The sequence below is a fragment of the Lactuca saligna genome, chromosome 2 (genome assembly GCF_052625555.1).
Source record: "Lactuca saligna cultivar CGN05327 chromosome 2, ASM5262555v1, whole genome shotgun sequence".
NCBI lineage: Eukaryota > Viridiplantae > Streptophyta > Magnoliopsida > Asterales > Asteraceae > Lactuca > Lactuca saligna.
This window is the reverse complement of record NC_136418.1, coordinates 103,963,631-104,035,719: the sequence shown is the minus strand read 5'-3', so window position 1 is coordinate 104,035,719 and position 72,089 is coordinate 103,963,631. Positions and strand designations below refer to the sequence as shown.

General features: G+C 36.5%; 1 protein-coding gene and 2 long non-coding RNA genes across 3 annotated transcripts; all 3 read left to right on the top strand.

The window, feature by feature from the left end:
• Nucleotides 1-54,286: 54,286 nt before the first annotated feature.
• Nucleotides 54,287-55,244, top strand: LOC145028982 (uncharacterized). Its single transcript, XR_013676300.1, has 4 exons — nt 54,287-54,459; nt 54,537-54,634; nt 54,902-54,977; nt 55,076-55,244. It is a non-coding gene; the product is annotated as an uncharacterized LOC145028982 (long non-coding RNA).
• Nucleotides 55,245-56,359: 1,115 nt separating this feature from the next.
• LOC145028981 (uncharacterized) lies at nt 56,360-57,468 on the top strand. The gene is made up of 3 exons (XR_013676299.1): nt 56,360-56,416; nt 56,792-56,975; nt 57,053-57,468. It is a non-coding gene; the product is annotated as an uncharacterized LOC145028981 (long non-coding RNA).
• Nucleotides 57,469-66,298: 8,830 nt separating this feature from the next.
• SHM4 (serine hydroxymethyltransferase 4) lies at nt 66,299-68,821 on the top strand. Its single transcript, XM_078979795.1, has 4 exons — nt 66,299-67,062; nt 67,349-67,739; nt 67,824-67,925; nt 68,404-68,821. Exons 1-4 carry the CDS (start codon nt 66,385-66,387, stop codon nt 68,646-68,648), a joined length of 1,416 nt encoding a protein of 471 aa, XP_078835921.1. The 5' UTR covers nt 66,299-66,384; the 3' UTR covers nt 68,649-68,821.
• Nucleotides 68,822-72,089: the final 3,268 nt, after the last annotated feature.

Genomic DNA, 72,089 nt, shown 5'->3' with positions numbered 1-72,089 from the left:
GAGGAGTCCTTCTTCAATCCGATGTCTGATGAAATTGTATTTTCTATCGATGTGTCTGGATCTCCCGTGATCCCTTGGTTCCTTGGCTAAGGCAACAGCACTTTCACTATCACAGAAAATTTCCATTGGCTCTTTAATAGCTGGTACAACTCCAAGGTCTCCAATGAAGTTCCTCAGCCATAAAGCCTCCTTTGCTGCCTCGCTAGCTGCAATATACTCTGATTCACAAGTAGAATCTGCCACTGTCTCTTGCTTGGAACTCTTCTAAGAAATTGCTCCTCCATTTAGGGTAAAGACCCAGCCCGACTGAGAGCGGAAGTTATCCCTATCAGTCTGGAAGCTAACATCACTATACCCTACAACTCTCAAGTCATCACTCCCACCGAGGGTAAGGACCCAGTCCTTAGTCCTTCGTAGGTACTTGAGAATATTCTTTACCGCAGTCCAGTGTGCCTTGCCAGGATTCCCCTGAAACTTGCTAACCATGCTCAAGGCAAAGGCTACATCAGGTCGAGTACACGTCATAGCATGCATGATCGAACCTACAGCCGAAGCATAAGGTACTCGACTCATTTCTGCTATCTCAGCCTCAGTGCTAGGGCTTTGTGTCTTACTCAACTTGGCGCTACTCTGGATGGGCAACTCTCCTTTCTTGGAGTCTTGCATTCTGAATCTCTTCAGAACCTTCTCCAAGTAGGTACTTTGACTAAGACCATTTAGTCTTTTACTCCGATCTCTCAAGATCCTTATCCCCAAAATATAGGCAGCTTCACCAAGGTCCTTCATAGCGAAACACTTCCCAAGCAAGGACTTTACTTCCTGCAAGGTTGGAATGTCGTTTCCTATGAGTAGTATGTCATCCACATACAATACCAAAAAGCTAACTATACTCCCACTAGCCTTGACATATACACAAGATTCATCTTCACTCCTAGAAAAGCCAAATTCCTTGACCTTTTCATCAAAGCAAAGATTCCATCTGCGAGGTGCTTGCTTTAATCCATAAATGGATTTCTCAAGCTTACACACTCTATTAGGGTACTTGTTTCTGACAAAACCCTCTGGCTGACTCATGTAAACATCTTCAGCCAACTTTCCATTAAGGAAAGCGGTTTTGACATCCATTTGCCAAATTTCATAGTCATGAAATGCGGCTATGGCTAACAGAACCCGAATAGACTTAATCTTGGCTAACGGAGAAAAGGTCTCATCATAATCCACTCCAGGAATTTGAGAGAAGCCCTTTGCAACCAGTCTAGCCTTATAAGTGTGTACTTTACCATCCATGTCGGTCTTCTTCTTGAAGACCCATTTGCACCCTACAGTCTTTCGACCTGGTACATTCTCAACCAAGTTCCAAACTTGATTGTCATACATGGATTGTATCTCGCTATCCATAGCCTCTTTCCATTTAGCAGACTCGGGGCCTGCCATGGCTTCCTCGTAGCAGTTAGGGTCATCTTGACTTACTAGTGTCTCATCACTAATAAGTGTCTCACCTTCTGCAGTAATATGGAATCCATAGTAATGCTCAGGTGCACTCCTAACTCTCGTGGAACGCCTCAGAGGTACAGATTCGTCAATTGGCTCAACAGGAGTTTCCTCCTCAAGTTGAGGGCTAGAGTTTGAAGTTCCTTCACCACTTGACTCTTGAATTTCTTCAAGATCAACTTGCCTCCCACTGTCTCCTTGGCTTATAAACTCTCTTTCTCGAAAGACTCCTCTTCTTGCTACAAAGACCACATTATCACTAGGTCTGTAGAAGAGGTAACCAAAGGATTGTTGTGGGTAGCCGATGAAAATACACCTCTCGCTTCGGGGTTCGAGCTTATCATGAGTCTCGCGTTTCATGAAAGCCTCTCAGCCCCAAATCTTGATGTGGTCTAGTTTAGGTACTTTACCAGTCCACATCTCGTGAGGAGTTTTGGCAACTTTCTTTGTAGGGACTAGATTAAGGATATGGGCGGCAGTCTCTAAGGCATACCCCCAGAATGAGATTGGTAGCGAAGCTCGACTCATCATGGAACGAACCATGTGCAACAAGGTTCGATTACGCCTCTCAGCCACACCATTCAACTGCGGTGTCCTGGGAGGTGTCAATTGTGAGACAATCCCACATTCCTTTAGATAGTCGAGGAACTCTGAACTAAGATACTCACCACCTCGATCGGATCGAAGTATCTTAATGTTCCTGCCCAATTGATTCTCGACTTCCTGTTTAAATTCCTTAAACTTCTCGAAAGTCTCTAACTTATGCTTGATTAAGTAGACATATCCATATCTACTGTAATCATCAATAAAAGTCAAATAATAACGATTAGCATCCCTTGTGGCATGTTTGAATGGTCCACACACATCCGTGTGTATAAGGTCCAACAAACCTTCACCCCTTTCACACGAGCCTGTGAAGGGTGACTTTGTCATTTTTCCAAGTAAGCATGATTCGCAACTATCATTTGACTTTAGGTCAAACGACTCCAAGACTCCATCCTTTTGGAGTTGGCCTATGCGTTTCTTGCTTATACGTCCAAGACGACAATGCCATAATGATGCTTTATCCAAGTTATTATTGATGGGTTTTGAGCATTCTAACACTTCCTAAGTGTACATGCAACCCTAATAACCTTGGATCTATGTTTGTCTAATTTGTCATGCAAAGTTGAATTCCAAGGTTATATTCCTATCTAACATACATGGGGAACAATTTAAACATAAAGTATAGATAGAATAACTTACCTTGTTGTTGCTTGTGTTCCTTGAAACCTTGTGAGCCTAGCACCTCAAGTGGTGATGCCTCAAATGCTTCACACAACACCAAATGCTCTTGGAAGAACTTATGAGAGTATACTCACTTCTTCAAATCGGCCAAGCCCTCTTTTTCTTTTTTTGCAACCGATTTGGGAGGAGATCATATTCCTTATATAGTGTTGACGCATCTAGGGTTAAACCCTAATGTGTCATGACTCTTCATTTCCATGACCCATGGGTCTGTAACTCCCATGGAGCATCCATGGAGCATCCTATGGGTGGAACCCAACTTGATGATCCATGGAGCCTTTTAGCCCACTATACAAGATATGGATGATTTACTTAATCAACCCATATATTTAATTAGTTATCTTTTGATCACTTAATTAATTCTAAATTAATTCTTGATCAAACTAATCAAATAATATTATTAATATATTAGAACTTATAATATATTAATAATCTCCAAGCGTTATTTCTCTCATTTAGTTTATCCAATTGCATGGTGCCATGCAACCCAAATGGACCATGCCGGGTCGGGTCAAGTACATACCAGAAATAGTTATGGACTTAGACACCTTATCCAACAGTCTCCCACTTGGATAAGTCTAGTAACTATTACTGCAAGTATGACTTTAGGAACCGATCGGCAATCGTAGCTCTTTACAAGGTTTCTCGAAACTTGAGAAGACGATGGTACGCCATTTAAGATAAGTGATCATATAATCCTCTGTTCTAGATATCAGTCGGACAAATACATGGAACAATGTCTTACTTATTGTCCAACATTTGTTTCCCGATTTCCGATTTGTTTGACAAAGAACTTTATTGAACACATCAATCTAGTTCTGACCGGGCCCGGTACATAGGTCAAAACAAAATCATCGAGGGGCCCAGATATCAGCTTCTAATCCAAGAAGGAACAGATAAACTTCGACTCATATGTTTGTTCTACTACTCATTGAATTACACATAAGAGCACGATTTTATAACATCGAGTTACCAATGCGTTTTTCGTACAATTAATGCACAACCAACTCGTAAGTAACAAATCATATCTCTAGGTTTAAAGACTTATATGATATTACCGTCTCACGATCACTCGAGATAGAATTCCATGAAGTGATTCCAGTGAGCGTGGGTTGAGTCCAATGCTCAGAACTTATGAGCACTCATGATTGTTGTAGCCTTGTCCCAGACCTCTACAATCAAACATGATAGTCTTGATTCATACCTACTTCCGACATATGACCGACTGTGGAGGTTTGAATAATATGTTAAACCAAACAAAATTATTCTGGAAGTCAAAACATGCAAAAGAAATATAGTAAACGATCGACAAGAGATAGCAACACTTTACTCATAAATAAAACACTTTTATTCATCATCAAATGTCAATTACACTTTACAAATTTCAAGATTATCTAACTACTAAATCTAATATCATCCTTCAGCCCTATGCTCCGAGCATGCTGGAGATGCTTAACCCGAGTCAGTCGCTTCGTGAGGGGATCTGCCGGATTCTCATCTGATGATACCCTCTTTGCCACGAGGAGTCCTTCTTCGATCCGATGTATGATGAAATGGTATTTTCTGTCGATGTGTCTGGATCTCCCGTGATCCCTTGGTTCCTTGGCTAAGGCAACAGCACTTTCACTATCACAGAAGATTTCCATCGGCTCTTTAATAGCTGGTACAACTCCAAGGTCTCCAATGAAGTTCCTCAGCCATAACGCCTCCTTTGCCGCTTCGCTAGCTGCAATATACTCTGATTCACAAGTAGAATCTGCCACTGTCTCTTGCTTGGAACTCTTCCAAGAAATTGCTCCTCCATTTAGGGTAAAGACCCAGCCCGACTGAGAGCGGAAGTTATCCCTATCAGTCTGGAAGCTAGCATCACTATACCCTACAACTCTCAAGTCATCACTCCCACCGAGGGTAAGGACCCAGTCCTTAGTCCTTCGTAGGTACTTGAGAATATTCTTTACCGCAATCCAGTGTGCCTTGCCAGGGTTCCCCTGAAACCTTCTAACCATGCTCAAGGCAAAGGCTACATCAGGTCGAGTACACGTCATAGCATACATGATCGAACCTACAGCCGAAGCATAAGGTAATCGACTCATTTCTGCTATCTCAGCCTCAGTGCTAGGGCTTTGTGTCTTACTCAGCTTGGCGCTACTCTGGATGGGCAACTCTCCTTTCTTGGAGTTTTGCATTCTGAATCTCTTCAGAATCTTCTCCAAGTAGGTACTTTGACTAAGTCCAATTAGTCTTTTACTCCGATCTCTCAAAATCCTTATCCCCAGAATATAGGCAGCTTCACCAAGGTCCTTCATAGCGAAACACTTTCCAAGCCAGGACTTTACTTCCTGCAAGGTTGGAATGTCGTTTCCTATGAGTAGTATGTCATCCACATACAATACCAAAAAGCTAACTATACTCCCACTAGCCTTGACATATACACAAGATTCATCTTCACTCCTAGAAAAGCCAAATTCCTTGACCTTTTCATCAAAGCAAAGATTCCATCTGCGAGGTGCTTGCTTTAATCCATAAATGGATTTCTCAAGCTTACACACTCTATTAGGGTACTCGTTACTGACAAAACCCTCTGGCTGACTCATGTAAACATCTTCAGCCAACTTTCCATTAAGGAAAGCGGTTTTGACATCCATTTGTCAAATTTCATAGTCATGAAATGCGGCTATGGCTAACAGAACCCGAATAGACTTAATCTTGGCTACCGGAGAAAAGGTCTCATCATAGTCCACTCCAGGAATTTGAGAGAAGCCCTTTGCAACCAGTCTAGCCTTATAAGTGTGTACTTTACCATCCATGTCGGTCTTCTTCTTGAAGACCCATTTGCACCCTACAGTCTTTCGACCTGGTACATTCTCAACCAAGTTCCAAACTTGATTGTCATACATGGATTGTATCTCGCTATCCATAGCCTCTTTCCATTTAGCAGACTCGGGGCCTGCCATGGCTTCCTCGTAGCAGTTAGGGTCATCTTGACTTACTAGTGTCTCATCACTAATAAGTGTCTCACCTTCTGCAGTAATATGGAATCCATAGTAATGCTCAGGTGCACTCCTAACTCTCGTGGAACGCCTCAGAGGTACAGATTCGTCAATTGGCTCAACAGGAGTTTCCTCCTCAAGTTGAGGGCTAGAGTTTGAAGTTCCTTCACCACTTGACTCTTGAATTTCTTCAAGATCAACTTGCCTCCCACTGTCTCCTTGGCTTATAAACTCTCTTTCTCGAAAGACTCCTCTTCTTGCTACAAAGACCACATTGTCACTAGGTCTGTAGAAGAGGTAACCAAAGGATTGCTGTGGGTAGCCGATGAAAATACACCTCTCGCTTCGGGGTTCGAGCTTATCATGAGTCTCGCGTCTCACGAAAGCCTCACAGCCCCTAATCTTGATGTGGTCTAGTTTAGGTACTTTACCAGTCCACATCTCGTGAGGAGTTTTGGCAACTTTCTTTGTAGGGACTAGATTGAGGATATGGGCGGCAGTCTCTAAGGCATACCCCCAGAATGAGATTGGTAGGGAAGCTCGACTCATCATGGAACGAACCATGTCCAACAAGGTTCGATTACGCCTCTCAGCCACACCATTCAACTGCGGTGTCCTGGGAGGTGTCAATTGTGAGACAATCCCACATTCCTTTAGATAGTCGAGGAATTCTGAACTAAGATACTCACCACCTCGATCGGATCGAAGCATCTTAATGTTCCTGCCCAATTGATTCTCAACTTCCTGTTTAAATTCCTTAAACTTCTCGAAAGTCTCTGACTTATGCTTGATTAAGTAGACATATCCATATCTACTGTAATCATCAGTAAAAGTCAAATAATAACGATTAGCATCTCTCGTGGCATGTTTGAATGGTCCACACACATCCGTGTGAATAAGGTCCAACAAACCTTCACCCCTTTCACATGAGCCTGTGAAGGGTGACATTGTCATTTTTCCAAGTAAGCATGATTCGCAACTATCATTTGACTTTAGGTCAAACGACTCCAAGACTCCATCCTTTTGGAGTTGGCCTATGCGTTTCTTGCTTATATGTCCAAGACGACAATGCCATAATGATGCTTTATCCAAGTTATTATTATTAGAATCAATACACAAAACATTATTTCCTAAGTTATCTACAATAGATACAGCTTCATACACACCATCACAAGGTAATGCTTTAAAATAAAGAACATTATTAAAGAAAGCATTAATCGAACCAACTTCATTATCAAATGAAAAGGTGAAACCTTGTTTGTACAATGCATGGAAGGAAATAATATTTCTTGCCATTTCTGGCGAATAACAACATTTATTCAAATCTAAATTTAACCCACTACTTAGCGATAAAGTATAAACTCCAATCTTGGTGACAGGTGTAACTTTCCTATTCCCCATGATTAAGTTTATTCTTCCTTGCTCCACATTCTCACTTCTTCCTAGTCCCTGCAAGTCACAACAAATATGAATTCCGCAACCTGTATCAAGGACCCAAGATTTCGAATGGGGTGAGTTATTAGAAATGATAGTGTAAATACCTGCATGGTTGGGTTTGACTTTCCCATCCTTTACATCTTGCTGGTACTTTGGGCAGTTCCGCTTCCAATGAGCTTTTTCGTGGCAATAGAAGCATTCCGCCTCTTTTGGGTCAGAAGAAGGAGTAATGAAACCTTTCTTGGTTCCACTTGAAGAAGAGCCATCAAGGGTCCGAGCCTTGGTACCCTTTGAAGATCTCTTTCTCTTCCTCCCTCGACTTTGCCCGATTGCCAAGACCGGAGTTGTTTCTGGAGTAGGAGTGATAGCAACCGACTTCCCCTTAAGACCTGTTTCTGCGGTCTTGAGAAGTCCCTGAAGTTTGCTGAGGGTGACCTCTTCCTTGTTCATGTGATATGTCATGCGGAATTGATCATAGCACGATGGTAAGGAGTGCAAAATGATATCTATTGCAAGCTCCTCAGGGAAGTTCACATTGAGCTTCAGCAACCGATCCACATACCTTTGCATTTTCTGCATGTGGCTCGTGACGGACTCTCCGTCCTTCATCATGGTTGTTATCATGGAGCAGATGACTTCGTACCTCTCTTGTCGTGCACTTTGATGGTATCTTTCCATCAAATCTTGGTGCATTTCATAAGGGTAGAAGTCTTCATAAGACTTTTGGAGTTCGGCTGTCATGGTGGCTAACATGATGCAAGCCACCTTGGTTGCATCTCTTTCATGAATATGAAAGTCAGCGATCTCCTGGGGAGTTGCAGTGGACTCGTCAATTTCCTTAAGCTCCTTGTCAAGGACATATTCTTTGTCCTCGTAGCGAGTAATCATCCTGATGTTTCTGATCCACTTATTGAAGTTGGATCCATCAAAGGTGACTTTCCCACATAGACTCATAAGAGTAAAGGAGCCATTAGGATTCGAGCCAGAAGCATTAGTTGAAGACATCTGAAAAGAAGAACGAGTTTAGTTTAGATTTAGGAGAGTCCTTAATAAAACACCCAAATGTAATATTAAGGCTAGGATCCAATCACAATATAGTATAACTTAGAAGAGGTATGCCGTAATCTAAGCTATACCATATTTGAAAGGTAGGTGAATGACGATTCACCAATTTCCACCACGAAAACCGAAATATTAAATATTTAGTTTTTATAGGTTTTAGAAATTCCTAGATTCTTTGAGATCCAATGAACTTTTCAAAGGCATGTTTCAATCTCGGGAGTGCCCTCCAGGTTTTGTGACTGGGATGCCGAGGATCACAAAACGAGGTGTGAAGTAACCATGCAAATCACTTGGTACCCTTAAAGTTTATCACTCAATCGATGTGCCGGTAAACCACACACGCTCCACCGATACTATAATAAACCTTAAGTCACCCTTTACCTACCTTGTTAAGTCCAAGTTAGTGTGCCGGTTAACCACACACGCTCCACCAACGACTCAGACAAAGTGTAAAGTGTAATTTCATGGATTAGCACCTTATTCACATTTTTCCTAAAGTAACTAAGATTGGGAATTTAATAAACGTTTAGTTACTTTATATATTCATCATACTTTGAATGAGAATTTATAAGTCCTTGTCTTACCCGTTCGGCTAACGACCCTCCACCAGTCAAGCAAGCGGTGGGTGAGAATATACACCCATTAAGTCACCATTTTATAGGCAACAACCTTATACCCACCTTATAGACCGGCTTCGTGAATGAGGCGTACTAGCGGTAAGACGACTTGTTCTTATACATATATATATATATATATATAATTATTAAATTATCATAATATAAGTATAAGGGTTGAATTTTAACTTTTAAAATTCTAGGGGTTGGAACTAAAGTTTTATCTTAACTTTACTTGTTCCAAAACTTGAGGGCAAGTTTTGTAACTTTCAAAACTTTTCATTTCTTGTAACTTATGAGTTTAATAGAGTCATAAAATGAAGACTCTTCATTTTTATAACTCTTGTGTTTTCTTAATGGTTTTTTTAACTCAAGTGACTCTTGGTTTTCCATAACTTAAGGATAAGTTATGGACTCCATTAAAACACATTATGATCAAGAATTAAACTACCAAATAGGTTACAAATAATTCCTATGATCATCTAAAACTTCATAAGAACAAGAACATGAATATGAACATAATCAAAAATTACATAAAACTTTGTAATTTTGATAACTAGTTGTTGTAAATGAATTAGCAAAACATTACACCATCAAAAACAAGTTTATATTTACTAAAACAGTTTAGGGTAATGTTTCTAATTCATTTTCCAGCAACTGAATCGAAATTCTGCACTCATTCGACCCTACTCGCCGAGTGCATGAACATGACTCGCCGAGTTGGTTGAAGATACACATGGACTCGGCGAGTCCCCCCTATGGACTCGGCGAGTCCGATCGCAGACAGCAAATTTTCGATTCTGTTTTCAACTTTTAAGAACAAATAAGAACAAACAAGCCTAGGCTCTGATACCACTGATGGGTTTTGAGCATTCTAACACTTCCTAAGTGTACATGCAACCCTAATAACCTTGGATCTATGTTTGTCTAATTTGTCATGCAAAGTTGAATTCCAAGGTTATATTCCTATCTAACATACATGGGGAACAATTTAAACATAAAGTATAGATAGAATAACTTACCTTGTTGTTGCTTGTGTTCCTTGAAACCTTGTGAGCCTAGCACCTCAAGTGGTGATGCCTCAAATGCTTCACACAACACCAAATGCTCTTGGAAGAACTTATGAGAGTATACTCACTTCTTCAAATCGGCCAAGCCCTCTTTTTCTTTTTTTGCAACCGATTTGGGAGGAGATCATATTCCTTATATAGTGTTGACACATCTAGGGTTAAACCCTAATGTGTCATGACTCTTCATTTCCATGACCCATGGGTCTGTAACTCCCATGGAGCATCCATGGAGCATCCTATGGGTGGAACCCAACTTGATGATCCATGGAGCCTTTTAGCCCACTATACAAGATATGGATGATTTACTTAATCAACCCATATATTTAATTAGTTATCTTTTGATCACTTAATTAATTCTAAATTAATTCTTGATCAAACTAATCAAATAATATTATTAATATATTAGAACTTATAATATATTAATAATCTCCAAGCGTTATTTCTCTCATTTAGTTTATCCAAGTGCATGGTGCCATGCAACCCAAATGGACCATGCCGGGTCGGGTCAAGTACATACCAGAAATAGTTATGGACTTAGACACCTTATCCAACAATTATTAGTAGTAGAATCAATACACAAAACATTATTTCCTAAGTTATCTACAATAGATACAGCTTCATACACACCATCACAAGGTAATGCTTTAAAATAAAGTACATTATTAAAGAAAGCATTAATCGAACCAACTTCATTATCAAACGCAAAGGTGAAACCTTGTTTGTACAATGCATGAAAGGAAATAATATTTCTTGCCATTTCTGGCGAATAACAACATTTATTCAAATCTAAATTTAACCCACTACTTAGCGATAAAGTATAAACTCCAATCTTGGTGACAGGTGTAACTTTCCTATTCCCCATGATTAAGTTTATTCTTCCTTGCTCCACATTCTCACTTCTTCCTAGTCCCTGCAAGTCACAACAAATATGAATACTGCAACCGGTATCAAGGACCCAAGATTTCGAATGGGGTGAGTTATTAGAAATGATAGTGTAAATACCTGCATGGTTGGGTTTGACTTTCCCATCCTTCACATCCTGCTGGTACTTTGGGCAGTTCCCCTTCCAATGAGCTTTTTCATGGCAATAGAAGCATTCAGCCTCTTTTGGGTCAGAAGAAGGAGTAATGAAACCTTTCTTGGTTCCACTTGAAGAAGAGCCATCAAGGGTCTGAGCCTTGGTACCCTTCGATGATCTCTTTCTCTTCCTCCCTCGACTTTGCCCAATTGCCAAGACCGGAGTTGAGTCTGGAGTAGGAGTGATAGCAACCGACTTCCCCTTAAGACCTGTTTCTGCGGTCTTGAGAAGTCCCTGAAGTTTGCTGAGGGTGACCTCTTCCTTGTTCATGTGATATGTCATGCGGAATTGATCATAGCACGATGGTAAGGAGTGCAAAATGATATCTATTGCAAGCTCCTCAGGGAAGTTCACATTGAGCTTCAGCAAACGATCCACATACCTTTGCATTTTTTGCATGTGGCTCGTGACGGACTCTCCGTCCTTCATCATGGTTGTTATCATGGAGCAGATGACTTCGTACCTCTCTTGTCGTGCACTTTGATGGTATCTTTCCATCAAATCTTGGTGCATTTCATAAGGGTAGAAATCTTCATAAGACTTTTGGAGTCCAGCTGTCATGGTGGCCAACATGATGCAAGCCACCTTGGTTGCATCTCTTTCATGAGTATGGAAGTCAGCGATCTCCTGTGGAGTTGCAGTGGACTCATCAATTTCCTTAAGCTCCTTGTCAAGGACATATTCTTTGTCCTCGTAGCGGGTAATCATCCTGATGTTTCTGATCCATTTATTGAAGTTGGATCCATCAAAGGTGACTTTCCCACACAAACTCATAAGAGTAAAGGAGCCATTAGGATTCGAGCCAGAAGCATTATTTGAAGATATCTGAAAGAGAAGAACAAGTTTAGTTTAGATTTAAGAAAATCCTTAATAAAACACCCAAATGTAATATTAAGGCTAGGATCCAATCACAATATAATATAACTTAGAAGAGGTATGCCGTAATCTAAGCTATACCATATTTGAAAGGTAAGTGAATGACGATTCACCAATTTCCACCACGAAAACCGAAATATTAGATATTTAGTTTTTATTGGTTTTAGAAATTCCTAGATTCTTTGAGATCCAATGAACTTTTCAAAGGCATGTTTCAATCTCGGGAGTGCCCTCCAGGTTTTGTGACTGGGATGCCGAGGATCACAAAACGAGGTGTGAAGTAACCATGCAAATCACTTGGTACCCTTAAAGTTTATCACTCAATCGATGTGCCGGTAAACCACACACGCTCCACCGATACTATAATAAACCTTAAGTCACCCTTTACCTACCTTGTTAAGTCCAAGTTAGTGTGCCGGTTAACCACACACGCTCCACCAACGACTTAGACAAAGTGTAAAGTGTAATTTCATGGATTAGCACCTTATTCACATTTTTCCTAAAGTAACTAAGATTGGGAATTTAATAAACATTTAGTTACTTTATTATATTCATCATACTTTGAATGAGAATTTATAAGTCCTTGTCTTACCCGTTCGGCTAACGACCCTCCACCAGTCAAGCAAGCGGTGGGTGAGAATATACACCCATTAAGTCACCATTTTATAGGCAACAACCTTATACCCACCTTATAGACCGGCTTCGTGAATGAGGCGTACTAGCGGTAAGACGACTTTATTCTTATACATATATATAATTATTAAATCATCATAATATAAGTATAAGGGTTGAATTTTAACTTTTAAAATTCTAGGGGTTGGAACTTAAAGTTTTAACTTAACTTTACTTGTTCCAAAACTTGAGGGCAAGTTTTGTAACTTTCAAAACTTTTCATTTCTTGTAACTTATGAGTTTAATAGAGTAATAAAATGAAGACTCTTCATTTTTCTAACTCTTGTGTTTTTCTTAATGGTTTTAACTCAAGTGTGACTCTTGGTTTTCCATAACTTAAGGATAAGTTATGGACTCCATTAAAACACATTATGATCAAGAATTAATCTACCACATAGGTTACAATAATTCCTATGATCATCTAAAACATCATAAGAACAAGAACATGGATATGAACACAATCAAAAATTACATAAAACTTTGTAATTTTGATAACTAGTTGTTGTAAATGAATTAGCAAAGACATTACACCACCAAAAACAAGTTTTCAATCACCAAAACAGTTTAGGGTAATGTTTCTAATTCATTTCCAGCAACTGAATCGAAAATCTGCACTCAGTCGACCCTACTCGCCGAGTGCATAAACTGACTCGCCGAGTTGGTTGAAGATACTCATGGACTCGACGAGTCCCCCCTATAGACTCGACGAGTCCATTCGCAGACAGCAAGATTTCCGATTCTGTTTTCAACTTTTAAGCACAAATAAGAACAAACAAGCCTAGGCTTTGATACCACTGATGGGTTTTGAGCATTCTAACACTTCCTAAGTGTACATGCAACCCTAATAACCTTGGATCTATGTTTGTCTAATTGTCATGCAAAGTTGAATTCCAAGGTTATATTCCTATCTAGCATACGTGGGGAACAATTTTAACATAAAGTATAGATAGAATAACTTACCTTGTTGTTGTTTGTGTTCCTTGAAACCTTGTGAGCCTAGCACCCCAAGTGTGATGCCTCAAATGCTTCACACAACACCAAATGCTCTTGGAAGAACTTATGAGAGAATACTCACTTCTTCAAAATCGGCCAAGCCCTCTTTATTCTTAGTGTAGCCAATTTTGAGAGGAGGACATGTTACTTATATAGTGTTGACACACCTAGGGTTAAACCCTAATGTGTCATGAATCTTCATTTCCATGACCCATGGGTTTGTAACTCCCATGGAGCATCCATGGAGCATCCTATGGGTGGAACCCAACTTGATAGTCCATGGAGCCTTTTAGCCCACTATACAAGATATGGATGATTTACATAATCAACCCATATATTTAATTAGTTATCTTTTGATCACTTAATTAATTCTAAATTAATTCTTGATCAAACTAATCAAATAATATTATTAATATATTAGAACTTATAATATATTAATAATCTCCAAGTGTTATTTCTCTCATTTAGTCTATCCAATTGCATGGTGCCATGCAACCCAAATGGACCATGCCGGGTCGGGTCAAGTACATACCAGAAATAGTTATGGACTTAGACACCTTATCCAACATAGATTACCATGGATTTTATCACCAAATTGCCAAGGACTGCTAGGGGTGTCGATGCAATTTGGGTGATTGTGGACAGGTTGACGAAGAGCGCTCATTTCCTTGCCATCAGTGATAACTCTTCTACGGAAAGGCTGGCAGAGTTGTACGTTAGGGAGGTGGTACCGTGGCACGGAGTACTGATCTCGATTGTCTCAAATCGAGATGTACCCTTCACATCCAGATTCTGGAAGAAATTCCATGAGGAGTTGGGCATGAAGTTTCATTTTAGTACCGCCTACCACCCACAGACTGACAGACAGAGCGAGCGGATGATTCAGACGCTCGAGGACATGCTTCGGGCATGTGTATTGGACTTCGGAGTGAGTTGGGACACGTACTTACCCTTGGCAGAGTTTTCCTATAACAACAACCATCATTCGAGCATTGGTATGCCACCCTTTGAGATGTTGTATGGGAGGAGGTGTCGGACTCCCATTTGTTGGGGAGAGGTAGGGCAATGTGTGATGGGTAACATAGAGATTGTACTTCAGACAACCGAGCAAATTCAGCAGGTCAGGAAGAGGTTACTGACGGCCTAGAGCCGACAGAAGAGTTATGCGGATAGACGTCAGTCAGAGCTCGAGTTCCAGGTCGGTGACTTCGTACTCCTAAAGGTATCTCCTTGGAAAGGAGTGATCCGATTCAGGAGGAGGGGCAAGTTAGGGCCTCAATATATTGGTCCATTCAAGGTGATCACAAGAGTGGGCAGAGTAGCTTACAGGTTGGAGCTACCTGCGGAGTTAGGTCAGATTCATGACACCTTCCACGTATCGCAGTTGAGGAAGTGTGTGGCCGATGAGTCGGCGGTGGTACTGTTAGAGGATATCCAGGTGGATGCGAGCCTAAACTACATTGAGAGACCGGTTGCGATTATAGATCAGAAGATCAAGGTTTTGAGGAACAAGGAAGTGCCCTTGGTGCAGGTCCAGTGGCAACATCGAAGAGGGTCCGAGCTGACTTGGGAGCCGGAGCGAGAGATGCATGAGCAGCATCCAGAGTTGTTTGCGGAATGAGACTTCGAGGATGAATTTTGATTCTAGTGGGGGAGAATTGTAACATCTGGATTCCCAGGTATCTTATTTTATGCATTTATTTTGAGTTTTGGAGAGAGACTCAACGAGTATGCGCTCAGACTCGCCTAGTAGGATCACGGATGGTCAGACAGATTTAATAACGGACTCGGCGAGTCCACGCTATAAATCCAAATTCCCAGGGTTTGGGACCTATTTAAAGGGGATTATAGCCACCATTTGCGGCTACCAGACCCCTGAGAGGAACCCTAAGAGATCTAGAGTGTTTGTGAGGAAGAAGAGGTCATTTTTGATCCTTGTGCGGGTGTTTTTGCAAGAAGAAGGTGGCCAAGGCAAGAGGGAACTAAAGAGGGTGCTATTTTGTGGATTTCAGAGTCTAGGGACTTCATACTGAGGTATATATTTCGATCCTTCTTCATTTTGGTATTAATCTTTGAGAGTTAGGGTTTCTAGCCCCTTTAGAGTATGGATTGTGGTGCAATTGGTCCCTTCTTGTGTTGAGACTTTGGATCTGACCCAAAGAGGTCCAGAGACCTTAACTCCTCGATCTTTATGGGTGTCATTGGGAGATATGAGCTTAGGATGGCATATTGAGGCCATTTCTTCAAATAGAGCCATTAGGTCTTTGCATGGTCATCAAGATCCAAACTTTACGTATTTATCTTGCTTAAAGAGGCCAGATCTATGGGTTAGAGGAACGGATCTGACCTTAGGAGGTCAATTGAGTTTGAGCATGGCATGAACTCGCTGAGTCCAAGAACAGACTCGGCGAGTAGGATAGTTTTTCCCCATGAATCACACAGATGGTAACTCGCTGAGTTTGGGAAGTGGCTTGGTGAGTCATTGGAGATTTTGAGGATGTGAGTTCATGACTGAACTCGCCGAGTCACAATTGTGCACTCGGTAAGTCTGGTCAAAGAGTTAACCGTTGAATTTTGTTGACTTTTAGGATATGGTCAACAATTGGACTTGTGAACTGGTTGAAGGGTAAAATGGTCTTTTAGCCTTCTTAGAAGACGTGTGAGGATTTACTCTAGCCTGGAGAGCCGTTATTAATTGGGATGATCGTTTATGTATTTTGGTAGAGGCTAGATCAGTGTTACGCGAACGAGATATTACCGAGACATCCGAGGTGAGTCTTCTCACTATACTTTATCATGAGTGGTAATTAGAGTTATGCGACAGAATTATTGCATGCTATTTATATGATGTGCTGCACTGCATTATTTCTATGTGATTTATGCCGTGTGTATATCAGAGTATACCAGAGTTAGAACCGGAGGGTTCACAGAGCTAGGACCAGAGGGTCCATAGAGTTAGGGCCCAAGGTCCCATAGAGTTATAGCCTCGAGTGGCTAGTATGTGTTATGTGCGGTATATTGGGAAACTCACTAAGCTTCGTGCTTACAGTGTTTTGTGTTATGTGTTTCAGGTTCTAGTGAGGATCGGAGGAAGGCGCCGACATGATTAGTACACACACGCGCGTGGAGTTTTATTGATATGTTATGATTTTGGGGATTTGTAATGAGATAATGTTGATACATTGTTTTCTTGATAATGATTATGAATGAATTTATATGGTTTTAAAAAGGGAAAAATTGTTTGAATTTTTACGGCGTTACACATGCACATTATTCCAAATTTTTCCATGCAGAAATATTCAAAGCCATGTGTCATGAGTTTATTTAAAAAGGAAACATACTTTCATAAGTGACCAAAATATCATTTCTTGTCAACAGTTTACTTAAAAGGCAACATACATTCATCAGTGACCAACCATTTTATGTTATGATTTTACTTAAAAGGCAACATAATTTCTTAAGTGACCAAAATACCCTTTTATGTCGTGAGTTTACTTAAAAATGCAACATGCATTCATAAGTGACCAAATACCATTTTATGTCATGAATTTACTTAAAAAACAACATGCAATCATAAATGACCAAAATACCCTTTTATGGCATGAGTCAACTTAAAAAGGAAACATGCATTCATAAATGACCAAAATACCCTATTATGTCATGAGTTAACATAAAAAAGCAATATGCATTCATAAATGACCAAAATACCCTTTTATGTTAGGAGTTAACTTAAAAAGCCAACATGCATTCATAAATGGCCAAAATACCCTTTTATGTCATGAGTTAACTTAAAAAAAACAACACACATTCATAAATGACCAAAATACCCTGATCACATCACATGTATTTAACAAACACAATTACTTTAGATTCAATCAACAATCCAGATACACACACATTAAATCCAACTAACCATTATCCTAATACACATACTTTAAATCCAAATTACCATAATCCTAATACACATACTTTAAATCCAAATAGCACAAAGACAAATTCAACACTAATCAATTAAAAGAGCTTTTCCCTTAGAATTTCCTGGATCATCAACACCACCAATTCTCTTGCCTAATTCCAACTTCAGGATTCTCTCTAACTTTCTGCTCCTTATCTTCTTCAAAATCTCTGAAATTGGTCTAACCCTAACCTGCTGAACCTGGATAATAGGAACAACCTATTGAATTTAAACATTATAAACAACTTGGACATTAGGAATAACTTTATCATCTTGAACATTACCACCCTCCTCAACTTCCTCACCTACAACACCCTCATCACCTTCATAACTTCTAGGTGGAGTAACTTTTATAGACTGACTAAAATCCCTTGCACTATTGGATTCAACATCATTAGGAGTAACTTGCATATCGTTTTGAGTAGTGTCCATCTCAATTAGAGTCATTTCAACCTCTTCATGTTGTTGAGGTTCACTTCTACTACCCTATATGACATGATATAATAATGTTAGTGGCAAATCATATGTAAACAAATTTAAATTTTAAATGGATTTACCTATCCTGCATTTTGCTTGACACAAACTTTTTGTTTCTTCTGTCTCTTCACGTTTAACTTTTGGGGCCTTCTCTGTGGACAAGTAGCCTTGGTATGACCTATCTCCTTGCATATACTACATCTGGTTTTCTTTCCAACCTTAGAAACCATGTATTTTGTTGTATTCTTGGTAATGGATTTCTTCCTCTTAGTAGCTAGCCTACCAGGCATCCTTCTACTAATAGGAGGCAATTTAAGTATAATTTGTCTCTAGCCAAATGTCACTGCCATTCATAAGGGCAATTATGTAACTGTATGCCTTCATAATGTGGTGGTGTTATACATGTTTTCTACATAGACTTATATATCCCTATTAAGATATGATATGCTAGCTACATAATGAGAACATCAATATCCATTCAATTACCACAACCTACATGAACATGTTTTCCTTTCTAAACCCACTCCCCTAACCTCAAACTGGTTTAATCCACTAGGTAGTACCTGATAATGCCTCTGAATTTTTTAAACAAATTCAAATTATCCCTTATCTCTAGACAAATATGATTTCACAATTGTTGTCCTTTTAATTTCATGTTGTACAATCTGTCCATCATGTATAATGTTAACTCCTCTAACATGGTTTTATGGGCTTCTTCCTAGCATCTACTATTACAACATTAAAACTTTCACAGAAGCCATTTTCAACTACATCACAACACCTTCTAGCTTGAAAGAAAGCTCTTGATCATGTTTTAGGATCTTTCTCCATGAGATATTGATGAGCATCTAGGTTCAATGTCTCAATGTCCTTCATCACCACTTTAAAAGTATGCTCAGTTGTGGCTTTAGATTCTCTCCAAAACAAGGTATGATATATGGCACTAGTGAATCTCTTCTGCAAATTTTGGCAAATATGTCTAACACACTGCCTATGCTCTACATATGGAAGAAACTCTTTAACAACCTCAATCAAACCCTATATTAATAAAAACTTTTAAATCAAATAGTATAAAATAAATATACATAAATTACTATGTAAAATACTAACCTTATGTTGTCCTAACATTAAATTGAAGCCATTGCCTAAATTCAACTTTTTTTATCATCAGTGAGAAGCTCTAAAAACCACTTCCAATTATGCTTGTTCTCCACACTAACCACTGCCCAAGCAATAGGGTATATCTTTTCAATTGAATCCCTCCCAATAGCATAAAGCAATTCCCCCTTACAAAACACCTTTAAGAAAACATCCATCAAGACCTATTATCCTTCTACACCCTTTAATTCATCCTTTTTTAACTCCTTGAAAACAAACATAGAACTTTCTAAAATATTTCTTTCCATCTGGACCATCCTCCACATCTAGTTTCACAGTTGACCCAGGATTTGTCCTTAAAATCTCATGACCATATGATGATAGCTTACGATAATGCTCAACAAGGCTACCTTCAACAAGATTTATTGCATACTTCTTTGCTCTCCTACATTAGCCCATACTAACTTGGATACCAAACTTGGTCATTGCCTTTACTCTAAGCTTCCTTACATTCATTTTCTGACTATGTACAATCTCTTTGGTATAGTGACTCCCAATCCATGTATATGTCACAAATGATCTAAACTTGAATTTCTTAGCACAATTATGATAAGCTTTTAGTGACATGATTTGGAAACTATCTTCATCACTCATCCAAGAAGCCCATAATCTAAATATACAAGCACCCCTGCTATACCTCACCAAAAGTCTTTTCCTATCTTTTTTTTTTAAAATACAATTGATATCCATTAGCCACATCATAGTTTCACAACATTGATTTTACTTGCCCTAGACCCTTAAATCTCATTCCTAGAATTGATTTTTGTTCTTTTCAGTGCAATAGCTCATTAAATATGGAATAAGTTTGGATTTTAGGTTCAAATTCTCTCCCATTATCATTATCTACAATGTTTTTATCCTCCTTCTCAACAACACATAACTTACTCAAGAAATGATCATTTTATGTACTATTCATATGCACTACATCCTCATTAAATTCAAAGGCAACATTCCTAAGTTCATCTATGTTATCTTTATTTTCACCATCAATACAAGACTCACGTTCATCATCATTATTATCTTCATCATCAAACCACCCATCAACACCAACCCCAATATGATCTACATAAACCGAAATTAAACCATTTATTCCATAAGCATCAAAAATAAAAGCAGCGTATTCTACATCATCTAAAATGGGATTAAGACCTTCCATCAGGGAATTGCCCGGTTCACAGTAGTATAACTTTTTACACTTTTCATGCTTGAAATGTTCGCAGAAGGTTACAAAATCAGAATAAGTCATAGAAGAAAAGTGGACATCAGTGAACATGGTTTTCACATCACCAGTGTAAGAGAAAGGATTTCGATTAAATACCCCTTGGTAGTTGAGTTCCACCATTGAAAAGACTCCATTAGGTTCTAATTGTGCCATTGTTGCGACTTCTTTGGTTCTTCAGCTCGGTCAAAAAAATGCCTTACAAACCCTAAATAAGTTTTGTTTACAGCTGAATAATGAAGACAAGTGAAGTTCAATAGCTGAAGATGATAGGTTTTAAGCATCGTATATCATTTATTGACATGGCATATCTCGCGTGGCATCAGATTAGCCAAAAAATAAATATTAATTGACACATATAAAATGTCAACCGAGAAACCATTTAAAAGTATGGAAAATGACTAAATTGACAGGTCATAAACGAGTTTAGTGGTCTTATGTACCAAAAAAACACTTTAATGACCAAATTAGCCAAATATCAAAGCTTTTATATGCTACAGTGTCATTATCCATATTTTGAAACAAAAAAATATTAAGGACTAAATGCGTACAATAATATTAAGGACTAAATCTGTACAAAATGATAAATGTATTACCCTATTAAGTTATTTTCCCGGCTAACCTAGAGTAACTGGTAATAAGGACTGAATGTGTACAGTTTAAAAAGTTGAAGGGTTAAATGTGGACGAAAAAAACTCAATGACCAAATGTGTATAAATCGAAAAATATATTACCCTTTTAAGTGATTATCCCTTGTTTAAACAGCTAAATGATTTTGATATGTCTTTTATCAGGTTCCCTAAGATATAATGGTAGTTCGAAATAATGTGAAACTCAATTCGAATCAAATATTTTGTTTATCAAAATCTTACCCATTATTATGTTGGATTAGTGTCTAAGTCCATAACTATTTTGGTATGTACTTGACCCGATGGTGCATGGTCCTTTTGGGTTGCCTTCACCAAAGCAACTTGATAGGATGAATTATGGAGAGAAAGGATTAAATATAATTTATTAATGTATTATGAGAATAATATATTAAATGAGAAATCATATTGTTTAATTAATATTAGTCAATAATTAATTAGTAATTAGTTTTGTGACTAAAATAGATTAATTAAACTTAAGGGACTGGAATTGTAATTATAAGATAATTGCAATTTGGGCTATGGGTTGTCTTAAATTAAGGAGTGGACGAATTCTATGGGGAAGCCCATAAGGAAATCGTCCAAGGCCTTAATTAAAGGAGTCTCTGGGTTGCTTAGGGCTTAAGCATCCAAATTAGGGTTTCCTTGTTAGATAACCCTAATAGCCTCACTATATATAGAACCCTTAAGGCTCAAAAACGTAGAGAAGACTTCTTGTAGGGTTAGAACACGTTTTGGGCAGCCTCCATCCTCTCCCCTCTTCATCCTCTTGCTTACGGTGTTTGTGAACCATTAGAGGAGTGACATTTGTGGCTCTAAGCTTTCTAAAGTCAATAGAAGGAGGAATTGAGATTGTTATTGCTACATAACAATCAAGGTATGATCTTAAACCTAATTGCATGTTAATATGATTACTTGAATGCTAGAATTAGGGTTTATAGTCTTGGATAACTTGCATGTACAATAGAGAAACCTAGATCCAAGCATTAGGGTTTGTATGAGCACATAGGATGTTCTTGTGACCAAAACCCATCAGCGGTATCAGAGCCTAGATTGGTTTCTATTGTATTGATGCCTTGTATGTTGAAAAAATTTGATTTTTGTGGTTCTGCGTCATAGACTCAGCGAGTCCCACTGTGGACTCGGCGAGTCCATGGGGTTACTCGGCGAGTTTGAGCGTCAGATGGAGCTATTTTCAGGATTTCTTGCCGTTTATCTTTGAGATACTTGCCTTTATCATATTAGATCAATATAAATCCGATTTTATGATATATATATATATATATATATATATATATATATATATATATATATATATGAGTATATTCTTGATCTAATTGAAGATATTTATCAATTAATAAAATATTTGTTTCGTTATGTGATAATTGATTAATTATTTTGATTAAATTGGTAAATTGTTTTGAAAGAAATCATTAAATAAATCAAATATGGATAATTATGTGATTAAATGTTAATTTAGATTATTTGTTATTGGATCCTTGTTGTTATGAAAAGTTTCATATTTTCCCCTTTAGGTTTTAAAGTTTAAATTTGAACTCAAAAGTTTTGTTGTTTTGAAATTTAAATAGTTGAAACCCTAATGATTTGAAAAGGTTTCAAAACTTGCCCTCAAGTTTTGGAATTTAAATTTTGATTAAAAGTTTAATTTTGATGTATATTTAAATTATAACCTTAATGTTTTGAAATGTTTCAAAACTTGCCCTCAAGTTTTGGAATTTAAAAGGTTTAATATAGGAATGTTAAATTCTAAAACCCTAGTATTGTTTTGAAAAGTTCAAATCACACCCTTATGGTTTTATTAATTAATTAAGATGTATAATTAAAAGAAGTTTAATAAATCCATAAAAGTTTAGGTTTACAATTTAATTGAATTAAAGGTATAATTATTAAATTTGACCACATAGTATTTTAAAAAGTGTAAAATACACACTGTACTATATATAACATTAAAAGTCTAACATTATATATATGTATGAGTAATAGTCAGTCTTACCGTTAGTAGGTCTCATTCACGAAGCTGGTCTGTGAGGGGTGTTTAAGGAAATTGCCTATAAAATGGCGATTGAATGGGTATCCACTCTTACCCACCGCACTCTTGACTAGTGGATGGTCGTTAGCCGAACGGGTAGGATAGGACGAAACCTTCCATTATAAGTATAATGAAATATAAAAGTAACTAAATGTTTTACAAATTCCCAATCTTAGTTACTTAGGCAAAGTGAATTGATGCAATTCCATGAAATTACACTTTGTGCCCTTACGAACACGTTAGTGGAGCGTGTGTGGTTTACCGGCACACTAAATGGTTCTAAGCAAAGGTAGCAAAGGGTGACTCAATGTTTGTCATAGTTCGGTGGAGCATGTGTGGTTTACCGGCACATCGAATAGGTGACTGTAACATGTGAGGGAACCATGTAAGTTTGCATGGTTATTCACACCCGTTTTGTGATCCTCGGCATCCCAGTCACAAACAAGAGGGGCATATCAAGATTTAAACATGCCATTGAAATGTTCAATGAATCTCAAAGGTTCTAGGAGTTTTCATAGATTTAAAACTTAAATTTCTTTTTCGTTTTTCATGGTGGAAATTGGTGAATCGTCATTCACTTAACTTCAAATATTCTGCAACTAGATTACGGCATCCCTTTTCTAGGTTGTAGCATATTGTGTTGGGTCCTAGCCTTAGTATCTCATTTGGGTGATTTACTAAGGACTCAATCAATCAACTAACTTGAAGTCGTTTTCTCCCATTTTGTAGATGTCAAAGTTCGACAACTACGGTCTTCCTAAATCATGTGGAACAAGCATTCCACATGAAGATGGTAGTCCACGATTCAATCGAGGAACAAGAAATCATGCTTCACTTCCTCCACCTCCTCCAATTATTCTCCATAACCCACAAGATCGAAGAATTGAAAGGTTCAATATCACTAAATCCCTATTGCAAAATGAAACATGAAGATGGTAAACCCGTGTGTGCCCACGTTCTAGGAATGAAATCACACATTGATAGGTTGATAATGTTGGATGTGTCATTCCCAGATGAGTTAGTTGTGAATTGGGTTTTGCAGTCACTTCCTGAATCATATAATGAGTTCAAAAGAAAGTATTATATGATGGATCATGACGACAACCTCATTGACCTAACTTACATGCTCATTGGTGCTGAATCAGAAATGATTTGGTGAAGCAATGGAGCGTATTTGTTGGGAAAGTCAACCAACCATACTTCCGAGGACGTTCTAGGAGAACCGACCTGCGTTTGCTGCCAAAAGAAAGGGCATTGGATACAAGTCTGCCCTAAGAGCCTGAAGATTCCAGAAGATGGGAGAGTCAAAGAGTGTGGTTGTGCTTCAGGTGAAATCCACTATCTAACTCCGTTAAGTTCCTATTCAGTGATTCTTAATACATGATGTGATAAGGTTGCATTTGAATGTTTTTCAGGATCGGTGAAAAGAAAGGAAGCTTGGTGAAAGAGCAAGATGAATCTAATTACAAGAAATGGATCTTGATCGCATGGACTTGAAGTTTAGATTTTGAGCTTAGGTAGTTATGATAGAGTTGTTAGGAAAATTTTAAATATATAGTTTTCAATGGATTTTGCATTGTAAGGACAAATGTTTTCCGCTACTTTTATAAATAAAATAAAGTTTCGTTTGATTTATTTATTTGTTTATTTCCTTGCAATGAAATCGTTATGAAAATTGGTGTTTGCATATTTCTACAACAAATGGATATGATTCTTGTTTATATTATTTATGGAAATGTCAAGAATTTACCAAATAGGGAGAGTTTCTCATCGCCCAAATTTCAATTGGACATAAATTTGGAATCATGCAACTTGGTTGCATGATGAATGAGAAATTTCATATTTGGAAATTAGACTAATTCATTGACAAAGTGTCAGGTGAAAGGACTATGAGATCGAGCACACAAAGTTGTGTGTTGATCAAAGTCCACCTCAAGAATAACAAAGATATTCGTCATGATTTACTAAAGGTTTAGTAAATATGATTATACTTATAAGATTAAGTGTAATTATGAATTAATTGAAAAAAGTTTAAATCAATAGCATCACGAATAAGAAGAATCAAGTAGGCAGAAAGGTAAAAGTTTCTCCATTCTAAGAAGAAGGGAGAGTACGTTTTATGCTTTATGATAGGTCTTAATGATTAAGAACTATATCTTAATTGATCCTCTAAGTGAGTCTTAGCACAATTGTATGTCTAAGAAGAGGAATCAAGAATTGAAGAAATGGTTAAATCAAAAGGTCAATCGTACTTCATTCCAATAACAAGTCTTAAAGTTAAGATTGTGACGTCAAGTGAAAAAGTATTAATAAGGTTTATAACATTCATCAAATGTGGAAAGTTGTGAAATCTTGGATAAGACAAAGACCAACTAGGACCAATTTATGAAGTGTTTTGATAAAAAGCTACACTAACTCTTGAATAATTGTTTGTCAAGAAATGGTTATTCACAAGAGAATCTTATATGTCAAGGAGTCAAGTGGGAGTCTTAATGGTCTTGAAAGGTTTAAAGAACAAATCAAATAAACCTTATTGATCATCACTAGCACACGAGTTGAGGTTTACAACCTATCTTGTTGACACTATTTTGTTTTCCATGTCATTCCAATTAAGTTAATTGTGCATATGAGTCCTATGAGTTCTCGTTTGAATGCACAAAAGGCAAGGACCTTGATCAATGGAAAGTACTTTGATAGGCAAAGGTGAACTGCTTAACTACTTGGAAGACATGGTGGGCAGCTGTGCTACCATAAGGCAAGAAATCAAGATTAAGAAAGTTCGATCCATATGAGTTTGAATTTGTCGTAAACTTTGGTTTTAACAAATTCGCATGGATAGGAACACATACACCGTTTAAATCTAAGTGTCATAAGATTTCCTCCTTTATGAAAATGATTGTGAGGAAATGATTTCACTAAGAAAGATTTTAAAAGGATAGTGATTGTAAAATTGCATTCTCAAATTCGATTATGGTTACGGTATCCCTTTCCATGATTTGAGTGTGAGGTTTGACAATTAGTCTTAATTGTTTAGACACACATATGAACTATCTAAGGCAAAGGTGTATAAGTTCAAGAAGCTTTGATAAAAGATTATCAAAGCACTAAGTATTAGAAACATGGACTTAAGAAATTCAATAGGTATTGTTTTTCTGAAAGTTAAGATGTTTATGAATACATGTCGAAGCTAGTGGGAGCATAAGTGTTATGTTGTATAATAATCATCATGATAGTGGGAGCATAAATGTTATGATTGTATGATTATTAAGGCACGTATTGCAAGTTGGCAATATTTATTATAGAATACAAGAGTTATACCTTGCAAAGTGGTAAGGGTTGTAAAGTTGTTTAGCTATAATTAAGGGAGAGAATATTATGCTTCGTTTCAAATCTAAAGGCTTAGGTTGAGAAATGTTAATAAATTTAGTCAAAGGTACATAGTGTGTTCTTAAAATTTCGATTATGATTACGGCATTCCTCTTCACAATTTGAATTTTGAGAACATAGCAAATAAAACATTATGCATCGTGTCCCATACGCTTCGGGTATATGATCGATTGCAAATGCTTTAATATTTGACCATTATAAAATTTTCCAAATGTCTAGCGCATTTAGAGGGAAAAAGGACTAGAATTGGTTTTGACTAAAATAATTAAACAACTATCAAAGGACAATCCAAAGTTCGACAAGGATTGGTTTCCTGTGAGTAGTTAGAAGCATGGTATTGGATGGACCATATCGACATTATGATGAATAGATAAGATTCTATTAAGAATAAGTTGTCATATGGAAAATATGGAAACGTGTCCATATTGGGAATTGAATATTGAAAATCTATATCTAGATTAGAAACTTTTATGCAAAAGGATGTTCAAAGGAATGTACTTTGAGTGAGAGACATCATATCTAAGGAATTGTCTTGTAACAATCTCCGATAGAGGAACTTGTAATATCATTGGCAATACTCTTTGTGACCTTGGTGCAGTGACATTACGAAAGGATCATAGCATAAAATCTTAGAATCTAGCATATTCTATAAGTAGTAAGAATTTGATATTCTTTCACTTATGAAAAAGGATTTGGAGTTGTGAAATGAGAATGATTGGAAATGTGTTCAATTTGATCTATTTAACAAAGTAAGAACCATAGGTAAACATTGTGTGCATGCTAGGAGAATGGGACAAGTGTAATAATTCAAGTAAGAAGTTGATTACCCGAAACGACAAATAATGAGTAATCGATATGGTGATAAATAAAAGGAGTTTTATTTATACTCAAAGGTTTGAGGCCATATGGAATTAGTATTATTCTTGTGTTTCACTTTGCATGTTTTGACTTCCTGAATAATTTAATTGATTTAGAACAGCCAAATTATTCGAACGGGCCACATTCGTTCATATGTTGGAAGTAGATATGAATGAAGACTGTCGTGAATTGGTTTGTGGATTGTCTAAAAGAGTATTAGACATAAGTAAATGTTTGCTGCAACGTTCATGAGTGCTTATGAATAAGATTTGAGCATTGGATTAAACCCACGCTCAATTGGATCACTCCATGAATTGTATCACGAGTTATTGGTGAGACGATAACATCTTATATTCTTGAAACCGAGATGTGTGAGTTGTATCTTGCTAATCGGTTGCACATTGATAATATGTAAACGCACTAGTAACTTGGTGTTATAAAACATATTGTTGTGTGTGATTCGGTGAGTGAGTGCAAGAAAACATTGGATCAAAGTTTATCCGTTCCTTTTATCCAAAGAAGGATAAAAGCGATATCTTTGGCCCCCTCGATGATTTAGTGATGACAAATGTAAATGCTCGACCGGGCTAGGGCTAATTTGATTTATTCAATTAGTCAGTTGTCATAAATCGGAAATCGAGATATAGTACAAAGAGAATGATTAGAAATCATATCTCATACGATATCTAGAATGGAGGAATATATGATCCCTTATCTAAAGGACACGCGTATCTGATAGGATCAGAGTTGACAGCGGCTTTGGAAAGCTACGATTGCAGATCAGGATCTGAAGTCATACGCAGAATAGTTATTAGACTTATCCAAGTGGGAGACTGTTGGATTAGTGTCTAAGTCCATAACTATTTTGGTATGTACTTCACCCGATGGTGCATGGTCCTTTTGGGTTGCCTTCACCAAAGCAACTTGATAGGATGAACTATGGAGAGAAAGGATTAAATATGATTTATTAATGTATTATGATAATAATATATTAAAGTTGAAATCATATTGTTTAATTAATATTAGTCAAGAATTACTTAGTAATTAGTTTTGTGACTAAAAGAGATTAATTAAACTAAAGGGACTGGAATTGTAATTATAAGATAATTGCAATTTGGGCTATGGGTTGTCTTAAATTAAGGAGTGGACGAATTCTATGGGGAAGCCCATAAGGAAATCGTCCAAGGCCTTAATTAAAGGAGTCTATGGGTTGCTTAGGGCTTAAGCATCCAAATTAGGGTTTCCTTGTTAGATAACCCTAATAGCCTCACTATATATAGAACCCTTAAGGCTCAAAAACGTAGAGAATACTTCTTCTAGGGTTAGAACACGTTTTGGGTAGCCTCCATCCTCTCTCCTCTTCATCCTCTTGCTTATGGTGTTTGTGAACCATTAGAGGAGTGACATTTGTGACTCTAAGCTTTCTAAAGTCAATACAAGGAGGAATTGAGATTGTTATTGCTACATAACAATCAAGGTATGATCTTAAACCTAATTGCATGTTAATATGATTACTTGAATGCTAGAATTAGGGTTTATAGTCTTGGATAACTTGCATGTACAATAGAGAAACCTAGATCCAAGCATTAGGGTTTGTATGAGCACATAGGATGTTCTTGTGACCAAAACCCATCATATTATTATTTGATTTTTATTTTTATCAGAGTCCATAATTTTTTAGCCATTTTGTGTCCTTATTTATTTAGTTATTTATTTATTTATTAATTATTAATCTATCAAAAAAATTTGCGAAATTGTTGGGTGTAAGCCAGATAAATTCTCATTTATTTATCTTGGACTTCCACATGGTCAAAATATGACAAGGGTTTTACGATGAAAGAATATTATGGAAAGATTTCATCATATACTTTCAAACCAGAAAGATACTACTTTATCTATCGGTGAAAGATTTATGTTGTTGATATCGGTTTTAGGCTCACTAGGGATATATTATGTCTTTTTTCTTATGCTGGAAACCGTGGCTAAGTTGTTGGAAGTTCAAAGGTCCAAATTTTCCTTGAGGTTAGGGGGGGGGGGGGGGAGGGGGAATGAAAACTAATAGATGGCTTCGATAAAATGGGAGGTGATTTTGAGCTTCAAAATCTAATGGAGGTCTTGACATTGAATGTTTTTTGGCTTTCAGTTTCGCTCTTCTTTAAAAATGGAGATGATGTTTTTTAAACGGTGAGAATATGCTTTGGGTGAAACTGGTGAAGATCTTACATGTTTATAATGGTAGTTTTGATTGCAATTCAAATAGAAACATCGGAGCATGCTTGTGGGCTAGAATTTTGGCCTCCAACTCTCGTCTCTTGAATCATGGAATATATATGGATTCAGTCTTAAAAAAGAAAGTTGGTAATGGTAGAAACACAAATTTTTGGAAGGATATTTGGTGTGAAAATCAGTGTTTAGCCGTTAAAACCCCTAGAATTTTTGAGTAAGACATAAATAAAGATTGTTATATTGGTGAAAGATTGATAAATGGAGTTTGGGTTTGGGATTGGTGACATCAACCTTGTACCGGTGAAGAGTTGAATCAGTTTATGGAATTACAATCTTGTATCCAGAATGTTGTCTTGACAGATTGTAATGATAGACGGTGGTGGGATTTAGCTGAAGATGACAACTTCACTGTAGGTAATGCTAGGAGATGCATCGATAATTATATACTCTATTCGATAGATAACATCACGAGATGGAATCCTTCTTTTCCTAAGAAGGTAAACATTATGGTTTGGAGAGTTCTTTAGGATAGATTACCAACTATAGTAAATTTGTTAAAAAAGGGATAGATATTCCATCTACTTTATGTCTTACTTGTAACTTAGAATGTGAAGAAGTGGACTATCTTTTTTTCAAATGTGAAGTTGCAGCTAGAACTTGGGATGCTATTTTCAGGTGGTTAGAGATATCCCAACTTCTTTTTTTATTATGTGCATGGCCTTTTTTGGTTATGATAATTTGATTATAAACTATAAAAAGAGAAGTATGGTGGACTTGATCTTGTGCACTACATTTTGGACTATATGGAAGTTATGAAAGGATGTACTTAATGAAGTTGGAAAGTTGAAGAAACATGGTATGTTGGAATGCATTAGAGAATTTTCTTTCCTTTGGTTTTCTAATAGAAATAAAAAAAACTCTCTCTTTTGGACTGATTGTTTGAAAAAACCCGATGAATTATTTGTTTTGTTTCTAGCTCCTTGTTAGGTATATTTTAATATATGGAAGGTTATTTCAAAAAAAAATGTTTGATATATGGCCCTTCACTATTGCTATTGACCAATATCACCACCATTGTCGTCAACTACCATCACCACCACTATTGGGTTCAGTTTTTTAGGTTTTCTAGAAGAAGATGACCTCAAGAAAAACAAGAACCAACTCTAATACTAAATGACTCTTTTGAGCCACATCTATCTTTGACCCCCTTATCTCTCTCAGGACTCCAACTTTTCTGGCGAATATAGACTAAAAATGAAGAACAGATCGACGAACCCTGGTCGTAAATGGGATAAGGATTTGTCACCATTAATCACATGTATCGTGGTCGAATGTTCGGAGAAGAATAAGAGATGGGTAGACCCAAACCCTAAATCGTTGTCTCCATCTGAAGTGTTAAAACCCAAAATCTAGATTGTCATTGTATTCCTTCATCTTTTCTGATGTGCATCTCGAAGATTCACAATCACCACCATCATGGATATACATAACCACCACCTCAAATCTAACTTTTCGAACAGTGATGGCGATAGTTAGGGTTTCAGCATGGATCTACAGTGTCGATGGTGGCTCACAACACAAGTGGTTTACATGCACATGTAACGATAATGGCTTTGTGAGAACACCTTCTCCAACAAATCGGCGACTTCAGACTTCGCTAGAACTGGTTTTAGACATCGATGGTTGGGATATGAGTGTGGGTGAGGGAGTTGGATGGAGACATTAATAAATGTACTGAGAAGGTTCGTTGGAGGGTGGAGATGGTGATGGTGGCTGGTGACTAGCCGACAAATTAGGTCTCTTCTTTCCTTCTCATCGAGTATGTGTATGTTTCTGATTAGTAACAAAGTGAAGGTTGGGGAAAGTGAATGGGGAGGGGTGGTATAGTGGGCCTCTATTTTTTTAAATGAAATTAATAATAAAAACAAAAAATTAATTGAAAAAAAACAATAAGGCATTATGGTCATTTCAGTTCTGGAACAAACTAAGTTCACAACAAAATCGTCTTTCAGAGATGAAGCGTGCAAGATTAAGCCAAATGAGAGACGATCCGAATTAATTTTTAAAATAAGAATTAAAAAACATTTGGACATCTGCAAGAAGAATGATTTATATATTCATGCGGTTCTAAAAAAAAAGAATGATATATATATATATATATATATATATATATATATATATATATATATATATATATATATATATATATATATATATATATATATATATATGAAGCTTTGGTATAGTAAACTGGGCATTTTTTGGTAGAAATGGTCCCTGCACTTTGCTCCTCATTCTTTACCTATTTTGATATTTTTTTGTCATTGCAATCAATATTTTTACACTTTTTAGGAACCTTTTAATATTGAAAGTTTAGCTACAAAACTTTAATGGTTTGACAACTTTGATCGCTTTTCTAAAAATTTGTTAATTCTTACCCTTTTAATTCTTTAACTGTTTTGAAACTTCTGATCCTTGCAGTCAAAACTTTTACATTTTTTCATAAAAACATGAAAAAAAAACAGTCCGGGGCAAACTTCGAGCTTTTCATCCTTTCACTTTCTACGTCTGTCATATTTATCAATTCGGAAATGACATTTTTTTGGCAGAAATGGTCCCTGCACTTTGCTCCTCATTTTTTACCTATTTTGATATTTTTGGTCATTGCAATCAATAATTTTACACTTTTTAGGAACCTTTTAATATTTAAAGTTTGGCAACAAAACTTTAACGGTTTGACAACATTGATTCCTTTTCTAAAAATTTGTTAATTCCTACCCCTTTAACTCTTTAACCGTTTTGAAACTTCTGATCCTTGTAGTCAAAACTTTTACATTTTTTCATAAAAACATGAAAAAAAAACGATCTGGGGCAAACTGTGGGCTTTTCATCCTTGCACTTTCTAAGTCTGTTATATTTATCGTTTCGGAAACAATATTGAAAGCTTCTGGTTCCCGCGTAGCGGGGGTAACATTTCTAGTTTACTCCATTATAAAATTACAAATCAACTGTTGAATGTTTCAGTCTAATACTATTTTTATTATATGAACTTAGTTTTTGTTTAAATAAACTCTTAAAATAATAGTCTTAAATACGTAAGTTTAAACTTTATGGACTAATATGTACTATCCAAAATTTAACATTAAATATAGTGTTCATTTATACTATAACATTATATTTAGTTTATTTAGTGTCGTTCACCACTATTATATATAGTGTTAAGTTTAGTAGAATTAAAGCATTATAGTGTGAGTTATAGTGTAAAAGATAATTTGATATTGGTTTTACTGTAGGGTTGGAGATGCATTAAGACCATATCAAATGTAATTTATTTTCTAATATTGATGTATTTCACTTAAATTTCACTTTCAAGAAATGATTTTTTGCCCGTGCCTGTTGATGATAATCACATGGTGGTAGTGGTACCTTTAACAAATATCTTGATACACAAGCTCTATCGAATATCGACTATCAATTAAAAAACACAAAAACAAATCATTATTATTCATTATTTTTGCTTCATATGTTTCTTTTAGTAAGAGTTGGTGGGAAGTATTGTGTTTTGCCATTTCTTATTTTTGAAGATGGCAATAAAAGAGTAGTTGGCACATGTGATAGCACAGCGCGTAGATCTAACATTCGCTTTCATGTCGGCAACGTGGGTGCATCGTTGCCACTCCACGATCACCTTCTACATACGCATAGTTTTGGTCCCGTTAGATAATACGTCAACAAAAACACATCTAACTGTCTAATGTTACATGTAGTTTCTAAAAAAAGAAGGTTAATTAATCAATTATGTAAAATAAATCACTTACTTAAAATAATTAACCAATTACGTAACATTTTTTTAAAGTCTCTTGTTGTTTTTGTGATTTTTTTCTAGGTTTTACCCTCTTTAACTTGTATTATATTTTTTACTATTTTTTCATTGGGGAATATGATTTATCAGGGTAATTACCTTTTCGTATTATTCGAGTAACCTCTTTTATTTGTACACATCGTAATGAATTTATTAGAAGTGTTTGACCATTATGACCGGCTTTAATGGTCATATGAACAATTTCAATAAATTTGTTACTTAAATGTATACAAAAAAAACATTATATAAATGTGAACAAAACAAAAAAATAATTATCAATGATAACTCAATTTTAATATTTTTTATTTTACATTCTAATTTTGATTTGGTATAAAATTTAACATAAATTATAAATATTTTTAAAACCACATCATTTTGATAAATATCATTTTAAAATACACTACTTTGGTCAAAAAAATAATAATAAATAAACTATATTTTATAGGAGAAAAACACATCGTCATTTTATAGAATTTTATTGTTTAAGATATTGAATATACAAATTAACATTTACTAGAGACTAAAAGTATTAGATATAGAGACTAATAACATGAAGAAGAACATCATATTCAATTAAATTTGCTCGATATATTAAAATCTACATCGATAGCATTGTTATTGTCTTTTATATATATATATATATATATATATATATATATATATATATATATATATATATATATATATATATATATATATATATATATATATATATATATATATAGAACTATTTGATAATTATGCTAAAATGACTCCCAACATTTCGTGGCCAATTTAAAAGGCTTATATATGGTCATAAATATTGTTTTAAACAAACTTAATTAAATATATTAATATTCCAAATATCATGATCGACCGTTTTAATAAAGAAGAAAATTTATTTATAAGGGTAACAACCTTTTCTTTTTGTTCACATAGAGACACATAATACAAAGAGGGTGTTTAGTTAAGCTTAAAAAAAGAAGTATTTTAATTTATTAACGGTTTTGCACTCGTATAAATTAAAATTAATGTTTGGATAGATAATTTTTTTAAAAACAACTTATAACGGTCTGAAAATAAAGATAAACCATTTTGATAAGTTACTAAACGTAATTTATGAAAACTGATTATAATTTATATATATCTCACATCTCTAGAAAGTTTGTTTTTAGTCATTTTGCCAAACAATACAAAATATTTATGAGCTTATAGTGTTTTGACTTTTGATACCTTATAAGCTAATTTAAACACTTTTTTAAAAGCTTCATTTTGATACCGCTACAAGTTAACAAACTAATATGTTAAAAAAACATTTATCATTTCAAATAAGAACTCCTAAACATCCCCGTAGACTACAAGTACAGTAAGGTGATATGGAAATGTGACAATTACCTAGTTATGTGGTGGGGGAAGTGGTAACGATTTTATGATGAGATGAAAGCAGTTTTGAAGTGGTTAAATGGTAACCACTCCTGATAACATAATGTAGACATCACAAAGAATATATATTTAAAGTTTGCAATTTTTTCCGATTTTACCTAAATTATGTCTATTTGATTTTAGTTCTACTCTATAACTTTCACATATATTGTTAATTTTATATATTTCACCAGTGAGGAAACAACATTTTTAATGCTACTTTGATTACAAAATATGTATATTTAACACTTATTTAATTATCCTTATCCTATATAACTTATGTAGACTCTTGTTTAGTTGTTGAAAGCCCCACAGTTCAATGCCAGTTGGTATGTATAACGTAGTGTTATTTACGAAAACCAACTTCTAATAAATGGTCGTTTCCTGACGTGTTAGTCAATTTGGAGAGACTCTTTGTTGGGATCCAGTCATGGGTTCTTGTGGGTGTCGTTTTGAGCATTTCATATGTCTTTCAATTTATTGTGTCTTGAAAGTATATTGTAACTGGTTGGGCTGGTCAATTGCTCAAGAGTTGATGATAATGTTTGTTGTTTTTATAAATGACACATGGGGTGTGCCAATTGCAGGTACAATTGTTTTTAGATATAGCTATTAGAACTGTTGTAGTGTTTGAGATCAGTTCACAGTATTAGTCGATTAGTGACTTGAATATTGATGCCAACAATTTGGTGGTATTAGGGTTAAGCCTAATACGTTGGGCGTACTAGGTAGAGAGATCATGGATGCCCTCTTGAGTACGCTAGGCGTACCAGGAGTATGTAAGGCGTACTTAAGTCAAGTGTAAACCCTAATTTAGGGTCTTGGACCCTGATTAATGGCCTTAACTCAACTCCAAACTTTCCTACCTTCAACCTCCATCCCATTAAACCCTAGATACGAAACCCTAGCCCCATATTTGAGTGGTTCTTGAGTTCTTGGGGTGATTTCATGTGTTTTGGTGCTTATTCAAGAATAAGGATCTTCTTCAAGGAGTGTTGGATTGCTTGGAGCTTGTGGATTCCAACTTTATGCATATTGATATCTCTTCTGGAGGTATAAAGCTTCAAACTTCGTGGTTCCTTAGTGTAGATCTAGTTATGGGAGTTGTTATATGCAAGTTTGGTCCCAAGATTGTAGTTCTTGTTAGTAGAAGGTACTCTAGAACCTTTGAGCCTCATATTTGTTCCTTATTGAGGTTATTAAGTCAAAAAGTTTTGGATCTTGTGGAGTTTAATCCTCTCATGCAAGTATTGGTGACCTTATTATGAAGTTAGGAAACTTAGATTATGGTTTGGAGCTCATTAAGCCATGCAAAATCATAAAGTCATGAACTTTATAACCTAAGACATCTCTTTAGGGTCAGATTTGAGTTTGGTTGTCTTGGTCTTAACCATTAAGATCTTAATGGTGAGTTTTGGCCTCAAACGAGTACGTTTGGAATATGTAGGAGTACGCTCAGCGTAATGCTTGGACCGTGCATCGAGAACTTATACATTGTCCTTTGGAGGTAAGTATGTGGTGCGTACTCATCTGGTATGCGGGGCGTAATCCCCAAGGTGTCCATTTTGGGCCTTTTAGGGGTTGGGTAATGAGACGTTGGACCAGTTTTGGGAAGGGTAAAGTGGTCTTTTACCCTTTAGAAGGATGAAGTGTTGATTGGGCCTTGGTTTGTAGGATATTGGTTTAATTATTAATTAAGGTTATTGTTATTGTTAGTTGGTATGAGATTATCCAGTTCAACGACCCGAGCAGTTATTTTGTTATCACTCGATTAAGGTGGGTCTCCTCACTATGTCTGTGGGTTGAAGGTACTAATGCCGGCCCACTAGGATATGTTATGCTAGTTGTCTCTGTGACTATTTTACTTTGTATGTTGGGTTAGGCCCATTATATGATGAGTTGGGCCCATTTGTATGTTGGGCTAGGCCTATAGATCAGGAAGGGCTAGGCCCATTGTATGTTGTGTAGGGTACTAGCTATCTCCGTGACTCTTGCATTTTTATGTTGGGCTAGGCCCATTGGTTTGGCCGGGGTAGGCAGAATATGTAGGTTAGGCCCAATGGTATGTATGGTATGTGGTATTTTGGGGAACTCGCTAAGCTTTGTGCTTATGGTTTTATGTGTAACCTTCTGTTTAAATTAAATAAATAATTAACCCTAAACCCCGATATGTATAATATATTTTATTGTAGCTCTAAATCAATAATATCTTAGCAGAGTGTTGGTCTTTGGGAGTTAAAATTCACAATCGAGAGTTTGGGGGTTAAAATATAATTTCCGGATTACTTTGTAAAGAATTTTGAAGCTTGAGGGTTGATTAGTAAATTATGGATTTAATTTGAAAAGCATTTTAAAAGTCAAGGTGTGTTTGGTAAATTATAGACTTATTATGAAAAGATTTTGGAATGTGGAGGGTCGAATGGTAAATTATGTACCTAGGTTGAAAATAATTTGTCATGGAGGGGCTATATGGTGACTTAAGGAGCTGAATCAAAAAGAATTGAGAGGGAGGGGTAGGAAGTGTAACTATGAGTCAAGTTTTAAAATTTACTGGCTTAAACTCGTCACCCTCATATAAAGCCTTCATATATAAGCATTGGGAAACCCTAACCCTAGTGGCCTTCTTCAGCCGCCACCATCTTTTCGATGTCCTCTCAGCCGCCACCTCTTCACCGTTTCTTGCGTCACCCTCACTCCTGTCATCGACAAAGTCAAGGACAAACTACAACCACCGCTGCATTCATTCCATTGAAGACGATGGCTGCACTTGGTCGTCAGTGCAGTGGGCGATTAGAAGAACGTGATTTGTCATTGCTGTCGTTCGCTAGTCGGGGTCGTGACCTCCTTTCCTTCCCCGTTCTTCTATTATTGCGTTGTTACCGAACCATCATCGCCACTTCTCGCTGTTTCACATTTGTGGGTTCTTTAACCGCCACCTTCCTTTGTCGATGAGGATGCTACTCTGTTAGTGTGTGACTTCCGATGTATGGGTGTTAGTTTCAATCCATGTCGCAGGTGTGAGTGTGTCTAGGTGGTTGGAAAACGTGTATAACCACCATGGCAGCCAATCATGGTGGCTGCTGCCCATGCTACTCCCTCTGCCGCCACCAGCCACTGTGAGGGGTGGTTGGTGGTGTGTGTGAGATTGTATTGTATGGGTTTTGTGAGTATGATGTTGTATGTACAATTTTTGGCTGGAAAACCCGTCACCACCTCCTCACGCTGCCACTCTACTGCCTTCAACCGCCATGTTGGGTGGGGGTCTACATTCATATGTGATTGAATTTAGGACTCGTTAAGTCTCAGGACTTCATTCGTGGAGCTTCTCATCCTTACGCGCATATTCGTTTGAATCACCTACATCAGGTGAGTTCATACCCCATAATCAATCTTTAAATTGTTTTAAATGCTTTTAGGGGGGAATACAAGTTGAACACAATGGTAATTGTGTAAATGTTTATTATAAACATCTTTCAAAAGATTTCTTATGTCCTTTATAAGTGATCAAAACATTTCAAAAACTCTTTTAAAGTTATGTTACTTTTTAGTTTAACAAAACTTCATTTTTAAAGTACAAGCATAACTTAGTAGTAAAATGAGTCTTTTCAATAATAATTCAAGTAAAACACTAGTAAACTATAAGGGGTATAGTTTAGAGGTTCAGTCCATACTAGATACAATACACAATAACAAAAGAGAACACACAATAAAGAGAAACAGGGAGGAAGATACAATACATTATAACAGAAAGAACATACTAAGATACTACAACAGAACGAACATACTAAGATGCTATAGCGTGGAACAACTACAGGATCTAATTATACCAATAAATCACTAACTCAATGATCTAAACAAAAGGTGATAGTTAAATTGGGTATACATTATCACATAACTTTAATGTGGATTACACGGCCTAGCAACTGGTTTGCTGATTTGCGTTTGGTTCTCAAAATCTCTTGACAGGGAGAGTGTATAGTATGGGTACTAGCCTTCACATTATGACCTTAATAAAACATACTTGTTTTAAGGTAATCAGTACTCCAGTTGTCATTTCAAAAGACAACTGAGTACTTATATTTTCCCATTACTTTCATAAAGTGACAGTTCCACTTGAAAGTTAATGCAAACTATTTTCGAGTTAAGATAGTTATAAACTAGGGAAAACATACATTTTACGAATGACAAACAGAACAGTCGAGTCTAGTACATTCAGTAGAAAGAGACCATAATGCTAACCTTATGATTCCTCAATGTATACATCAAGGGATATATATTAATAGGATCCGATAGGTAATAGGATGTGTACTTTCCGCTTCATTTCCTGTTCCTTGTGGGCTTAGGGCGGATTCACTCAGCCTAGTATCCATTCGATCTTAGTTATATATATGTTCCGTATACATTAAGTCGTCATAAGGGGTATCAGGTTTGGGTCAGTTCATATGACACTAATTCAATGCACATTTTTCTAGTACAAAACATACTTTTCAAATAGAACATTTGGTATACAAAACTAGAAACTTACCAGTAAAGGGTTTAATCCATTTTATTAAACTAGTACAACTTAAAGGACCTTAGGTGTTTAATCCTATAATACCTTAGTTTATACAAGAAGGTTGTATATAATTAATATCTGATATGTAGTTGGATGTGTGCTTTCCACCTCATTCCTTGTTCCTTGTTTGGTTGTGGGCTTAGGACAGATCCACACAATTAACTATCTGTTCGATATTAGATTATATATAGCTAGTATAAACTAAGTGATTATAGAAGGAACCACTGTGGTTAAATTTTTATTATAAGAAATAAGGGTTTTCTTAACGAATCTTTTCATCAAATATAAAGGAACTATTACAATTAACTCCGTGAGTACCACGTGAATACAGCAAGGTTATATACAACGATGGCCTAACAACCAATGGGATGTGTGCCATCCGCCTCATTCCCTGTTCCTTGTTTGGTTGTGGGCTTAGGGCAGATACCTACAATCGATTGCTTGTCTACTCTGAGTTTTATATAACTTGTATCCATTTAGTACTCATAGAAAGGATTGTAGAGTCACTTTTACTTATCTTTCATCAAAGCAGGAAGTATAGGATTTTCTGGAGGAACAAGTGAACTTTTCTAAACAGAACTTACAATTTACTAAACTTTCTTACAAATTGATTACATCACTAAAATCTTATGAACTTACCAGCTTAATTGCTGATCAACTCTTTCAAAATAACTTGTATTCTCACGAAACTAACAGACAGGTACTCGTGCTGGGAATTTAGAAGATGTAGCAGTATAGCTTCATGTCTTATTTTGTTATTTGCATATGTATTCTATGTTTTGTTAACACATACTTTGTAAACACTTTCTTTCTAATGAAAGGGTTGTTAATTACTTTGATTACTATGATGCATGTCTTGTGATACTAAAAATGATGTCCCCCACCCCCGAATATTTCCGTCGTTCCGATTTTGGGGTGTGACAGCCACTGATAGAGTCAGCGACTTAACATGGCCATTCCACCATGTTAGGGCTCTGCCGGAGAAGGTCCAGGCAACAAACTTGACTTTGCTCCCTTCTAGGCATGAAATTTTTTCGAAGACTGAATCTGTTTTCTCGAACCATCGCATCAGAGCGATGACTCATGAAGTCCTTATACAAACATTCCCATGGGTATTTGTGGGTATCTCCGTGATTGGTTGGGTGAGAACCACTACCAAATCCACTGATACCACTTGTGCGAATTTAGGTTAGGGCGGCTGCCGTTGCTGCTGTTACTGCTGCCTGAAAAGCAGCTAGGTCAAACTGTGGTGGCGGGTTCTCTGTCGTGCTGTTGACTACGCGCCTTATTGGTCTACCACGAGGCATCTTTTTCTAAGAATACAAAGATGAGACAGAAATAAGTCTATAACAAAGGTTATACACCGAGAGCTGAAAGACTAAGTTATTCTAGTTCTGAATGTATCGGGTCCTTACTTCCATAGGGTTCTGGAAACGATTCGTAAAGGAAGTCTGTATAAAAAAAACTTTATGAATCAGGAGTAGCTATCCTCGAATGAATATCTGTGACCTGAATAACTATTACCAGTTCCATGTAAAGAAAATAATCCTACCACATAGGGTGAGTAGTGTTTCCACTAACTCGTTAAGTTAACCAAGATTATTATTTATTAGTGTGATGCATATGACGTTTTGGTTACTTCGGTTGATCCTTCTTTGAAAACTTCTCATGAACCTGCTCTTGTTCCTCCTTGACTCTCTTGTTGACTGCTATGAGGAAGTGGTTACATCTATTTAGGTTTGTCATGCGAGAATGGAAGTGTCTAAAGAATCTATGAGGTTTATTTGAAACATTATGGGGCGATCCTTACAGAGTCCTACTATAATTGCAGAATGTATACAAGTTGTAAATAATTTAAGATTAAATAGACCTTCGAATAAGTGATCCTACTCCAAAACCACAACCAAACAAGGAATAGGTAGTGAAGCGTAGATCACAAATTCTAAGTCTATAAAATCTCAATTATATAAAACCTTGGGAGTATACATTGCAAGATCATAGACCTATCCGTAAAGGTCTTTTAAGTTATCACATAAGTTATTTATATAGTGCCTAAAATACTCCTATAGTATTTTAATGTACTGTACTTGGTATGTTTTAAACTTGTTATCGTCTTGTAGTATCATAAAATACTCCCATAGTATTCTAACTTTCATGTTATGATCTAGAAATCTCTTGCATAGTGTTAGGTAAGTTTTAAGACTGTTGCAACACCACATCACTCCCAAACACATATCGGTCACATCTCGAATGAATATAGTTGATCAAGCTATATTGATCCTAGATATGATTACATAACTTTCAAGGTATAACCGCAGTGTTCAACCTTTAAATAAATATGTAATGTTCTTCTTGTGATACTTGTTCTAGTATGTACACATGTATAAGCAAGTAGGTATATTTTTATAACTTATTGTTATATTCTTAAGATATATCATTATCCAGAGCACTTAAGCCCCATTGTATTTATAGTTGTATATCTTTTATCGTTTGATATACTTAGTTCAGTATAAACAATGTTCTTATACCAATCTGTCACACCCCAAAACCGGAACGGCGGAAATGTTCGGGGGTGGAGGATGTCATGTTTAGTATCACAAGACATGCATCATAGTAATCAAAGTAATAAACAACCATTTCATTTGAAAGAAAGTGTTTACAAAGTATGTGGTTAACATAACATAGACAAAAAAGTAAATAACAAAACAAGACATGAAGCTATACCGCTCCATCTTCTAAATTCCCAGTGCACGTACCTGTTTACTAGTTTCCTAAGAATACAAGTTATATTGAAAGTGTAGATCAACATTTAAGCTGCTGAGTTCATAAGATTTTAGTGATGTAATGTAAGTTGTAAGAAAGTTGTAGTAAGTTGTAAGTTTTGTTCTGTTTAGAAAAGTTCTCCTGTTCCTCTAGAAAATCCTATATTTCCCGCTTTGATGAAAGATAAGTAAAAATGACTCTACAATCCTTTCTATGAGTACTAAATGGATACAAGTTATATAAAACTCAGAGTAAACAAACAATCGATTGTGGATATCTTCCCTAAGCCCACAACCAAACGAGGAACACGGAATGAGGCAGAAGGCACACCTCCCATTGTTTGTTAGATCATCGCTGTATATAACCTTGGCGTATTCACTTGGTACTCATGAAGTTAATTGCAATAGTTCCTTTATATTTGATGAAAATATTCTTTAAGAAAACCCTTATTTCTTTTAGTAAAAATGGTAACCACGATGGTTCCTTTTATAATCACTTGATCTATACTAGCTATATATAACCTAATATCGAATAGATAGTTAGTTGTGTAAATCTGCCCTAAGTCCACAACCAAACAAGGAACAGGAAGTAAGGCGGAAATCACACATCCAACTACCTATCGATTATTAATTATGTAACCCCAATGTATTAACCAATGTATTATAAAGTTAACCACTTAAGGTCTTTTAACTTATACTGGTTTAATAAAATGGATTAAACCCTTTACTGGTAAGCTTCTAGTTTAGTCTACTTCGTGTATTCTTTTTGAAAAGTGTATCCTTGTACTAGAAAGTGATGTATTTGAATTAGTTTGTTATGAGTTGACCTATACCTGATACTCCTTAAGATTATTTGGTGTATACAATATATATATATATATATATATATATATATATATATATATATATGTATGTATATATAAGATCGGATAGATAGTAGACTGGGTGCATATGCCCTAAGCCCACAACCAAACAAGGAACAGGAAGTAAGGCAGAAAGCACGCGTTCTACTATCTCCTAGACTCAATTAATATATATCCTTTATGTATAAACTAAAGAATCACAAAGTTAGCATTATAGGTCCCTTTCTACTTAATGTTCATGTTACGAATAAGTTATGTATTTTATTTATTACTGTCAGGTACTTTACTAAGATACTCTGTATAAATAATTTCGATTCCATGTATTACTATCACCTCGTGCCTACTAACCCATGTACGTGTAATCGTACTAGTGTTAATGTAAAATCGGAAAGATATATAAGTATGTTTTATCACCTCGTGCCTGTTAACCCTAGTACGTGAAATCGTACTGGTGTTAACTTAAACTCGGAAAGATATATTAGTATGTTTTATCACCCCGTGCCTGCTAACCCAAGTACGTGAAATCATACGGGTGTCAATGCAAACTCGGAAAGATATATTAGTATGTTTTATCACCTCGTGCCTGCTAACCTTAGTACGTTAAATCGTACTGGTGTCAACGCAAACTCGGGAAGATATATTAACATCTTAATTCGTTACAAATGATGAAATAAGGATACCATGTCTTCTTAGAGTACTAGGAACATCATATAAGTGTGTAATTCTAGAATTGTTCGTCTGTTAGTGTTATAGTGTGTTTCTCCCTGTACTTGTTATAGTATGCTCTTCTTTGTACTTGTTATAGTATGCTCTTCTATGTACTTGTTATAGTATGAATTGAACCCCCTAAACTATACTTATCATAGCTTACTAGTATGTTTTCTTGAACTGATACTGATTTGAAGAAAAGACTCATTTTATCTACTAAGTTATGGATGTACTTCAAAAACGGAGTTTTGTACTATGAAGTAACATAACTTTTAAAGAGTTTTAGAAACGTTTTGATCACTTAATAGTACATAAGCAATCCTTTAAAAAAAAATTATAACAAAAACATTTACACAATTATCATTGTGTTCAACTTGTATCCCCCTCCCCCTTAAAACCATTTAAAAACAGTTTAAAAGATTGATTATAGGGGTATGAACTCACCTTATGTGGGTGATTCAAACGAATAAGTGTGTAAGGATGTGAAGCTCCACTAGTGAAGTCCCAACTCACATACGAGTCCTAAATGACATGTAATGGCATATTTTGGCATGATTATAGTGTTTAGAAGCAACCACATCCAAGGAAACACCTTTAGGGACTAAGAAACACTTGGACCAAGTGTTAGAATCTCATGTGATTCATTTAAGGGGAGTGTGCGGCCACAATAAGGAGTGTGCAGCCATGGGTGTATGGCCAGAAGTGTACGACCGGACACTCATGGTAACAAGTGCACAAATGTGTGATTGTATGGTAGGGAAAGCTTGTGGGACTATTGCTTATCAAGTCTTGAAGCTAGATTTGCATTTTAAAGGCCCTTTAGAGGTGTTTTGAGGGGTGTACGGCCACACATGGGTGTATGGCCGTACACTCCTTATGATCTTGAGTTTTGGTCATTTTTAGGGTGTTAATAAAGTGCTCCTAACATGTACTAAGCATAAGGAAAGAGGACTTACGATTTGGAAGCTCAAAAGGGTTCACAATCACTGAGAACAAGTGTGTGTTCTTGGTGTTCTTGGTGAAATGGATGAAGATTTGAAGATCTAGCCAAAAGATGATTTCCATGGATGAAATCAAAGGGTGTTACTAGGAGTAGAAGTATAACAATAAATCAAAATGGAAGAAAGGCTTATATTCTTTAAGATTGGGTGAGAAGCTTGATGATAGCTGAGAGAAAACTCGATGTTCTTGACTTGGAAACTGAGGGAATGGCTTGGAAATGAAGGGATATCATACTTATGGAGGGGGTGTATAGCCAACATGGGTGTACGGCCGCACACACATGTGTACGGCTTCACACACATGTTTATGGTCGTAGACTCCCTCACATGGAGTATTCGGCTTGATTTTAACGCGAAGGACTTACGCAACACGGTCCTATACCCAATGCTTGATTGTACTGAGATTTGAACCCTTAAATAGACTCTAAACAAGGCTAAAAGATAACAGAAATGAGTCTGACACATTGTTGGATTGAATGGATGGACTTTACGAAGCAAAAATTTTCAGGTTGTCACACCATCGTAACAGATTAAGCCCCTACACTTCAGATCTAAACCCCAAACTTCGGCTACACACTGGAAATTACCTCTTAAGGGTAAAGTTTCCAACTTTACCCACTTCTAATCCTTATTAATGGGTTTGGCTCAAACCCTAGCTCCTTAGGACATAAATCCTTGTCCAAAATCCTTATTACTCCAAACCGAAGCAGGAGGACCAAGATCTAGGGCCTATATATATATATATATATATATATATATATATATATATATATATATATATATGTATATATATATATATATATATATATCAGTTAATCACGTAAAGTCTTTGCCTTTTTTTCACACCCCCAAACTGAACTGTCGGAAACATTCGGCGGAGGAGGACATCATGTACAATATCATAACAATGCACGATAGTAAATAAGCAACAACATCATCTATTGCATCAATAGTACAATTCAATACAAGTGTGTTATGTGTAATAATAATAAGACACCAAAAATGAATAATCAAAATATGAGATGAGTCTGGAAGTGCCCCGTCTTCTCAAAATCTGTCACAAGTACCTGTCTATTGGTGACATGAGAATACAAGTTATTTTGAAAGAGAGGATCAACATTTAAGCTGGTGAGTTCTTAATTATTTAGTATCAAATGTTGTATAAGTTTGAAGAAAGTGTTTGTAAATGTTTGTCGTAAATGTTTGTAAGTGTTTGTAGTAAATGTTTGTATCTCCTAGAAAATCCTATATTTTCTACTAGAAATGTAGCCTTCTACTAAGGCTAAAATGTTCTAAATGTTGTTTGTTTGTAAAAGTGAATGCTTTTCCCAAGTATGACTATCATTATCAAAATATAAATTAAATTACTGTTTATGTGAGAAGATCACAAAGTGAATGCAATGGGAAAAATAATGATGTACTGTAGTATTATATATAGTAACTAATGTTGTATTAACTACCTTAAATCAATTGTTAATTAAGGTATAATGTGATATGATTGTAAGCATACTTGATCGACTATTAGAAAACACGACGCTCGAAGACGTCAAAATGTTTTGACATTCGTCACCCGTAGACCTGCAGGTCCCACTGTAGCTAGCAGAAAGGTTTAGGATGGTCAATCCAGTATAGATCTATACACAAATTCATGCTCTCCCTCCAGGAGACTCTGGTTACAAAACGTGACACAACAGTATGATGTCATGCCACGAAGTGGTGGCTCACATTAATGTTATAGTATTCTTGTATCTGTATAGTATGTTCTCTCTGCCCTAGTGTATTGTGTGTTCTCTTTGTATAGTATATAGTATGTTCTCTTCGTATAGTGTTAAGTATCTTCCTCCTTGTTTCTCATTATAGTATGTTTTTTCTGTTTCTCGCTATAGTATGTTTGAACTGACTCATGTATGTTCCTTGTACTAGAAATAGTGAGTAGTAATCTCCTAAACTATACCTATTATTGTTTACTTAGTAATGTTGTTTGAATAACTGAGTATGTTTGTACACCTTTGTTATCCAAAGGCATTGAACTAATGTAAGAACTTTTATATCTATACATATATACATAATATATATAACTAAGACTCAAATGACATTCGGACAAACAACCGATACCCTAAGTCCACAACCAAACAAGGAACATGAAATAAAGGGAGTTATCAGTTCTAAGCCCTTTCAATCTTATTTATATAACTATATATGTATAGACATGATTTTGACAATATATAAGTTTAAAAGAGTTTTATAAAGAGTTTTTAGCATGTAAAAGAGTTTGATAAAATGTTTTGAAATAGTTGTTTGATAACACAACTTTGAAGTATAAGAAATCCATCTGTTTGATAGTTATAAATCACATGTGATTGATATAATAACTATAATGTTTCAACTTGTATTCCCCCAGAAAATCATTTAAAAGGTAAATTAGGGGTATGAACTCACCTGTAGTGAGTGATTCGAATCTAAGATCGATTGTAGGATGCTAAGTGTCAAGTGAAGTCTCGAGCACAAACGAATCCTAATAAGCATATAATGACATATATATATATATATATATATATATATATATATATATATATATATATATATATATATATATATATATATATGGATATAATTAGTGTATAAGCAACAATCATGTAAGGAAACCACCTTAGGGACTAGGAAACACTTATATTGAAGTGTTACAATCACATAGGATTGCATCAAAGGGGTTTACGACCTCACTAAGGTGTGTACGACCAGTATATGTACGGCCCTTGTGGTATACGATCATGGTGTGTACGACCATGGAGTGTAAGGCCGTAAACCCATGGAAAATCTTGCAAAACAGGGTGTTGCATGTCTCTAACTAGCATCCACTTAGTGTTCAAGGTCCTATGTTGGGACATGGGGTGTGTTTGAGGCCTAAACATGCACTAGACAAGGGTTTACGACCATATGATGAGTGTACGGTCGTACACCATTGGTGATCATGCATTTGATGATGATTTAAGGCTAGAAATCAAGTTTTTCTTAATCCTAACTAGAAGATAGAAGGGATACTTACACTTTTGAGGGTCCTTATGGGGTTCACGGCCACCAAGAACTAGTATGTGTTCTTGGTGTTCGTGGTGAAAGGTGAGATTCTTGAAGATCTAGTCAAAAAGAGACATTTCATGGATGAAACGTCGATCTTCACTAGCCAATGCAATGAATCAACTAATCAAATGGAAGGAATACTTACTTCTTTGAAGATCAAGGTGAAGAACTTGATGATAGTTGAGAGAAAATCAGGTTTTCTTGGCTTGGAAGTGAGAAAAAGTGAAGGAAAAGGGAGGGAAAACTTATATAAGGGCATGAGTTCACGACCATGAGAGGGTGTACGGCTGTACACCCATGTGTACGGCCGTACACACCTCTTGAAGGAGTGTTTGGCCCGAATGCAACCCTATGACTTGAGATAACTCATCCCTAAACCCAAACCTTGATTGTACTAAGCTTAGAACACTCAAACAGACCCTAAACAATGCTAAAAGATAGCAGAATGAGTTTGACTTTGATTAAATTGAATGGCTTGTACAAGATAGAAATTTCAAGTTGTCGCACTTTTCATCCATTCACGGCCTTCTAGGCTTAAGAGACCATAACAACATCTTAAAGCTTGCATGGGGGTTTCCAATGGCATAAAGTTTTCACCTTTATGCCTTATCCACCCTTAGGCACTCCAGATCTACAAGGATCTTTACTTGGAATGTCTATATCCCATGGATCAAACTTCATGGACCAAAATCCTTATAAAATGGACATAAAGAGATCTAGGAAACCATAAGCCAATTTGAAGACTTGATTACTAGAAAATGGTGGAAATGAGATGGTGTTGCTGGATCTACAATATTCTCCTTGAACCTTCAAGGTCATTCTTCTTCTTCTTCTATTCTTCAATAACACACAAAACCCTCAAAAACAAGCTCACAAGCTCAAGGATGCACTAGGGTTTCAAGATCTAGGGTTTTGGATCTGGGGGTGAGAATGAGGCTGATGGGAGGAGAATAAGATGCTTAAATAGGGCACCAAGACCCAGATTTAGGGTTTCCCAAACCTAGACCAACTCGCTGAGTTGGTCCTCCAACTCATCGAGTAGGTCACTTAACCCGCGGCCCCAAAATCCGCTCCTACTCGACGAGTTTCCTTTCTTTCCTTGGGGTTTTCCTTTCTTTTCTTAGCCTTCAAGATTCTCATTGTTACAACTCTCCCCCATTTAAACTAGACTTCATCCTTGAAGTCCGCTAAGACAAACTACCTCTCAATCTTCACGATGTTGCTTTACGATGCATAATGTGCCTGCTCGGTCCAATCCTCGAACGAACACTTTTTTTAGCCTTCCCTCCGGTCTCCCTGAGCGAAATGCTAATCCTCAGAGGTATCCTCTTGAGAACCATCTAATTACTATAAACCTTGAGTACATTGCTCTTACCCTATCGACAATCCTTCCGGTGCTCCCCGAGTACTTATGTCGGACATCCAAGGGGGTTCACCCCTTTTTCCCTGTGCGGTTACTAGCCTTCCCAAGGCCACTTTCCATAAGCAATAACCTTCTCTATCTTCGTGTGGGTCAAACCTTTGCTCGAACTAATCTCCAGCCACTCCCAGTACTGTCCCTTCGCAGCTACCCATTGAATGCTTCCTCTATCATGTCTCAGTGATGAACACCCAACCCGGCGAATGGACCATATAATCCTTCGAGTAAAAGATTCATTCTTACAATGGTTAGACTCAGACGAGAGCTGCACAACATAATCAAATCCTTCCCTCTGAGATTACTTGATCCTGCTACGAGGGGCGTAGCACCACTCGGTCAACTGGCTACTCCATGCAAAAATTCTCTTATCCTTGCTCCTGTCCGGAGATCCTACTGCGTCTTATCCGTCTTTTCGGATGGACCAGGACCACCCTGATCCCAACTAATCTACCATTATCTAGAATACTGGACTCCCACCAGTTACTAAACCTAAGCTCGATCTCTCAATTGCTCCCAACGACTTTTAAAGAAAACTTCTACTATCTAAAACTGCTTTGTCTGTCTTGCCACTCTGGCTCTATAAGTCCTGGGATCCTCGATCCCCTACCTTGAACCTAAAGTCTCTACCCGGTCCCACTTACATTGCTATAAGCATACAGGCCTCGCCCACGGGTCCCACCCAAACCATGCTATGGAGCGGCCTTCCTTGCAGGTCTCACCTATCTTAGGGCTACATAGGTCCAGCTCCTCATCGAATCTCAGCGTGTTACCCTTCCTAATTTCTTATCATTCTAACTAGGAGTTACGTGCCTCGACCACCCTCTGCTAACTAGGAGATACGGACCCCCGCCCACACTCCTCTAACCAAGCTGCTAATAAATGCTACGGCTTGCCCATAGTCTTACAACACTTTCCATGCTGTCTAACTGCTGGTGAATGCAATGACTATCATATAGTCTTACATCCTTACTAACTTGCGTCCTGCCGGGAAAAATCTCCAACCTGATTTCCCAACCCAGTCATCAGCTAATCATGAATCACACGAACTCAACGTCGAGAAGTTTCCCAAATTTCCTAGTCATGCGCTCGTCTATCCAAACATCCACCTAGGCTACTTTCCTTCTCAACAAGATTACGAATTTATCCCAGTTTCACACTTACTTCTATTTCTGACTACTCGGGTGGTTCTTCCCGACTTTGATCCAGCTAATTTCTTGTAGTTCACAGCTTGGAAAGGATTCCCAATCCTTCTTACCATCCAATGATCAATCTACTGACAATCCTACACTCACTACTGCTAGTGATCTAACTGATAAATATCAATCAATACCCCTCTTGGAAACTAGCGAAACATATCTTGAGTTCCAATCACGCTCGTTACAGTTACTGTATCCTGAAAACCTGCTCTAAAAGGGGATGTCTTTGAACTACTACTCTATAATCCATGGTATGCAGATGGTATATAATTCAATCATAAGCAGGAAACAAAATTCTAAAGTACATTCACTAATATCGATGCAGTACCATAACAAATAAATCATAAAAACATAACTAATAGGAAAGTGAAAGATACACACCTGCCACATCAGGGGCTACTTGTGTCTCGTCTGAAACCAACTAGAATGACCAGCTCCTTGTCGCGGGAACCTCTGTCCAACCCTAACGGTCGTCGATAATCCTCAAAGTCATAGGGGTAGGTGTTATCACCTATCCTGATGTAACCAAACTCGGGCATTGGGCCTTCTTGTGGCCCTCTAATTGCAATGGAAGCATATCAGTTCTGATCCCTAGGTGGTGGTAATAGTACAATCTCTGCTAAAGTGACCAGTCTGGCCATACTTGAAGCAACCAGAACCACCACCGCTGCCACTACTACACGCACCCTCGTGCGTCCTGCCACACTTGCCACAACGACTACGGCTTTGGAAGTCTCTTAATCTCAAATCCGACCCCTTGGGTATCTTACTTGAACCTGTGGACAACTGACCCTCATCCGTTTTCCTCTTCCTCTCTGAGTCCAATTCAATCTCTCTCTCTCTCTCTCTCTCTCTCTCTCTCTCTCTCTGTGTGTATGGCTCGAGAAATCATATCCTCCAGCTTCTTGCAGCTAGATCGGCTCACAAACTACCTGATGTCGCTCCTCAGCATCTTGAGATATTAAGCCTTCTTCATCTCTTCGTCTACCACATACTGCGGAACAGGGAAGGGCTCTCTCTCTAAACTTGGTGGTGATCTCCACCACGGTCTCTGTATTATGCTGGAGGTCCTGGAACTCCCATGCTAATTGTTGCACCTCAATAATTGGTGCAAACTGGGCCCTGAACCTGGCCGAGAAGTCACTCCATGTCATCGCGTCCAACGTGATATCATCTCCAATAGCATGTCCAACCTCCTCCCACCAATCACGCGCTTTGTCCTTCAGAAGACGGGAGGCGAGTCAGACCTTTCCCCCCTCAGGTCACCGACTAGAATGCCAGGCATTTGCGACATCCGCCAACTATCTACTGCTAGCAATGGGGTCCCTAGCCCCATGGTAATTTGGAGCTCCACAAGCTCTGAACTCTCAGAATATCAGTGTACGCGCCCCCATCATGGCCACCATCTCAGTATGGAAGGCTCCCAACCTCTCATCCGAAATCTCCAATATGCCCTCCTTGACTGTTAGTAAAAGACAACTAAAACTCCTAAAATCACAAAACAAGCATTATTCGAGTATTGAGTACACATAATCAAGCATATACTAATTAGGCCATCACACTAACTAATTTGTACTAGCATGCAGCTCTCATATAGCTGATAAACATATAACAGGCACATAAGGCATCCTTCCTAGATCCTTAGCCCTAATCTAGCATGCAGTTCTCATAAAATTGGTAATCATATCATAACATAAACTTGTATGGGTAATTTGGGAGTACTTACTTGAGCTTAGATGATTGCATGCACCACACCCTTTTCTATTTTTCAGAAAAAAATGCTTTTCTTTTTGCTTTTTCTAGAATTCTTTTCTTTTCTCAAAATCCTTTTATAAAAATGATTTTTCTCTTGAAAAAAATTCTATACCAATTCCTTAGTTTGAGTTCAGAAATACTCGGAAGGGTGCCCGCATCCCTCGAACCAAGGCTCTGATACCAACTTGTAACATCCCAAAAATACGGACCAAAAAATTCATTTCAATCCTTAATAAAACAATAGTAATCCAAACATCATATAAAACCATAAGTCATGTATCTCAAAATATCATAACATTTGTTAAAATATATCAGAGTATAATCACCCCAGGCTAAAACGTCTTGGTGTGTGCAATGCGATCATCCCGAGTTCTTACCTCTGCTACTGAAAGTACCTGAAACCAAAACTGAAAACCGTAAGCATGAAGCTTAGTGAGTCTCCCCAAACTACCACATACCATACACATAATCACATATATTAGGCCCCACTACTAGAACACGGACCTTTAATGACTCGCGAACAATGACACACGTAGATTTACGATACGCATTTTGTGCGTGTCCTAGAAATAATGTCAGGTTTTCGAAATTAAAAGGATAGAGCATACATATTTATGCGTGCCCTAAAATTAAGTGTCCAACAAAAAAAAAATTACAAACACGGAGGGCACTTAAATTAAACGGGCGTCGTATATAAATGTCGTTTTATAAAATTTTAATACGCGCCTAGGGGAAATCAAATCCCCCAAATATTTGATGTACCGCACTTCCTTACCTCTGCACTTTATCCTCTACATCTTCACCCACCCACTTTCTCCTCTCGATCGTTGGCTCCTCAAGCGACGAGTCCTCTCTGCTCGCCGCCGTTAGCCATCGCCTCACTGTGAAACCACCAACAGCCGGATCTTCATCAAAACCTTACAATTTATCTCCTCTATACTGTTTTTGTCTACATCTTCTTCCTCGATGCCATAGCCACAATCACCTACAACACCTACCATGGCTTCTATGGAAGACCAATCAAGTTTTTCCCCGCCATGAAATCCCTAATCTTCTCCTTCTTCCCACTCTTGTCGACCACAATCGTTTCTCAACTCATCCTATCTCTCATCTCGCTTCCATTCTCCTGTTATTCTTGGTAATCATCAAGATTGGGGAAAACCTAGGGTTTGTAATTGAGTACAACTCGAATTACTTTATCAGGTCATTCATTTTGTTTCCACTCAAGATTGGGGAAACCTAGGGTTTGTAATTGAAGATGTCTTTTCTGTCTCTAGTTACTATATTCGTGGATGGGTATATAGTTGCATAAGTGAGTCTTCCTGCTAGTGATACACCTGCTAAGGTGAAGCAGTAAGATGAAGCTTGTTGACTCCAAAGATGCTTTTGCCTCAAAAGTGACATTTATCGTTGGTCGAGATCGTCTTCTAAAGGTATGGTTACATTAATCCTTTTTATTTTAAAACTACATATTTTGTTCGAGTCACATTCCTACAGATTTGATAACACTTGAATGGAGTTTTAGCACTTTGATTGACCTCTTTGGGTAGAAGGTTCCAAGTATCTACGATTTTGAAACATGTGATTTTGATTGAATTGCAGGTTCCCACAGAAAACATTAAAAATTTCTCCATCATTGCACATATTGATCATAGAAAATCGACATTAGCTGATAAATTGCTTCAAGTGACGGGTACAGTGCAATCACGTGATATGAGGGAGCAGTTTCTGGTATCGAGTATAAGTAAAAGCCTACAATTTTATGGTTTATATATTCCATAAAACAAAAAATATGAAGTATTTATTCAATTCATTTGAGAGTATATAATGCAAGATTCTTATTTTAGGTTAATAGAATTATGATTTATCTTATGGATAGAACAATAATAACAATAGATTATTCGATATTAAGTAGTATAGGAAACTGTTACTCTATTACCACCAGGCACCAGGGCTTTGGCCACTTTCTGCAATATATACATGCTTAGGCTTTTATATTCCTAAATGATACTCTTTTACTTGTTGTTGATTATATTAATGACAATTTTACAAGAATGTTGCTATCAACTTCTCAGGTAACTTGTCTGATGGATTCAAATGTTTGATATGAGTTTTTGGATCTGAAGTTTAAATCCAGATTGTTCTTCAATGGTCACCTATAACATTGAATTCGTTTTTCTATAGGTTTAATGGTTCTTCTCCAAAAGGGGTCACAAACCTTGTGTATGTAGGCAATGAGCAGAAAGAGATGTCAAAAACTAGCTGTGGTTATAACTTCATCAACACTCCAGTTTCAAAACTTTTACCTGTTGTAAGTCTATAAAAAAATCATAATTTTTTACCCTTTTCCATTTTTTATAAAAAGGTGGATAATTTACACTTTTACAGGTAGTGGAATCTTCTCAAGATTTTTTACCTCTTCTATTACTCACAATGGATCGCCCCCCTGAGTTTTGGAAAGTGGAGCCAACCAAGCAATTAACCAAGTCTGTTAGTTAATAATTAATGATTATTATTTATTAGTTTTGTTTCTAAATATTCATTTTTAAACATTTTTTTTCTAATTGAGATTTCCTCAATTGAATCATCCTTATTTTATGTCCTCTTAGTATTTATTCTTTTGTTTTGCAACTTACAGTCTAAAACATCATAGTGCAAGTTCAATTCCAGAACAACCACCTGAAACTTACCTATCTGGAAGAAATCCATTGGTATTGGTTTTCAATCTTTTTATATTGGTTTTGTCTTTTCAGCTTATATATCTAGAAAGGAACACGTAGTACTTTTGAACAGCAAGAATGGGCAGCTAAAATTGTTGATTCTTTGAAGGTATAATGTCCTTATTCAGACAACAATTAATGTGAAAAAAGAAAGAATTCAATAATAAAATACTTTTTTGATGATTTTTTTATGTTATCTTTGATCAGCATGGGGTAAACGCAAAATTCCAAAATGAAGGAACAGAAAGCTGATCAACGTTTTGGCTTGGATTTGGAGGGAACCAAAGTTTCACTAGCACCAAAGTATCATTGGAGACTTCTAGATTTCCTCACTTGTTTGCATTCTCGCTCATTAAAGGTTTCAATTTCACAAACATATAATAATACCACTTTAGTTTTACTTTTTTTTTTCTTTTATTATTATTGTTAATTAAGATTGAAGAAGTTTACAACTTTGATCAAGATGACCTGTTGCCTGATGATATGTTGATATTAGATACACATGTTGAGGTGTTCGTTTGGATCTCTTGATGGATTGTCGCCACATGGAACAGGCACGTCAAGTTGATCAGGCACACCAAGTTGATGCAAATAAGAATCCAGATGATCCTCAAGCTGCAGAAAGATTTCAGGAAAGTGTTTGATCCTTCATTAGAAAATAAAAGGTAACTATAAAGGGTATTTCTGGCTGAATGTGTACGAAATTAAGGGCATTTCTGGAAATCACAGATTACTGCAGCAAAAGGTAACTATAAAGGGTTAATTGCAAGAAAAAAAAGTACAATTGATGTAATGGAAATAAATGAAAGCATGATGATGTAATCTACAAAGAGATAAAGGTAGATTGCTATTACTTGTAACTAGTACTAAAAAAATGTTATCTTAATTTTTTTTTCTTTTTGATGAATTTGATTTTAGAAATACATAGAATGGGCTGGATCTCTTGATGGATTGTCGCCACATGTGCCATTATACAAAGTAATGGAGGAAAATGAACCTTGTTTCTTCACAACATATTTCTCATGGGATCCTTCTAAACCATCATTGTTGTTGCTGATTGGCTTCAAAAGTTGTGGTAAACAATTTTCTTTTTGTGGGTATGTGATAGTGGAAGACTTTTTATTTTATTCTAGTCTGAATTGTAAATTATTAATGGCTAACAACAACATTGCCATTGTTGGTTAGTTATTATTAAGCTCACATAATCTGCCACATTTATTAATTTATACCTTTTCTGTTATAACGAGTATTGAGATTTCATTGTTGGTTAGTTATTATTAATCTGCCACATTTATTAATTTATTAATTTGCCACATTGTTGGTTAGTTATTATTAAGCTCACATAATCTGCCACGCATTGCAATCATGTTACTTTGAGATTTCATTTATTTTCAAATAGCTTTATGTTAACAGTATTGAGATTTCATTTATTTTCAAATAGGTTTACGTTTACATTTTTGCCCTCATTTTTCATGTGTGTTACATTTCACAGGAGTTATAATGAATGATGAGACTGTGCATCAGTTGTGCGAACAGGCTGTTTCATAGGTATTTACCATTTCAACTTTTGACTTTTGACTTCAAGGTGTTGATATTCTTACAGGTTCATACTTTTAACATTTATATTTTTATCTGTTATGTAGCATGAAAGTATTGGTTTAATCAAGTCTATGTCTTATTATATTAAAGGAATTTATGGTGTACTATAATAGATGACAAGGCTGCTGGAATGATTGTTTACTAATTTTAATTGATTGTAAACATAACAATACACTATAGAGGAGAAAGTCGTTGAAAGAGCTTATAAAAAGTTTGCACTTGATGCTTTGGTTATTCAACAATGACGTTTAGCTGAGCAAAAGCTCACATCACCTTTTTACTAGTTTCCATTACTTCTAAATAACATGTCATTTTTTTTGGCAGCTATAAACAAAGATGAGATGCTACAAATGATGAGGTTTGGTGCTAAAATGGTATTCAGTTCAAAGGATAGTACAATCACAGATGAAGATATTGATAGAATCGTTGCTAAAGGAGAAGAGGCAACTGCTGGGCTGTTGGAAGTTGGAACTTTGTGAATGATTTTGTAAATGCTGGCTTTGGTCAGGTATTTAATATTTTTCGACTACTTTTGTCAAAATAAATAAATAATCTAATAATTTAATTTATGTTTCTCTTTTTAAGGATAAACTAAAGAGGTTTCCAGTTGGAGAAATAAAGTTGATCTTGCATTAGGAGATATACATGTTGCAAAGTGTATCAAGTCTAACTACCCATGTGTCCCATTGGAGGAAGCTCAAGGTTCTTTACTTCTCTTACAATGTAATAATCCATCTTCACACATATTTTGTATTTTTTTTCTTTTCCTTTTTTTGCAGGCAATATAGATACTTTGAGCAAGTTCATAGATTTAGAGTCCTTGAGTGGTGTTACTAAGGAAGACTGGAGACAAGTGCGACACACATTTAAAAAAATCAGCACAAATCTTGTTTATAGTGAGGCACACATTAGGTTATTAGAACTATTAGTTTGTAAATTTTTGTTACAACTCTACTGATTTGTTTTATCTTTTTATGGAACGATTATTTGTATGACATTAAATTTTATGCAATGGATTGTATTTTTTGTATATGATATTTTATTTTCTATTATGAGACATTAAATACAAATTTAATTTGAAAATTAGTAAATCTATAAATAATATTTTTTTAAACATTTAAAATTATGATACGCAAAAATACGTGTCATCTTCATTTATGACATAGCCTTTCTTGATAGGGGCTTTCTTGATACGCATTGCGTGTCATTAACACGCGCGTCGTAAGGTTACGACATGCGAATGCGTGTCGTCTTCCTTTATGACAGGGCCTTCCTTGATACGTATTGCGTGTCGTAAATGTACGTCGTAATTGCGCGTCGTAAATGAGCATCGTAACTGCACGTCGTCTCTCTTTATGATAGGGCCTTCCTTGACACGCATTTGCGCATCGTCTGAGCCTTTTATGACGCTCAATGAGCGTCGTAAAAGGCTGTTTTTCTAGTAGTGCCCCCGCCCACTGCATCGGGACTTGCCCGACATCGGGCCCCGCCCAGCATCAGACCCCGCCTGGCATCGACCCCCGCTCGATATACAGACCTGTTTCTACTAGGCCACGCCTAGAGATGGAAAAAAAAACCCGTACTCAACGGGTACCCGAAACCCTAACCCGAGTTGACCGGGTAAATCCCCGAGTTGACCGGGGATGGGAACGGGGATGAGTATTACCCGAATATAAAAAGTGGGGATGGGGATGGGGATGGTTTTACATGTCGGGTACCCATACCCGTACCCGAAACCGGCCCCGATGGGTACCCGATATATATATATATATATATATATATATATATATATATATATATATATATATATATATATATATATATATATATATATATATTATTTATTTATTTATTTTTTTTATATTTAATAATGCATCAGCAAATGTTCATTAGACAAAATAACGTTTTCTAACAATCAGACGTATGGTTTTGGGAAGACTTTTTATGTCTTTTTTTGCAAAGAATGATTTAATTTGTAACCTTGAATGTTATTGTTCGTGTTTGAAAACATTCAGTGATTATAGTGTTATATATTAGTTCTATTAGTTTTTGTTTTGTTGGTTAATCTATAATTATGAGTAATTTTTCATAAAAGTTTAAAACTTTGTAACGGGGAAAAATCCCCGATTACCCATTGGGGATCCCCGATACCCATTGGGGATCCCCGATACCCATTGGGGGATCCCCGATACCCATTGGGGATGGGGATGGGGATAGATTTTTAATCCCCGATGGGGATGGGGTCGGGTATGGGGATGGGGATGGGGATTCGGGTATGGGGACGGGAAACACGAAACCCGGTATACCCATACCCATTGCCATCCCTAGCCACGCCTGTCCCTGGGCCCCGTCTGCTATACACATACGAACATATAATCTAATCATGCTGGTACATAATAGTCAACACCATGCTATAACTGCTAGTCTCAAGGCCCCGCCCTTACTGTACTACTAATAAGATATGGAACCCCGTCCATACTCAACTAGTGATGAGATACGGGCCCCCGCCCACACTCACCCCTTACCATGCACATATAAGTATCACAAAGACAACAAGTATAACTAGACATGAATTTCTTCCTTGGGCCCTGCACGGCATCGGACTGAAGTTCGGAAAGCTTAGACCTTCCTCGGGCTTACCCAGGCATCGGACCGAAGTCCGGAACACATATCACATAAACTACATCGGGCTAACCCCGACATCGGACCTAAGTCTAGAACACACATAATATATAAACTTCATTGGGCTAACCCCAACACCACATCTTAATCCAGTATACAATAACATACACAAATGGGCCGATATTGGTGCCTTCGACCAGTTCCTACTGGAGAAATCTCACCTTGCACTGCTGAATTCCTATTGATACTCCACTGGCTGATAACTGACAATTCCCCAAACTGCTGCTCCTTCAGCTCCCCGAGCTGTTAGTAACAAAATGATACTTAGCCCCAAAAGGTTCTCAATTCAACCAGGTCAACCTTGGTCAAATTCAAAGTCAGCGGTCCAAGTCAACGCTCCGAATTGACTCAACTTCACCGAGTTTCTCCATCAACTCGCCGAATTCTAAAAATCAGAATCCTGAAATCGTGATCCAACTCATCGATTCAGCCTCTAACTCGTCGAGTTCCCTAGCTACTCATGGTTATGATGTATCGAATCAACTCATCGAGTCAGTCCCCAGACTCACCGAGTTCTCGCATGAACAGAAATAGAAACAACTCACTTCGACTCGTCGAGTCCATTCCTGGGCTCGCCGAGTCCCTTAGTCTGATTGGGCCATCTTAACAGATTAATCCCCTACACTTCAGATCTAAACCCCAAACTTTGTCTACACGCCATAAATGACCTCTTAAGGGTAAAGTTTCCAACTTTAACCATTCCTAATCCTTCTTATTGGGTTTGGCTCAAACCCTAGCTCCTTAGGACACAAATCCTTGTCCAAAATCCTTATTACTCCAAACTGAAGCAGGAGGACCAAGATCTAGGGCCTATATATCAGTTAATCACGTAAAGTCTCTACCTTTTCATCCATTCATGGCCTTCTAGGCTCAAGAGACCATAACAACCTCTTAAAGCTTGCATGGGGGTTTCCAATGGCGTAAAGTTTGCACCTTTATGCCTTATCCACCCTTAGTGACCACAATCCTCATAAAATGGACATAAATAGATCTAGGAAACCATAGAAGACTTGATTACCATAAAATGGTGGAAATGAGATGGTGTTGCTGGATCTACAATCTTCTCCCTGAACCTTCAAGGTCCTTCTTCTTCTTCTTCTTCTAGTCTTCATGAACACACAAAACCCTAAAAAACAAGCTCATAAGCTCAAGGATGCAATAGGGTTTCGAGATCTAGGGTTTTATACTTAGGGGCTGAGAATGAGGCTGATGGGAGGAGAATAAGATGCTTAAATAAAGCACAAAGACCTGGATTTAGGGTTTCCCAAACCCAGTCCAACTCGCCGAGTTGGTTCTCCAACTCGTCGAGTAGGCCAGTTAACCCGCAAACCTAAAATCTGCTCCTACTCGTCGAGTTAGTCCTCCATACTCGATAAGTTGCCTTTCTTTCCTCCGAGTTTTCCTTTCCTTTCTTGGCCTTCTAGTTTCTGGGTGTTACAGTAACACCCTTTTTCCGAATCGTTTCCTAATTCAAGGTTGTGACCTGAAGATCGGTTATCATAAGGCTTAAGCCTTTGAGAAAGAGAGAATTAGATCCCCTTGGGTGTGGAAAATGTAGATTGGATGACCTGAGAGTTCGGTTTGTGTTTTGGAGCCCAAGGGTATATCGATAAAGTGACATTTTAGGACTTTTATGAATTGGGTTTAAGTTCAGAAAGTTTTAAGGCAAAGAAGTGTTGATAGAAGTGTAAGGCTTCTCGTTACCTTTCCGGGGATATAAGGATTATCGAAAACGGACTTTGAATGAAGAAGTTATGGCCTTCAGAAGTTTGGTGATATTAGGGTTAAGCCTAATACGTTGGGTGTACATAAGAGTATGTTGAGCATACATAGGAGTACGTTAGGCAGAGGGATCACATATTCCCTTTTGAGTACATTGGGCGTACCAGGAGTACGCAAGGAGTACACAAGTCAGGTGCAAACCGTTGAGCCTTGTATTTGTTCCTTATTGAGTAAAAGGTACTCGAGAACCGTTGAGACTTATATTTGTTCCTTATTGAGGTTATTAAGTCATAAATTTTGGATCTTGTGGAGTTTAATCCTCTCATGCAAGTATTGGTGTCCTTATTATGAAGTTAGGAAGCTTGGATTATGTTTTGGACCTCATTAAGCCATGCAAAGTCATAAAGTCAGGAACTTTATGACTTAAGACATCTCTTTAGGGTTAGATCTGAGTTTGGATATCTTAACCATGAAGAGCTTAATGGTGAGTTTTGGCCTCTGACGAGTACGTTGGGCGTACGTAGGAGTACGCTCAGCGTAATGCTTGGACCGTGCATCGAGAACTTGTACATTATGCTTCGGAGGTAAGTATGCGGTGCGTACTCTTTTGGTACGCAAGGCATACTCCTTAGGGTGTCCATTTTTGGCCTTGGGCCATGAGATGTTGGACCAGTTTTGGGAAGGGTAAAATGTTATTTCACCCTTTAGAAGGATGAAGTATTGATTAGGCCTTGGTTTTTGGGATATTGGTTTAATTTTTAACTAAGGTTGTATTTATTGTTAGCTGGTGCGAGATTATTCGATTCAGTGACCCGAGTAGTTATTTGGTTATCAGCAGATTGAGGTGAGTCTCCTCACTGTACCCGTAAGTCGAAGGCACCAATGCCGACCCACTAGAATATGTTATTCTAGTTGTCTTTGTGACTCTTGCATTGTATGTTGGGCTAGGTCCATTTGTATGTTGGGATAGGGCCATTTGTATGCTGGGCTAGGCCTATTATATGATGGGCTAGGCCCATTATATGATGGACTAGGCCCATTATATGATGGTATAGGCCCATTTATATGTTGGGCTAGGCCCATTGCATGTTATGTAGGGTGTTAGCTGTCTTCGTGACTCTAGCATTTGTATATTCGGCTAGGCTCATTGGTTTGGCAGGATTGGGCCCAATATGAGGGTTGGTCCCAATAAATTGTATGATATGTGGTATTTTGGAGAACTCACTAAGCATTGTGCTTATGGTTTTATGGTTATAGTTTCGACACTTTCGGTTTGAAAGGGAAGGGACCGACTTGATCACAACGCATCCACCCATGTTTCCGCAATATGATGAATTTGGGATTGTACCACAAGGACTGTTTTTATTGTGATATACTTTTGAATGTTTGAATAAAAAGATAATTGGTGTTTTGGTTGAATTAAAAATGAAAATTTTAACTCATAATTTTGGGCGTTACAATTAAGAGCTTAATCCTTAAATGGTTTTGGACAGTTCCCACCATATGGTAACCTACTTACCACGTTGTGGTGAGTGGATTCTTCGCGATTGTTTTATCGAGGGATTTCCACGTCATGCCAGGTGCATAACCACAACCATGGGCGGAGGATATTAAGGGCTAAGGGGGGCTGTGCCCCCCTCCCTTCCCCTGTTTTTTTTGCTTATAACTAGTTTTACCTACTATATCGTATATATATTAGACACAAAAATATAAAATTTAGACTTTGGCCCCTGTTGTTTTTTTTAAGAACTATAGTTTTAGTTTCGTCCCCTCCAAATAATTTATTCAAGCTCTACCACTGACCACAACGTAGTGATCAACTTTGTTGACCTTTGACCGTTGACCGTTGACTTTTTGACTAGTTTAACTTTTGATCAAACTTTGAGAGGTCTTAAGCTATAGTATGAGGTTTAGATTGTGATTGGTTTAGGAGGTTTATATAGGTGATTCCATGGGACTTTGAGTAGTGATTTCAGCTCTTCGTTCATGTGAGTCTTCTCACTATATAACCTATGTCATAGTGGTGTGACTACTAGACTAGTTGAGTCTTATTTTCTAATTTTTGTCTATATTATTGAGTTGCTAATAACTCCAAGACTGATGATAGTCTACATGGTTATTGATAACCCATAAGGTTACTGTGAGCCCATAAGAATGTTGATACTCCCATGATTGTTGATAACCCATAACTATTCATGTTGTTGTTTTGTATGTGATATTTAGGACTGCTAAAAGTCCTAAGGTTGCTGAAAACCCATACCTGATTATTATGCTATGTTATATGTGATATTTTGGGGAACTCACTAAGCTTTGTGCTTATAGTTGCAGATTAAGGTTTTTTCAGGTACAAATCAGATTGCAAAGGCAGAGCTGTACACACACATCAACAATTTTTATGATTCAAGATTTCACATTGTGTTCCTTGTAACTATGACTTTTAAATTATGGTTTATGAACAAGTGGTTTGACTTGAATGTAACTTTATACAAATGAGTGTCTATTTAATTTTAAAAATGAAAATTTTATTTAGGAATTTGAGATGTCACATTTTGTTTGCTTTGGTATAGTTTTTTTAAGTTGATTTTCCGTTGTGATGATTTCAGGAGAACTATATCTTAACTACCATTAAGAAGGTTTTAGTTTGCAAGTTTGAAGGACTCTTGAAGGAGGACAGTGTTTATTCTTTTTTTTTTAATTTCTTTTTTGCTAATAATATTGTCAGTTTGAAAATGATAGATCACATATTTAAATTAAATTTTCACAAAAACATGTATGTTAAGGCCATAACATTCTCATAGTGTCAACTATTGTTGTTTTGTTGAGCTCGGAAAAATTATTTCAGGTCATATTGGCGAGGAGTGTGCAATTGGGTAGTAGGATTTTATATCGAAACAAGGTTGGTCTTATACACTTGTTGTATGTATTGACATTTATGAATTACTCGGTGTTTCATTTTGTAAATTTCATTGGTGTATTGACATGATATACCAACTTGATGCTTAGCATGAATGATGGTCGGTCTACTAAGAAGGTGTCTTTTGAATTTCAAGATTTTGAGTAAGACACAATTAGGTAAATTTGCTTCCATAGAATGTAGACGTGTGAATACTAAGACCAGAGGTAGTGGGGTGCGGCGACTGCCGCACTTTCGTGCCATGTGTGCAGAAACAACCCCCCCACCGTGGTAAGGGTGCGGTAGGGAGTGCACTATGACCTTGGAAGGAAACACTTCTTGGGTGATTGTGATTGGATGATTTTTTTTTACCTTTGGAACACAACCAATGGAAATTTTTATTTATTAAAAAAAAACCCAAGTGTGTCATCACTCCTTGGGTGTGATATGGAACCACACTTTTGTGGTAATGGGTGAGACAACGTCTACGTGGCAGGGAAGGGAGTGTAACTTTTGTGACACCACTTTCTCCAGCCTAATTGCTTTTTAATGTCCAATTTGGATCGTATCCAATATACTTTGTAGGTAAACCATGTAGATGATTTTGCATTAAGGATTGCTAATTACTAATTTTAAATTAAGTTATTTTATTCTCGTTGATAGTTTGATTTGAGTCTAATAAAGTTTCAGGTAAAACCCTACTTTATTTTTATTGTTTTAGATTAATTAATAGTCTAGTTTCCTAAATCACATTCGTATCCATTCTCTAAGTGCTTGACAACCCGACCTTACCTTAGCTATATACTCTCATTCGATTGAATATACTTGTTTAGCTGCATGTTAGTTCATAATTTCAAATACCGAATTATAAATTAAAAACCTGATAATTTTTATATATATTAAAACGCACATCAAACATTGCGAAGTGGTAAGTTTGTAATATACATGATTTGGATTTGTACTTTCTTATCTTTATGGCTACATGAATCATATTTGAAAAGAAAGCATGCATTAATTTGCTGCAATTTAAAACCAACTATGAATAGAATCTAATTATATCCAGACTTAGTAGCATATTTCTTTATTATAAAACTCTACAAATGTATACGTATTACATGCTAAAGAGTAAGTCAAAATATGTACATACATGAAGGTCAAAATGGGAATTTTATATCTTTTAATATTAGAGAGTTGTTGAGTGGCAATATTGGAAATGCATGCCGAATATAAGCAAGTATTGACTTCATAACATCCAATCGGTTGAAGCAAACGCTATCACGAAAAAGGTTGGTGAGCTCGAAAAGACCATAATACCCTTTTCACCAACCCACCCACCCCACCAAACCTTGGTCAGCTTCTCAATACATGGCAGCCTTCCTTACCAACCTACGAAATGACTTCATCTATACACCATCGACTAATTACAAAGTAGGTTATGAATATTGATATTCACATGAGCGTCTAAAATGACATTTCATTATAAAAACTTCGATATTATCAAAGAATAAGATATATGTATTTTTAATGCCGTATTTTGCAATTGTCCTTTTATTATTTTCCTTTTGTAATTTTTTTTCTCTTTCCCGATTACTAACATATTCAAATAACACAGTTATATACACATAAGACATACATATGAAGTGAGATATCGAGTATATAAACCCAATATGCAACAAAAAAGTCGTGTAAAGTACTAAATATTGTAAATTTGCTGCTTAAATTTTAGTATCTAACATTCGTATCAAAAGTTTTGGATATAAAAATTCATCAATAATTTTTTGTTGGATATTTAAACACCTCTACGTAGCCCTAAAATCTCATAATCAAACACTTTAACATGAACATGAAATACTTTTTAACCAATCATCTCATTTCGTCCCACAACTATTGCTTTATCTAGATTAAGTCCACATTATGAGTTTCGCTATGGATATTCGTTAGAACTTTTTATGCCATAAAAGTTACGTTTTAACGAACTAACTTAAGATGATGTTACAAGTTTTATTTCCTTTTTGACGGATTAATACAACATATCAAACCTAATTTATTCAACTTTCGTGATTTTTGTTACTAGACAATGACTATAACTTTTTACATGACGTTTAATTCAGGTCTCAAATAGCAACATATTAAGTATAATTTTCAATATATGAAACAAAATGAAGAACACTAATACACTTTGATGAAACATTCAAAAAATTTCAATATATGAAACAAATCGAAGAAGACTGAATTGATTTGTTGAAACATTCAAGTTCCAAAAGCAAAAGAAAATGTTCTTACACAATTTTGGTGTCTTTTTTGTGGAGAAACAAACTTTAGTGACTCACATAATAATTAATCATTAAATGGTTATAAATGACGACATATATAATTAAAATAAAACAAAATATTCACCAATCCCCTCTTATTCCCCACCACCAACACCAAAAGCAAATTAAAAAAAACAAAGGCAAATAAATAAAAAGTCTTAAAACTTCAGGGGTGTAAAATGTAATTTCATAAACATCCGTTGGCCTATTAAAACCCTTCCCCCATTTCCGAAAACCTCGAACCACCACCACCACCTCCTCCTCCTCTATCTATCTGGGATCACCACTTTGATCCTACAATCTCAGCCATGGATCCCGTTAACGTTTGGGGAAACACCGCCTTGGACGCCGCCGATCCAGAAATCTTTGACCTAATTGAAAAAGAAAAACGCCGACAGTGCCGTGGTATCGAACTCATAGCCTCTGAAAACTTCACCTCCTTCGCCGTCATCCAAGCTCTCGGCAGCGCCCTAACCAACAAATATTCCGAGGGCATGCCCGGCAACCGTTACTACGGTGGCAACGAGTACATCGACCAAATCGAGAACCTCTGCCGTAGTCGCGCCCTACAAGCTTACCGTCTAGATCCCACCAAATGGGGCGTCAATGTTCAGCCCTACTCCGGATCTCCGGCTAATTTCGCGGCATACACCGCACTTTTGAACCCACATGACCGTATCATGGGTCTCGATTTACCATCAGGTGGTCACTTGACTCATGGTTACTACACTTCCGGCGGGAAGAAGATCTCCGCTACCTCGATTTACTTCGAGAGTTTGCCATATAAGGTGAATTCCACTACTGGATTCATCGATTACGAGAAGATGGAGGAGAAGGCCTTGGACTTCAGACCTAAATTGATCATCTGTGGTGGAAGTGCTTACCCTAGGGATTGGGATTACAAGACCATTAGAGCTATTGCTGATAAGTGTGGTGCCCTTATGCTATGCGACATGGCACATATCAGTGGTCTTGTTGCTGCTCAGGTACGCATTTCTCTCTCCGTGATCCATAATTGTCTTAATTGCTCCTTAGATCTTGGTTTCTACTTCCTTTTGAAATTCTAGATCCACATTTGAACATTAAGATGCCAAATTTATAGATACCCTACCATCCATGATCTCGGAAATTGAATAATAACAGGGTGATGCATTTGAGATTGAACACCTCATCCGTAAGATCCACATTCAGGGTCCAAAATTGATTCAGATCTATAGATTTAGAGTATAAATCAATCAAATTTAGATTTTTTTTTGTTTGAATCTTTGATAGGAAGCTGCGGATCCATTTGAGTACTGTGATGTGGTAACAACCACCACCCACAAGAGTCTCAGGGGACCAAGAGCTGGTATGATCTTCTACCGAAAGGGCCCAAAACCACCAAAGAAAGGTCAACCAGAAGATGCAGTTTATGAATTCGAAGACAAGATCAACTTTGCTGTGTTCCCAGCTCTTCAGGGTGGACCTCACAACCACCAGATCGGTGCCCTAGCTGTTGCTTTGAAACAAGTCATGACACCTGGCTTCAAAGCTTATGCTAAACAAGTTAGAGCCAATGCTGTTGCCCTTGGTAAATTCTTGATGAGCAAAGACTATAAACTTGTCACTGGTGGAACTGAAAACCATCTTGTGTTGTGGGATCTTCGTCCTCTTGGTTTGACTGGTAAGGGCATATTCGTCATTTTCCTCACACCATGATCTTTATAGTCGATTATAGATTCAATATTATATGTTTTGGTCTTTATAGGCAACAAAGTGGAGAAACTTTGTGATCTTGCAAACATCACTGTGAACAAAAATGCTGTGTTTGGTGATAGCAGTGCCTTAGCTCCTGGAGGTGTTCGTATTGGTATGCTTTTTTTATTTCCTAAATCTTTATTCCTTTTTGTGCATTTTAAAATATGTTTATGGAATTTAAAATTGTCGGTTTGATTTTTTGGTTTTTAGAGAAACTTTATTTTTAGGTTTGGTTTTGTTTTTTATATATATAATCCTAAAAATTGAGCCGAATTACACTAAATCTAGACCAAAAGTGTAAATTTTGGACCAAATTTGTAATAAAATTTGAAATTTGTGCCAAAAGTGTAAATTTTGGACCAACTTTGTAATAAAATTTGAAATTTGGGCCAAAAGTGTAAATTTTGGATCAAATTTGTAGTAAAAATTGAAATTTGGGCTAAAAGTGTAAATTTTGGATCAAATTTGTAATAAAATTTGAAATTTGGGCCAAAAATGTAAATTTTTGATCAAATTTGTAATAAAATTTGAAATCTGGGCCAAAAGTGTAATTTGTGTTTTCTAATTGTTATTTGATGGTGTTTAAATAGGTACACCTGCGATGACATCAAGGGGACTTGTGGAGAAAGACTTTGAGCAAATTGGAGAGTTTCTTCATCGTGCAATTCAAATCACTTTGAACATCCAAAAGGAATTTGGAAAATTGTTGAAGGATTTCAACAAGGGATTAACAAACAACAAAGAGATTGAAGCATTGAAAGCTGACGTGGAGAAGTTTTCTGGCTCTTTTGACATGCCCGGGTTCTCATTGGCTGACATGAAGTACAAGGATTAAGCCTATTGAAGAAGAAGAAGAAGAAGATGGAAGATTAAATGAATGTTGTTTGTCTTGTTATTACTATTAGTAACACTTTTCTGTTTTTTTCTTTTTTGAAGATTTAAAAGAAATATTTGATTAAAAATGTATGTTTTGGTTGGAAGACAAAATAAGGTCTCACATGTTACCCACTTCCACTTGTAGATTTTCTTTTGTTTTTCTCTGTTGGATTTAGCAAGAAAGAAAAATATTGAATTGTGTTTTACTTGGGTTGAAATATACCGTCTATATTACTTCTTGTATTCTCTTCTTTTATACCATCTACATGACATCTTCCCCGATCATATTCGATTATTTTTTAACACCTTACGAAACATTACACTTAAAACTAATTGTGGACATGATTCAAGCAAATATTTAATATTGACACGAGACATGTTTGTGTAAAACAACGATAATCTATGAAACATGTTAACGAAGTTTGTGATTCAAGAAGTGATGCCATTTGACACCAAGCAACGTGAAAATAGATCGTCAATAATGTTATAATCTGGTAAGTCGTACTACCCTTGGATGAGATGTAATAAAAGATTGGAACAATGCAGAAAACCGATATGATTTTAGGTTTCAAAAAATTATCAATATAGTGTCATTGATAAGTAACATTTGGATCGATATACATGGTTAATCGAGTGTGACAAACATACTCTCTTGGTTGATTACCAGGGACGGTTCCACTATAGTGTTCATAGTGGCACAGACAATCCCTGTTTTTTTTCAGACGCAGAGTAAAATTTTTTGATTTTCGTTTTTTCTACTACTATGCTATTGCGTAAAAAAAATTGTGTCCATCCTTGATGATTCTTCTACAGCTTGGATTCTTGGAATAAAGTGGTTCTCATCAACGTTAATGTCTAAGCATGGAAAATCAAGTTGAATAAGATCCCGATCAAGTACATACTTGACAAACGAGGCATTTATGTAGATTCCCTTCTATGTCCCTTATGTGATTCGGCTATTGAGATGGTTGATCACACATTCTTGACATGTTCGTTTCCGATTGCTATTTGGTAGTAGTTAGCGAGATGGTGGTGTGGTACGAGTCCGGACTTCGGTACTCATCTTGAATGTATAGCTTGGGAGACTTTAATTTGGAGTATAACTACACAACAAAAGTGTGTGGATGTGGTGATTCTCACAAATTTCCAAGTGATTTTGAGGTTTCAAACAATATTATCTTTGGAAAGGTAAAAAAAATCACTATTTTTATTTTATAGTGGCTCGATCGTTTTTTCGGCTGCATAGTAGTTAGGGCTGTAAATGAACCAAACGAACACGAACAAGGTCTTGTTCATGTTCGTTCGTTTAAGTTAGCCGAACAACAAACGAACACGAACAGATAAACGAACGAGATATTCTTGTTCATGTTCGTTCGTTTATCAAATTACTTTGTTCATGTTCGTTCGTTTATGTTCGTGAACATGCTAAACGAACATAAACGAACAAACATAAACGTACAAAGATAATAAAAAAAAAATAATAATAATAATAAAAAAAAAAAACACAATTGAACGTATATGAACATAAACGAACATATAATATAGCAATATTACAAAAAAAATTAAATATAAATAAACTTAAACAAACGAACGTAAACGAATATCATAAACGAACGTTCACGAACATAAATGAACGAACGAGATCATTGTTCATGTTCGTTCATTTAACTTAACGAACGATAATTTTTGTTCGTGTTCGTTCATTTATTAAATAAACGAACATAAACGAACTTCCCACCGAACGGTTCGCAGAACGTTCAGTTCGTTTACGGTCCTAATAGTAGTAGCTACAGTGGCAGAGTCAATGGCAAAGTATATGGCTATGTAGCTATAAGTTAAAATTCAAATTGTTAGGTTGGCTAGCAAGCCCTATGCCCATCTTAAATCTTTATAATTGTTATTTGAATTTTTCTGTCTATCCAAAAAAAAAAAAAATTGTTTGCTTTGATCTTCTATCAAGTTCTGATAAAATAACAGTACAACTTGTAAAACAGTGACAAACTCAAAAAAAAAAAATGTATGAGTCCATTATATATAGAAAAGTAAAAGAAATATGAAGTCTGTGGTTTGCTTTAGGTCATTCCAGCAAATAATTGGTCCAAACTGCCAAAGTATATATCTTTATAAAAGAATTGTGTAAAATAGAGGGTGTGACACCCTTTCAATTGGGTCCATGCACTCCATGTGTAACATACTAGATCAACCAATGACACAAGCCAACCTCATAGTAACCCAAAATTAATATGTTAAAGATTTTCAAATAAAAAGGCCATAAAAACACTTAGTTTATGTGCTAATTTTAGACTTTTGAGTATTGTTGTGTAATAGTTAGAACCTGTACTAACTCTATTTTAACTACTATAAGTGAAACATGCGAATTCAAAACATTTCAATTTAAAACTCTTGGAAAAAGAAAATCATTATCTTTGTTAAAATGAAGAAGCCCGATAGAAAGGGCCCATATGGTAAGGCACTAAGATAGTAAGATTGAATGAGTTTAATTTAAGTACCATAACAAAAAGGCAATCCATTAACGTGTTTTATAAAGCCCATGTAATATGGTGCTTGTTGACCTCGTATTGGTTTTTTTAGAACAGGTTTTTCAAAACTAGTTAGGGGAAAGTTGAACCGTTGATTAGGAATAGATTTTAATAAAAGTACGAAACCGGTTTTTAACCAAAAGAAAATCGAATTTTTATCCAACTTTCACTTTGAAAAAATCAACGAAAACCGAGTTAAAGAAAAAAAAAAATTTGGTTAAAGAAATTTAACATTTGTTTAAAATGCAATTACTTTAGCTGGAGCAATTGTAAAATGATCAGAAATTGCTACGTGTATATATTACAAATTAGGTTAACACTCATGTATTGTATAAGTTAATTAAAAAAAAAATATAAAGTTTAAATATTTAATAACTTTATATTTATATGAAAATAAGAAAAATAATGAATTATAATTGATTTTTTTTATCATTTAAATTTAAATAAATAAACAAAATAAATTAATCAACTTTAATTTTAGAATTTTGAAATAAAAAGGTAAGTCCATTAATGAAATTGATATTCATTTATTATAATTATTACATTAAAGTATCATGTGAAATTTATTAAAATAGAAATTTAATTTTAATTACATATTTTTCAAGGTGTACGTTTGATTTTATGTTGGTGTGCCGAAAATCCTCTTCCTTAATTTGTATCTAAAAAAGTAAAGTGAATACTAATATAAAATAGATATTACTAAACATTAATATAAATAATTAAAAATGGTATGTAGATCTCCTACCACCGATTAAAGACAACATACATCTCTAATAGTATCGATTCCTATATGAAATTGAAGTAGTCATTCTATGTACACATTGTTTTCTAATTACATAAACAAATATGAGTAACCAAAC

Coding starts and splice junctions, on each gene's coding strand:
- SHM4 (XM_078979795.1), top strand. CDS start 66,385: ATGGATCCCGTTAACGTTTGGGGAAACACCGCCTTGGACGCCGCCGAT. Junction 67,063..67,348: donor GTGGTCTTGTTGCTGCTCAG/GTACGCATTTCT, acceptor AATCTTTGATAG/GAAGCTGCGGATCCATTTGA. Junction 67,926..68,403: donor TCCTGGAGGTGTTCGTATTG/GTATGCTTTTTT, acceptor GTGTTTAAATAG/GTACACCTGCGATGACATCA.